General features: G+C 47.9%; 1 protein-coding gene across 1 annotated transcript; it reads left to right on the top strand.

Annotated features, from left to right (window-relative positions):
• Positions 1 to 7,268: 7,268 nt before the first annotated feature.
• Positions 7,269 to 37,830, top strand: RPH3AL (rabphilin 3A-like (without C2 domains)). The gene is made up of 8 exons (XM_010013341.1): positions 7,269 to 7,345; positions 8,694 to 8,837; positions 10,743 to 10,872; positions 14,705 to 14,791; positions 23,720 to 23,894; positions 30,111 to 30,218; positions 30,677 to 30,859; positions 37,796 to 37,830. Exons 1-8 carry the CDS (start codon positions 7,269 to 7,271, stop codon positions 37,828 to 37,830), a joined length of 939 nt encoding a protein of 312 aa, XP_010011643.1.
• Positions 37,831 to 54,853: the final 17,023 nt, after the last annotated feature.

Below are 54,853 nucleotides of genomic sequence, written 5' to 3'. Positions count from 1 at the left end.
GAGGCTTGTCCAAAACGCTGCTGAAAGCAGCCCAGAAATACAGCAAGGTGAACCGCACAGGCTGAGTCGAGATGGAATTCAGCGTCCTGAAGTAATTGAATGTAAGTGACCGAGGTGTGGGGGGAAACAGACCAGAAATGGGAGGGTGAAAGCAACGTGCTCCATGGAAAATATTACCAAACCAGCCTGGGTTTGAGTGCTGCTGAGCTTGTCGTTTCTGTGTGGTGGGAGCAAGCACGTGCACCTGGCAGAGGATGGATTGTCCCTGTTCCTTTTGGCACTCTGACACCGGGAGATGGGTGCTGTTGTATGTGTAAAATAATGACATGTTGTGCTCACCCCCAGGGTTTTTTGTCTCCTGCAGCTTGGGTCAGGTACACTCCAGGGCCTGGTCAAAGTCTATGGCTTGTTTTCTGCTCATACCAACAATGCTCAGGGTGATAAGGGGTCTTAGAGCTGGCTGTGCTTGTGTGTTGTTCAAAGGCTTCCTAGGATGTTTAAACCAAGTACTACATAGCTTAAGGATGCTGATCCTCCAGAGGTGATGGCAGACCCGTGACTCAGAGCCCTGCTGGACAGTGAGATTTTGGCAGGGTTGGGGGTCAGGCTGCTCAGCAGAGTTTCACCGCCGGCTCTGGGCTGTGCTTTTCCTGGTTCAGTTGAGGTTACCCGTGAAATAGGCTGGCATGCGGTTCCCTGCAAGGGATTCCTTGACAAACGCTGGCCAGTGCTTCCCTGCTATGTCCAATTCTTTCTAAGAAACTCGCTGCTCCTCGGGAGGCTGAGAGGTGCGGATTCCACCCAGCCAACCTCCAGCTGCAGAAAGCCTCCTGAGCTTTTTAGCATATCAGAAGAGTGAAATGAGTCTCTCTAATTGGTCATTTAGATGCTAATTTGCTTCTCATAGGCCTCTGCCAGATCAACCTGCCCCAGAATGTGAGTCAGAAAAAGCCTGCTGTCTTCATGAATTATTCACTTTGCACAAAGCACCTGCCTGGCTGGGGATCAGAAGGAAATAGGGCCAAGGTCTCGTAAATAAAGATACACCTTGGCAGGTGGAACAGTGCTGGCTTTCCTCCCCAGCATCGTAGGTTGCTGGGGAGCAGGAAGACTGCTTTGCCTGGGCAAACCCCTGTTCTTTATAGCTAACCATATATCAAGTAGCCATGCTAATAGGTGCCTCTCATTAATACAGGCTTGTTGGTGCCGTATGTTGGTTTTCCTGTAGAGCTGATTTTTATCTTCCCACTCACGGGACTGGCATGGACCTCCAGGGCATTGTATTTTATAAGCTCTTTAACGAGCTCCATCTTAAAAGCAGTTAGGCTTCTTGCCACTGCTGATAGGATTGGGAAGCAGCTCAGGTACATAAGAACCTTCTTGTTTTCCCCCCTAACCTCATCCTCATTTGCTTCCTTTTCCAGTTTGGCCTTACATGATAATGACACCTCTCACTTTCTATGTCCTGCAGTTGGTTTGTGTTTAATTTGGGCTGGGCCAGCCAGATTCCAATACATGGCTCTGAATGAGGTTTTACCCATTTTGCTGGCACTGGTATAGCTTGGATTGAACTTTCATGATGAGGCAAACTGGAGATGGTCTGCATGATTGGGTTCTTAAGTTGTTGTCCCAAAGCTTGCCAAAGCTTTGTGGTGTTTATTTGGACATTGTGTTTTCCTTGTCTCTGTTGGCCCAAGCCGCAGAGCTGCAAGTCAAGTGTGATCGTATTGGATTCCTTGTGTTGCTTGGCTTTCCATCTGCTAAGGGTTTGAGCTCTTGTGGGGATTTGCCACAGTAAGAAGTGGCAAAAGGCCATTTCTCAGCTGTGCCCCTGTGCACTGGCACAGCTCTCTCCCTTCCTGAGAGCAGGGAGCAGGAAGGTGATCAGGATCACTTGGCTCCACTGTGCTTGTGCTTTCTGCCTGCTTCACCCCTATAAAATGTTTGTGCTTATAGCAGGCTCCTTTGCCACTGGAGGGACTGACAAACTGCTACATAGATGTAGGTGTGAAGGGGCAGTTCAAAATGGTTTGTGTGTGAGAAATACTTTAATAAACCCCTGATTCGGGCCAGCACTTGTAGAAGCACAGTTACTCCCCTCCTCTGGCTCTGAGACATGTCTGTATCTTGAAAGTCAAGCGTGTGTCTTCCACCACTGTCCTACAGCCCCAAGGGTGAATCTGTCACTTTGAAACAGTTGTGTGCTTTGAAATACAGCTGTGGCACTAGGATGTTTAAAACATGAGGGGAGGACTTGAGTCTGGACTAAACAGCCTTTCCCTGCCTGTTGTGCTCTGCTCCCTGCTGCGCGACTGTGCCTGTGGGGAAAAGGGACTGGCCGGCGGTGGGTGGGAGGCAGAGGCCAGGCTAACCTTATCTATCTCTGCTACTCATTTATCCTCTGTCATAGCAACAAGAGCAAACACTCACTTAGTTGCTAAGGTTTCCCGGGGATAATGGGGTCTGGAGCAGAGAGTAATTACACTGCCTCTCTGAGGGAGCAGCAGCTAAAAGGAGAAACAGGCCAGCACGGTACCTGGTGCAAGCTGGGAGTCCTGGGGGAGCTGACGCCCTGGAAGCAGGCGAGTTAATTATGCTGTCACAGCTCGGGCTGGGAATTGGGAGCTCGTCTATGGCCAACTGTTTAATTTTTATTTTTTAAATGAAGTATTAAACAAAAAATTGTCTAATTAATTTCCTATAAACCCAAATTAATATAGACATGAGCTGCTTCTCTGAAATAACTGGGCAAATGAATGACTGGAGACCTCCTTATGGGCCTGTGTAGGACATTTTTGTATTTGCAGGGCTCCGAGGAATTAATGCTTCATGAGCACCTGTAATCAGCCCAGCGGCAGGAGGGCTTGTGCAGGCTGTGCTTTCGCTGCTGGGAGGAGGTATTTTCTACTGCAAGGATTGCCTCAATGTCAACAAGACCCTTCAGGTTTAACTTTGATGTAGTCAAGGTAAAGTCAAAATGTGTTTGGGGTGGAGGAGTGGGGTAGTGGTTCGGTGTAGCGAGACCGTGCTAGAAGTGTAAGTGAACTGGTAAAGCAAGTTGAGTTTGGGACAGTAAAATGTTAAGGGTATTAAATACAGAGTTACAGCTTGGCTTAGGGCGTGCATGATCCAGGAATCTCTGGAGGCTGGGAGGGTATTCTGGAAAAGTATTGCTGCATTGTGCTCTGTTCTAATAGTCTTCTTTAAGTATCTGTTCTTGGAGCTGGTCAGATAGCAGGTACCATGCGCACTGGACCTTTGGTGTGACCTGCTATGTCTGTGCTCTTGTTAAAGATGTGTGACGTTCATGTTGCTATTCTGCTGAGAAAACTGGCCTTCTTTCATAGAAGAGCCTGGAGGACCTGCTGCCCCACAGCTGGCTGCAGCCACCTTCATCCTCCAGGCCAAGTGGGGACTGTCCAGTGGGAAAGATCCTGCTCAGTTGGCGATGTTACGGTCATTCTGCAGGGATGTGGGACCAAATCATCAGCGTGACCCTGCAGCTTTTTCCTTCGCTCAAACCCCACTGGAAGACTTAACCCTTGCAGACCAAAGTAATGTACTCAGGTGCCTTGTTCTCTGGCTATGGAGTCTAAGTCTCATCATGGAGGCAGCAGAGGCTGTCATCAGAGCTGCAGGCAGAGATGTGCTCAGGTCTGCATCCTCCAAAATGCTCCTGGCCCTGTGCAAAGGGTTGGTTTGCTGCGAGGTAGCACTCCTTCCTTGCTGCACTCTCCTTAGCATCTGTGCCAAGGGCAGCCAGGTGGACTCAGATTTAATGAGGTTTTGTTTCATGGGGTTTCCTCCATCATAGGAAAGGAACAAACAGGTGGAGTGTTTTTCAAGCGGGTCACAGAGTATTGATAAGAACTCCCCTTTAATTCTTAATTCCAGTAAAAAGTAGAATCTTGGAGTGGGAAGTTTTGGGTTTTTTTTCTGTAACACTAAGTACTTGTGCTGCCCCTTTATTCTGTATGCAGTGTATTTGCAGCTGGGCCAAGAGCTGTGGGTTTCTCTTGTTCTCTCACTGCTAGAGGCTGGCTGCTTCTGCCCTTTGTTAGCTTGTTAAGAGGAGCAGGAGACAGGGATGGCTCGGTGAGGTACATGTTAGCTGGAGTGTTTTTGAGAGAGAATGCAGTAGAGGCTGACTGCAAGAGAGGGGTGTTTCACCACAGCCCATAGAAATTACCCCCCAGGCTGGAGTGGTTCTGCTATCTTGGTGTTTCTGATTAGGCTGATTTCACTGTACTAATTGTCCTGTACACAGATAAAAGGGAGGATGCTTCATGACTTCCAGATACTGGTACCATTTCTCTGGCATCATTCCCATGGCCATGCAAGATACTCCTTTCCCTCCAGTCTTGCTAGTCCTTCTGTTTTACGCCAGCAGACTGTGGCCTGCAGTTCATGTCGTTCTTTCCTTCTCTGACATAGTTGTATCAAACCACACCAGGCTTTCTTCATACAAAGGTGCAAAGCCACCTTCAATGCCAGTTTACCTCAGAGGGAGCAGCAGATATGCAAAGCTGCCAAAAGAAAATGCTCCTGTAAATATTTTAGGGAATAATCAATCTGAAGACTGTTTTGGCATATGATGGGTCTCTAGGCTGCGCTTTGTTTTCCTCCTTTCTTTGCAGATGCTGCTCAGGGAATGGAGAACAGAAAGCTTATGCTGAGTAACAAGAGGCAAAAGAGCATGACATTGCTTGTTTTTGTTCAGTCATGCTGAGAAAAGCGCACTGTGGTATGAGGCTGGAGAATGTGTTTAGGTCTCTCCTGAGAAAAATGCTCAGCTGATGTACTCTATTCTGCCTTGCCTTCAGCTCTGTTAGAGCAGATAAAGCTCTGCTGAGAAAGGGGCAGATGTATTCAGCACAGCTTTCCACCCTGAAAGCACAGCTGCTGGCAAAGCAAACTCCTCTGCCCTAACCATGGTATTGGGCTCATCTCCAGCTCTAGCTTTTATGCTAAACATCCCACAGCTGCCAGTACTGCTCACATCAGTGTGGTTGAGTGCACTTAGCCTTACCAGTGGACACTGAGTACTTCAGGTGTGTGTGAGGGGGGGGAAGGGTACATGGTATATCTGAAGAGCAATTTAATATATGTGTTTGTGAGGCTACATGTGCATGTAATCCTGTAACAATGCATCACAGGCTTGGAAAATCTCTGGAAAATCCCAGGTCTTCCATTCTCTGTGAAACTGTAGCTTCTTTCTGCTTTTAATGCTGGCCTGGGGGTGGGAATGTCCAGATTCTGTTGCTGGTAATGTTTGATTGCTCCCCTGTGTGTGAGCTGCTGTGGGATGTGTATGGGGACTGCTGCATTCTCTCCTTGCTTGAGATTGTGAAGAAGATGCAAAGAGCAGGAGGTGTTCTGGGACAAAATGGGAATGCCACAGCATGTGTGGCATTCGTTGGTAAGCCAAGATGCCAGCGTTCAAGGATTTATTCTAGGGCTGATCCTTTTCAAAAGTGATTACCTTAACTAATGTAGTAAAGGTTTAAAAACTTGTGTGTGACACTTCTGTCTGTCCTTGCTGTCTCAACCATCTTTCTCTGCCAAATCTTCCCTGCAGAAGATTCCCTCTTATCTCCTCCATACCTCACTTTGGTGTGCAGTTGGACTGTGCCTGATGAGCATTATGCTGAATTGTTAAAGCCTTCACCTGTTCTATACATCTGTTCCCTTGCACTGAAAGAAATCTGTGCCTCCTGTGGAATTCTTCCTCTTCTCTCCTGTTTTTTGTAAGCACTGAGTTTTCAGACTCACTCCAAAAATTGGGTGATCTGAGAGGAGGGAACTAGTTCATTGTTTGTGACAGTTTTGGCTCTCAAGGCTGACGTGGGGTTTGGCAGGAGGTAGTTGTCAGTTCTCTTAACATGAGTTAGCGTTCCTGTGCTGGGGAGTGAGTGTAGTGTGTGGCACATGTGAGCTCAGCACAGGGAGGGAGATGAATTTGCACAAGCTGCCTGTGTCAGAGGGCCAAGGCCATGCAGCCTGTGATGCCTACTGTCTGGCACAGAAGCAGAAACTTCTGTGTGTCAGCCGTAGATAGCAAGTATAGGTACAGCACACTGAGCCATGGGCACTGCTGGGGTAAGAGTGCTGTGGTTGAGACTGGAACATGTGTTTTCTTGGGAACTACTGCACAGTTGGCAGGTGATATACCTTGCCTGCTATTGTATCTGATTTGTGTTTGCCAGAGAGCATTAAACATGTTATCTCTGCCCAGCAGGTACGGTTTCAAAGCTGGCAAGTGACTGTTCTAGGGAAGGTAAGTATTAATACCTGGAAATCTTTGCACTAGGTCTCGTGAGACACTTGGTCTGCTGGAGAGCATATCCAGCTGGAGAAAAGCTCTGTACATCAAGACTACTTTTGCCTCCACTGAAATCTTTTGGCTGTGTCTGTCCCTTGGTGCTTTCTGTTCATCTTTGCTGCTGGTAGGACTCAGAATTGCTTAGCTGCAAAGTCTCTTGGGGATGTGTTTTTCCTATGAGTGTGTGGAAATTGGTTTTTGCTGCCTTTACTCATCAGTTCACAGTGATACTGAAATTGAACAAGGACTCACTGGTGTGTTTGTGCCGGTCACAGGAGCCTCAGTAGGAGAATCTGCTGCAAGAGGTGCTGTCTTAAACATCAGAGAATGCAAACAAGCTGCTGGTGTAGACTATAGTTATAAATATCAGGTTATTATGGAAGCAGTTTTAATGAACAAAATGTCTTGCCACTATTCATGCTGATTGTCAAGTGGGTTTTTGTTTGTTATCCTATTAAGAAGTAAACAAAAAAGCAACTTGTAGCTTCTTTGTGTCCTTTAGGGTGGCTTTCACTGTCAGTAGTGCAGCGCTGGGGCGCCAGAGGTGATGGAGCAGAGATTGTTCTTAAAAACAACACTATTCTCTAGTTTGAAATGAAAAATCAGAACTGACAGTCTCTGGCTTTCTGTTTTTCAGAATACTATAAAATATAAACTTCCACCCTTGTCTTCAAGGTATTTGAAGGTATCTATTGGCTTGTATTTTATGAGGATCATAGGATGTTTTTGTTGCTGTCTGTGGGTGAGAGTCTGTCTCCTTCCACTGTTTGTGATGCCAGCAGATCACTTGTGTTTTGCTTGCCAGAAGAGCAGCCCTTTGGGATAGTTAAGGAGGCTGTGCCAAGCACTGCCCTGAGATTTCATGAGGGTGGAGTGGCAGCTGTACTCAGTGCTGGTGTTTTCTTCTTACAGGTGTGATCCCTGCCTCTCCTCCCAGCCTGGTGCCATGGCTGACATGATCTTCGGCAGCGGGACAGGCCAGTGGGTGTGCCCCAACGACCGGCAGCTTGCGCTGCGTGCCAAGTGAGTCTTCACCATCCTCCTTCTCCTCTTGTTCCAGTCTTGACTCTGGCCTGAATGGTTTCCGGGTATCTGTGCGGACCACTGGCCTCATTCCCAGGAGTTTGCTTGTCATGCAAACCCCTCTGTAGCCTAGAAGTATGCTGCTTGGGTGGGAGTCTGCTGAGCTGGGGCTCGGTGCCTGGCTGTTGCTCAGAGCTGCCAGCCTGCAGTGGAGTTTGCAGTTTGGCTGCTGTGTGGTGTGTTCCATCTCACCAGCCCTTCCCTGGGTGAAAGGGAGGGCTTGGAGGCATGCTTATGTCTCTGCAGCACCCTAAAATATAATTGATAGCATCCCCCAGCTGCCAGCACTCTTTTATATTAGGAACTTGTCATTTGATCTCATTTCCCCTGAAGTTAAATTACTGCATAACCTAAAGACAAAAGGGATGGAGATGAATCAAGCACTACAATTGCATTTGTTTCCTGTATGCTTTTCTTCTCTGGCAGCCAGTATCATGCCACTGCCACCTCTGCTGTTGTCTGAACCTCTGGGGTCAGCCTGCTGTAGAGTGTTAGAAGATAGGAGGTCACACTGTGTCTGAGGGGACTGTGAACAGTGCACACCACTGCTGCTTCACCAGCCTTCACCTGAAAGCCTCATTAAGACAGCTGTGTCTGATAGTGCCCTGCATTCTGCAGCAGCTGTGACTTTAGCTAGTGACCTCTAAACCCCTACTGAATGGTAATTAATTTTGCTGTGAAAGCTCCCGCCTGTCCCCAAGTGAGCTGAGGAGCAGTGTTAGCTGCTGTATGTAAGGCATGGAGGGAAGTGGATGCTGAAGTCCTTGTTGGGGGCCTGGGTTAGACAAGGGAGGAAGTTGCCCAATTTATATTTCCATGTGTGGCTGATGATTTGTGTGTTCGAACTGAGGATCTTAGAAACAGGCCATCTGGAGAGAGGTGGGTGCAGGTAATCCCTGTGTTCCAGAGTCTGCCTTTGGGATTTGTAGTGTCTGGCATCAGCACCCATCTTTGGAAGGGTACTCCCAGGATGGCCATCCTTAGGTGCACTAGTTTTTCTTTCTGGGCAGAGCAAAACAGGAGTGAGGACATGGAGTGCTAAAATATGAACTGGAGCAGAGAGGAAAATGAGAGGGCAGGGAGAGACAGCGCAGCACTTTGTTGTGGGAGGAGTGATCTAGTCAGTGAGAAGAGACTCCTGCTTTGGGCATCAGCCAGGGGACAGACTTCTCTGATGGAAGGCTGATGTGGGCTCTGTGTGCCTGGCAGGCTTGGCCCTGTGGGTCATGGCAAGGGTTTTGTGCTTTCCTTCCACAGCTCAATTGTTCACTCTGCTCCCCCCTCCCAGGCTGCAGACAGGCTGGTCAGTGCACACGTTCCAGACTGAGAAGCAGAGGAAGATGCAGGCTCTGAGCCCACAGGAACTTGAGGTCATTTTGGAAGTCATCCGCAAGGCAGAGAAATTGGACATCATCGAGCAGCAGCGCATCGGGTACAGTCACATTCATTTGTCTCCTTCCCTCAGAAGGACAGGTCAGCCCAGGCAGAGGAGTGGCTCTCTGGCTGCCTGAGCTCAGCCTCAATCAGTCAGAGCATCCCTTAGGTCATTTATTTTCTCCTCCTATGCTGCTTGTTTGGAGGTGAACATTGGGAAGGATGTGGTGTTTTCCTTCTGTCTCTGTCTCAAGCCTTTCTTGTGCCTTCTTTGAGCCTTGGGGCTTGCTGTGGTTGCAGCCACTGACCACAGTCCCTGGTATATGCAGCCTGTGCTAAGGCAGCTGCCCCGGTGGCTCTGGGGAAGATGCTGATCTGTGCAGCTGCACTCACTCCTAGTGGACACTATGGCTCAGGAACTGCTCCTGGCAGCACAGTGAGGTTTTTCCTTGTCTGTGGCAGCCCCCTGGAGCAGTGAATGAGTTTGTTCTAGTTGGCTGAGCCCTCTGGAAGGGGTTTGCTAGCTTGAATTAATTTATGGGCATCCTTTTGCTGCTGCAGATTTCTATTTGCTTTCAGTCCTGCTGGAGGTCTTGTTTGTGAGACAGGAAGCTCCCAGCCCACGTCCAGCAGGCTCAGCTCCCTGCCCCTGCACTGTGCTCTGCCCCTGTACAGGGCCTGTTAGTGCTAACGAGACCCTACAGTGATATTTGTGTGATATAACAGAGACCCAGCAGCCCCAGAAGCAGCCAGGAACCCCGAGGGCCTGATCGTTCTGTGTGGTGGGTGGTGTAGTTGCAGAAGGTGATAGTCTTGCTGTGCCCATGCTGAAGCATTCTCTGAAATGCCTTTGATAAGTCCTGAGAATTCTCTTGTGCTGAAGTCAGGAATCATAAATCTTCTAACGATGGCTCAGCCTGCCTTTCCTCTCTGACCTCATCACTATAGGCAGTACCTCTTTCAAATAGACCTTGCCTTCCTCTCAGTACAGGACTTAGTTGACGGGACATTAGTGCTAATGAGAATGAGGTTGCATGGACAGCATGATTGCATTTCCTTCCTGAGCCACATGCATGTGTGTGGCTGTGGCTGGTCACTGCCTCTGATAAATGGCCTGGCTGTTAGTGTCCCCATCTACAAATGGATGCCTGAGAATTGCCAGGCAGTGATCTCATGACAGCAGCCTTGCTCTGCATGCTCTCCGCATCCTGCATCCTAACTGCTTATCCCACCTTCCTTCCCTTTCATAGTCCTGCTGCTATGGACATCGTGCATACATATGTGCTTCCTGCCTTCCAAGCAGGCTGTCGATCACAGCAGGGAGCGGTTTCTGGCATTACTGTACTCCAGCCAGTCTCATTTTGGTCTGATGGCTTCAAGTCTGGCCTTCCTGCTTGTAATGGGATGTGGACAAGTCACATGCCTGCAGTGTGGCTTTCAGGGAATATATGTAAACATGGAGCAGGGCTTAGCAGGTCTAACTCCTCTGCCCTTTCCCTGTGTTGTCTGACTTGCCCTCATCTGAGCACTAAAGGCTTTGCCTGCTCTACAGGCAGGAAATCATTGTGCTGAGACTGTGTGGCTACAGTGACACTGAGCTCCTGAAGGGTGTAGGATCAAGCTGCCCTTCTGAGCTGTCTGCCCTGCACCCACTAGCTGAGTCACACCTCTCAGTAGTACTCAAAGTTTTGGTTATTCTAGGCTTGGTGAGCATCAGTAAGTAGATGGACTTAAGCAGGTTTTTATCCCCTGAGGACCAAGAGCCAGCTGATAGGAAACACTTGAGTGTAGAGGCTGAAGTGAAAGTACATATGGTCCCAGCATGGGACCCAAAACTGCACAGAAGCAGCAAAGGTAGGCTGAGCATGGAGCACACGTCTGCAGGTTTTCGGCATGGCTCAATACCATGTGCTTCCACTTCCAAGGTGAGCGCTGTGACCTCTGCTCTGCCTCCTCCCCACAGGCGCCTGGTGGAGCGGCTGGAGAACATGAGGAAGAACGCGATGGGGAATGGCCTCTCACAGTGTCTGCTTTGCGGTGAACTGCTCGGGCTGCTGGGTAGCACATCAGTCTTTTGTCAGGATTGCAAAAAGGTGGGTTTGGTCACACAGGTTCCTGCCTGTTCCTGGTAGCAGACCCGTCTAGAAAGTCCACCAGGCCACTTGGAAGCAGTCAGAGCATCAGGTTTTCTCTTGCACCCCTTATTCCTTAGGATCCTAAAGTGCCTAAGCTGCACTTAGTGCATCAGCTCCCTCTGCATCTCCCACTCTGGGTTAGCAGAGTGGGAGAAGGGGCAGAAATGTATGACCATCAGAACCAACTAATAAAATAATCTTTGTGCTTTACTGTTACTTTCTGCAAGGTCTGCCCTCAGAATTTCCGGTAATGCCTCTTTCTGGAAGAGTGAAGTCCATCTTCAAGTTCCAAACCAGTGTAAAGTTTCCAACCCTGTGCACTGATGGCTGCCTGTGTTTGAATATGTTGTTCGCAGGGCTGCATGGGTGCCATTTGAAAGGCAGTATTAGTTTTCAGGCAGATTGCTGTTTTGCCAGCACCCTGAGGGATAGCTGTTGCTTGTCTAGACTCTGCAGCCAAGGGGTTAATATGTATTGCTGTGGAGATGATGATCTCCAAGGCAACCACCTTATCCTCCCTCTGCTGGGAGGCTGTTTTTCCTGCACTTGAAGCCCATCTTTCCCTGGGGAGATCACTCTGTAAGTGACTTTGCCTCAGCATGTTGCATGGGGAGAGGTGAGGGTACCTGCTGGGTGCAGGAATGTTTCTGACTTGCTGGTGGTAGAGTGGAAAGGAGCAGCCTGTGCTGACTCTGTCCCTGGTGGGTACCAGAGCCAAGGAGACACTTGCTAGTGTCACCTGCCCTGTCACTGAGGAGGTGTCCTGTGGATCTCACAGGACAACACTGAGTAAAACCTGCTCCTTGCCATGGAATCGTGCATGTTGGCACCTCTGTGGTTAAGCAGCCACTCATGATAGAGAACCTTGTGTGCTGGCACTTATGGCATTTGTGAAATGCAGTTTTCATGCAGAATAGTCTGCCAGACTGGGCCTGCACTGGTCCATGGTTGGCTGCAGCACTGCTGGGCTCAGAGCTCTTGTAAGAGAAGGGAGGTGGGTGCCCCTTGGAGTCAGTACCGAGGCCCCAGCAACCCTCCAATATGTGCTTGCTGGGCAGGGAGCTGCTGTGAGCTGTGCTGCCTTTGCTGTCGAGTGAGTTTCTTCACTGGATCCAGTTTGCAGAAGTAGCTTGGCTGAGGCAGGGGTTATACAGATTTCTTGTAAGGTAGTGATTGGGAAAGTATACACAAATCTTTGAACTTCTGGGTCCTAAGCCAGGGAGAAAGTAGCATTTTAGTAAGTGTTGGGGAAGCAGTAAGGTACTGGGAAGTGAAAGGTCTGGTTTGAATTGAAGCTTCAGGGCAGCTTTCTCAGTGAGGAGCGTGGGGACTGTGGGCTCTATGCATGCATGCTGATGGAAAATAAAGGGCTGGATAGCATACAAGAGACGGCTGGCTGTTTCCTGCGTTTCAACCACATGGAATAACAGGATGTGCCGTATTCTTGCCTTCTTCCCTTGCTGATTCTGCTCTCGCCTTGTCCAAAACCAGATAGGTTACATTGCCACAGTGCTTCCTATGAGCCCTGTACGCTAATGGGGAGGCAAAAACTGATTCAGCCATTTCCCTGCCATGTCCATTTGCAGTCGCAGGTAGGAATCCCCCAGCTAGTGAGGCTGCAGGAGCCCAGCTGTGACCCGAAAAACCCAGAGAAGGGCTGAGGTTTTAGGTTTTATTTTTTATGGTTATTCCCTTTTTGTCTGGAGTCTGTTCAGGAGCATTCATACCCAGGTGGTTTTAAGGTGAGACCCTACTTTTCCAGTGTGCATTTTGCAGCTGCTTTCTGCTTGTTTGTAGTTTCCAGCTGTGTGCAAGCTCAGGGCAATGCTGACTGGGTGCTTTGGCCTTCGCCCCGTACTGCTTTTTAATGCTGAGGAGTGAACTGGGGGAACAGTCAACCCTTCATTAGAGCGCACAGAGTAGACGGTTACTTTAAGCTTGTTCCCTCTCGTCCAGGGATATCCATCACTCGTGCAGTGCTGTATGCAGTAAGAAATTACTTGTCAGGGAATTATGGATTTTTAAAGTTCCTGTTCTTCTTGCTAGCGTTGCTCTGTCACTATCTCATTGCAGCTCACATAATTCAGTAACAGGAATTGTTGTAATGATGCATCTGAAATATAGCAGAGAACTTACCTTTGGTAAGTCCCTTCTGCTGAATAGAGGTTCTTTATTTCTTACAGCCTGATGGATTTTCTAAGTGCCACTTTCTGTTTTACAAAGAATGTATTTAATGTTAGTTTTTACTATCTTAGATATAAATGCATAATGGCAAGACAAAGATGTATGCAAATCCAGATGTGTTAACAATAACAGTAGTTAGGTAAAGCATAATAGGTCATTTGTTGTGCAGAGGGTATCAGTGTCATGTATAAAAGGTGAAGTGCAAGAGAAGAAAGTGCCTTGTATTTAAATAGGAATGAGGCTGCATTTAATGTCCTTGATTTTTATGTCGTCTTCTGAAGGATTGTGAATGATGCTCAATATAAACCCAGTTTGTATCAGAACTTTGAAAATTTATGGCTAGGAATAAAATCGCTTGGAAACTTCCACTAGAGGGAGCGTTTGAATGTGCTATATGTGTGGGAATTGGGATCTTTGAGGGTATTTTAAGACTGGGTTGCTCCCTCAGGTTTTGGTTTGAGGGAGGGAGAATTTGGGGTAGTTAAGGTGGTGTCTGCTAATTGCATCTGCAATCCCCCTTGGTTTGGGTAGCACCATGTTGAGTATTGATGCATCAGACACAATAGGTTGCTCCTTATTTCTTTGCAAAGATGAGCTGGAACAGAGAGATGGAGAAGAGCACCAACCTCTGTGGGGCTGCTAGTGCTGCCTTCCACTTTCTGTGTAGCATGACAGACCTACCTCTGGATTATGCTGACCAAAACAGCTGGGTGCATTTATTCATGCAATGAAGCCATTGCTTCAGGTATCATCATTCCTCCTCTAGGCATGGGCAGTGAGGGCTAAGTAAGCCACTGAGACTTTCATCCTTGAACACAGGCCTCCTGGCTCAGAGGAGGAGCAGCCTGGTGGGGGGAATATGGAAAACCTTAGCTTGGGGAGAGCAAGGTTTTGCTCTCCAGGGCCCTTTTCTGAGTGGCTTTTGCTCTGTGAAGATCATAGAATTCATCCAATTTCTCATTCAAGCTGTAAGCCAACCCTGATACACATCAGCTTCATTATATATTAGGTGATTCAGGTTGTAAATGGCTTGTAATGCCAGCGGAGACATGAAAAGTTCCCTTGTACAGCAGCACAGGCCATGCAGCATTATCAAGCATTCTGCTCAGGCAGTGCTCATGTAGGCATGGCCGTGCCACAAATCAATAGCTGTCAAGTGTGTGCCGAAATGGAGGGGAAGCCATGGGGTTTGAGACTATGTATGTGAGGGAAGGGAGGAGAGGATTTCCAGTCTTGCACAAACTTGGTTTGTACTTGGTTATAGCTGCTTTCCATGGCACAGTGATTGGGGTTTAGGATTAAAAAAACAGCTCTAGAAATACGCCTATTGGTCATGGGCTTTGATTTGCCCTTTCCAGTTCTCTTCTTGCCATGGAGTCAAGGACTGTACTGTAGATTTACCTTTGTCTCATGTCCATATAGACCTGGAGCAGCTTCCTGTGATCAGTGGTTCTACAGGATAAATAAAATTGTGCCATGTTTAGGTTTTAAAGGAAAACAAATCAAAACTGTTAGGAAAGATGCTTCCTGACCTTCTCTCTCACAAGGACTAAATGGCTGTGGGGAGCTGCTAACGCCACCATTTTTTTTTCCTCTGTTGTTTCAGAAAGTTTGCACCAAGTGTGGAATAGAAACCTTTGGAGCCCAGAAACGTCCTCTTTGGTTGTGCAAGATCTGCAGTGAACAAAGAGAGGTAAAACGCAACTGTGGAGAGATGGGGCTCAGCAGCATGCACCTACCTGCCCCAAGTCTATGCTGAGCGTGCTTGGAGTGCCTGGGTGCTTGGAGAGGAGCTTGGGATTGGATTTGGGATGCTCAGTGAACACACACAATGGTGAAAACTTTGGTTTGTCAGGGGGTAGAGGGAAAAAAATCCCACAATATCACTTTCAGACTATAGAGCTTCGTGGAATTTTTCTGGCCATAAAGAGACTGTTACCTTCTGCCCCGCTTTTTCCCTCCTAGCTTTGTGGTAAATAAACTTGGCTAATACTGGTTCTTCAATACAGCTGGAGAGATCTAGAGGATAACTGCAATATTTGTCCCTCTAAAAATAACTAGGATTGCAGTTTATAAGACTGTTTCCTCCCTGCCTGCAAAATCCCGTAACTTGACAGTGTGTGAGACTTCTAATGCAGGTCTCTAAATTTTTATATCCTTCATCCTTGACTTTACACAGGAAAAAGTAATGGCCTGCCTCAATTCTTGTCTGCCAGCCAGCATCCACCAACATTAGGGCTTGCTGCTCTACAGTGAAGTCGGTGAATTTGTTCTGTGATTACAGAAGGATTTTCACTTGTTCCCATCAATTTATTTTGGACTTTTGCTTGTGGTCCTTGAACATCAATCTAGTACAGCTATTTCTGACCACTGCAACCAACTGTGAAACCTGGATACTCTGCTACATCAATTTTTGAAGTGTAGTGAGAGCATTTGTGCAGGTGTTTTGCTGAAATTTTTATACTAGTTGTGGAAACTTAGCCTTGCTTAGGTTTTACCTCAGAGGGGACTGTTTGTGCGGGATCACTTGCAAAGTTCATGTTCAGCTAAGACAAGGGGTACATGGATGCTGCCAGTCCTAAGCTTTTGAGCAGCAGTGTGGGTAGGGCGGGCAGAGAGCATTCCAGCTCCTTGGACATTGCTAATAATTGGATACACTGAATCATCGGGATGTTTTGGATTCCAGATGTAGGTCCCGAAATGGAGAGTGAGGCAAGTCAAGGTATTTTCTGTGTTCTTCGGAGAGACGGGTATGGGACTAAAATTGTCTTTATTTCTTTTATTCTGTTCTTTCTGTATTTTTTTTTCCCCCTCATTTCACACTGTGTAAGTGTTTGGGGTTTTTTCGTGTTTCTTATAAAAATGATGAGGAGCTGTGGCCACTGGACAGAGAATATTAACCTGTCCAGTAAGTGTTAGAGTGGCCAGTGTGTGAGGGTAGGGTAACCTTCAGAGCTCACGCTCTCTCTGAAACCTGAGATACAGCCAAAGTGTTTTCCTAATGAAAATGGATGGAACTTTCCTTCTTAGACTAGCTAAAAAACAGCCTCATCTTACCTCCCAACCCTAAGCTTCATCTTTATCTTTTGATTATATTTAAGGTCAGTTCATGTATGTCTTCTTTCTTGTTTGCAGTGGTGCTGGTGCCCTGACCAGGTGGACATGCAGACAGGCATCAAGTCATATACATCCCTTCTGTCTTCCCATATGCTCTGCTTTTAATTTGGAGGAGGGCAGAGAAGCATTGAGAATTAGAGGAAGCCTTGAGGCATGTCAGCCAGGGCAAGGAAGTTGAGGCAATATCAGAATAAATGCCTGGCAAGTGGCTTGATCAAATCTTCCCTAAGTGTGTGAGGAACAGATGAGGCTGTTAGGCCTCAGATTGATGACGGGTGCAGTCCCTGAAACTGCTTCTGGTGTCATGATATTACAGGGCATGCATTAAATTACCAGGTTTCTTTTAAGGGCTTGTGTTCACAACCAGTTCCTTGTTGCTGTCTGGTTTTGTGATCTGGATCTGTCTCGTATTGCCATCTGCTCTGGACCAACCCCATTTGGCCATGCTCTTTGATGAAGGTTATATTTGCTATCAGTGAGTGCAGATGGTTGTTTGCTTTTTGGGATCACATGCTCTCAATTCTGTCTAACCTTTGAATCCTATGCATGGTGAGTAGGTGTCGGACCTGTTTTATTTCCTGGCATTCAGGCAGGGAGCTTCAGGAACACACTGAAGCACTTTGTGTTGTGTGATGCAGTAACAAGGCAAAATCACCCTTCTTCTCCCCCCTTCTCAATGCACAGCATGACTGAGCAAGGTTGTCCTTTAGCCCATGCCAACAAAATACATGATTAAACTAGGCTTGTCCCACGCCACAGAGCTCTGGCAACACCTCCCAGCTCGTCAGGCCCCTGAACTTGGCCAGCTCAGGTGGGTGAGTGTTTGATGCTGATCTGAAGTGCCTCCACCAGCAGGTGTGATAAGATGTGGTGTTTCCAAGCTAGGTGATTCCACCCACATCAGTGCTTTGATCGCTGTCTAATTTTCTGAACCACTGCTCAAGCTATTTGAGCATGATATTTCTGAAGCTCTTGATTCTGTTAGCAAGAGACTGTCAGGCACTGTAATGAGAAAGAGAGGTCATTTGGAAACCTGGGTGGACTAAATGATGTTGGCTAGAGTTAATAAGTGTCATCTGGCTGGGACAAGAGCCTAGGACTATAATTGTTCTCTTTAGCCTCTGCCATGCACTGAGTGAGCACGTGGGTCTTGCGGCCCACCAGGATCTCAAGCAAGCATGGTGGGGTTGGACATTTACATATGCTAGCTAACAGCTGTGGTGTGTTGCATTGTTCATATTTGCTAAAGCTTTCATCCCTCTATCTTCCTTGTTGTTATTTATCCCTGTAGACTTGATTTAAGCTAGTTTAGTGATACGTGGTAGTCATCTCCCCCTTTTGCTGTATGGGCAGTATCTGCTGGCTTCAGTAATGATTAAATCATCTGTCTGCCTGGGTCAAATTGAAGACCAAAGTAACAAGCTGTTTTTTCAGTTGGAGTTGAATGCTTGGTGCCCATAGATCCCTGTGGGAATCCCAGCCTCAGCCATTCAGAAGTGTTCTTTGCTGCTTTCTGCTTCCTTAAAAACCTCCACTGGGAAGGCTGTGCTGCATATCAATGAGGAGCAAGTTGCTCTGACACTCTTATTTTGGGAGAGTGGAGGCGATTGATGGATTCTGTCTGCTGCTTGTGTCCCAATCATCCAAAAGCAAAACAGTGTGTTGGGCAGCACTTGAGCTGCTGAGTGTGATGTGTATGAGCAGGCTGAGGGGGTCTCCAAGGTGCCAGGGAGGTGTTGGGAGGAAAGCACTGAGCTCTGACATGGCTGGGACCTGAAAGAGCCTGGATATTCCTACTGACAAAGAGAACATCCCCAAAGACCTGCAGACATCCCTGCATCATAAGTGCCTCTCTTCCTGAAATAAGATAGACCTCATCTGCTTTAGGCCAGAACTGGTTTTTTTGGAATATCACTTGTCCCAGCTGTTCGTAGAGGTATCTGTTGAAAAAAACCTTTTTGTTCCTCCAGGATTCTGTGCAATGCCTTCTGAGGGCGGTGGAATTAAAGCAGATGTGGATTGTGTTTTATTGTTCCTGCAAGCAAGGGTAGAAGCAAATTCAATCAAGATCACATTCACTTTCGAGGGCAAGAATCTCCCTTCTTTCTTCCCTCCTCTGTGTGTTGCATTGCCTTTCTTGGCTTTTCATCTTTCATTGACTTCCTGGAGACTGAGTGTGGAGGTCTGATCCTCGCTGGGACAGTCCTGTCTCTGCATGCATATGAAGTGCCATGGCATGATTAGAAAGCCTGTTCCCTGGCTGCAGCAAACACTGGCCACAGGTTTGCAGTGAGCCTATTCACTAACTTGGCTGTGAAGCAGTGATGCACCCATGGAATGAGAGCACAGGGCAGAAAGGGAGCAAGTCCTCCAGCAGAAAAGGCTTATTGCAGCAGCTGTCAGAGGAGCAAACCTTGCCCGGGAGGAGCTGTGGTGGGCATATATACAGCTGGAATGATTCCCTGCTGCCAGCCCTCAGGCAGAGCACGTGAGCTTGGTAACAGCTTGGGCAGCAATGCCCATGTTGAATTAGTTGCGTGTGGCTGAAGTCTGCCTGTCACCTGGCCTGAAGGGGACGTGGGACATGCTGTGTTTTGTCAAATCCCTGCTCAGCTGTTTAACTCTGCACAGCCTTGTTTTGACTGATACCACAGGTTCTGCAAAGCACCTTCCTGAGTTACCACTTTATATATATGTACTATATCCATAATTAGCGATGCTATCATGATAATTAAAATCCTCTTGGAAGCATTTGTGCACATTTACATTTGAATTGACACATCAAAATTGTAGCGATAATGAAAACAGCTTTAGTGGGGTGGGGGGAAATAGCTTTTTTTAAACCCCATCAAATTTGAAAGAGAGTGTCAGTTATCAGGGACCTGTTAAAGTTTTAATTTGTCCCCTCTGCTTCACTCTTCCTTTAATTTCTTCTCTTCCACTAAATGGCATTTTCATGGCTGGCTGCATTTTTTGGTTTATCACAATAAACCATGCAGAAGAAGAAGATTACTGCACTGGAGCAAGGGAGTTGCCTCCTCCCCTCTTGCCCCCAGGGCTTCCCTTTTCACATATGCACTCATACAGTTTTGAACATTACCAACCAGCATAGTCTGGCGTTATTCCAGCCTGGCATGATGATTTCTTGGCAAAATAATGATCCTGATGGAAGGGGAGTGTTTATTTTGGGTGACTCTGGATTGAATTGAAGTGATGTGCACCTGTTTGCAATTCAAAGAACTCATCAATAGCCTGCCATATTATTTTGGGGGTGGTAGAAAGTGGTTAGACTCAAAATAGTGTCCTCTAGAATAGAGCCACAGGAAAAAAAGAGGCCTGATTGAGACGGGAATGATAACTCATGGAAGGCTGGCAGCCATTGCAGCATGAGAAACGTTGGGGTCAGGGGTGTGATAGATTTTGCTATTCCGGAAACAAAGCTCCGAATAGCAATTTCAGTGCCTTTTAATTTTCTTCATCCTCAAGTGCTGAATGTGGGAGTTGACAACAGATTGCTGTAAATAATGTAATTGGAAATCTCTGTGTTATGGAAAAGCAGATGAATGCAAATAACGAAGCTGAAGAGCGTTTGCTCTTTCTCCCTGCCAGTGGTTTGCAACGTGCCAGAGCCATGGTGGAGAGCTGGGACAAAGTGAGTGTGTGGGCATGTTCAGCGTGAGGGCAATGCCAACGAAGTCCTCCCAGGGTGGTTGCATTTGCAGGTGCCGTTCTCTTCATTAAGCATTGTAGCCTACAGGAACCTGCTCCCCCGCTTTTCAGCTGTTGGGGACTGAGCCAATAGTGCTCGTGTCAGCATGGGAAGCTGTAGGTAGCTGTTTTCCCCTCACACAGCCCAGGCTGGGCTGCTGTGAAGGAACGGGGCTGTAGAATGAGAACAGCTACTGCATGGCAAGCAGTAGGTGGTAGAGCAAAATGTGGCTTTGCAGCAAGGATCCTTCCTGAGCATCTCTGTTTAGGGTGCTTGTGGCTTGGTGAAGTGAACTCAGTGGGGCTGAAAGCGTTAGTTATGATTCCTTCAGCTGTGATCCTGTCCCTCCATCAGCAAGTCCTAATGTTTTCTGTTTAGAAGCTTAGTTTAGTGCTGTATGTTCAGAGGAGAAAGAGAAGGGGAAATTTTGAGTAGTAACATGTGTTTCACCAGGGCCCAGTGATTCTGTTACGTCCCATTTACAGGCTGCACTTGGATGTGCTAGATAAAAGTACACATCTGCTTCTCACCGTCTCACACTATAGCTGTAATGACGGCTTGATGCAACTTTTACTAGGAGTGTTATCAGGGCTAAAAAGGCAGTGAGCTCTCTGGACTTGTCATGGCCGTGGCTGTTAAATTGGTTTGAAGTAATAAAAAAAAGGAGTCTGTTGCTAAAGCAGCTCTTCTCCCCCATGTTCTCCCTCACTTTACTCTAGGGTAGCTTAAGTGTCAGAAGGAGGCAGAAGGACAGGAGTGGAGTTTGGTTGTGTTTGGCTGGGCAGTTGGAGCACAGTGGGCTGGGGACAGCCGAGCCAGTGAACCATGGTGGGGCTGCTCTGTCCTGAGCCACACACTGGGCCACCACATCCTGATCTGGGATCATGCAGATACACATCGTTACTCCCCTCCTTCAAGCACTTAGAGCAAGGGATGACCAATGTTACTTAAATTTTGATTGCTGCAAGAGACTGAAAGGGGCTGTTTGTCTCTCTTGCTGATGAAATTCCCACTCTACCCAAACTCAGGCTGCCATGGGGGCTGGATTTCACTTTATGTGCCAACGGGACTGGTGGGAGCAAAACTCTTTCCTCCTTGGAAAGAGCAAACTTCTGCTAATAAACAGGAGTTTTATTCTTGAAGAGCTGTTATGGATTTATTAATTTAAAATCAAGCAAGAACTTTGCTGTCGGGTCACTCTTGCGATCAATGAAACTACCATCAACAGCAGTCAGCAGCATTGATCTGTTTTGATGCATGGATGCTAAAACTAACCTGTGTGCCCATGTGCAGAACAGAACGTGAGCTGCTGTCGTTTTGGATGGGGCATGGTGCTAACCTGAGGAGAGCAGAGGTGCTAAATTAAAACAGGGGAGAGCATCTGGCTGCAGCTATTTTAGAGCTGATCTCAAAACAATTTCACTACTGCTGTAATGAGACCAAACTGTCAGAAGCACCAATTTAAAGTGAGTATGTATTGTAGACTCAATTTTATACTAGTATTACTAATTCAGAGCTGGGTGTATTGTATCATTAACTCCTTCTATAACTGGACTTGCACTGGGGTAGCGAGGAACCTGGGGGTGACCAGCCTTTTCTTACAGCAATCCTTGCTGTGTCTGATTGGATTTATGGTGTGCCTAAATTGTAGCTTGCCTGAAGATAATAGGTCTCTTCAGTGCTTCAAATTAAATTACAGATGTTGCAAGGTCTGTTCAGAGAATGACTGTAAGAAAGGCTTGCTTCCTCCATGGCAGTTTGTGCAGGGAAGGTACGTGTGTTCCAGCTACCCAGTGTGCATCAGGGGACAGACAACATGCCCTTCTCAAGCCATGGCACTCACTGGGGTGCAAACCCTGTGGGTGCAGCTGCTCCCAAGCCCTCTTGCTTCCCTGAGACAAGGAAGACCTGGGCTTGCCCGATCTGCTGCTCCTGTGTATGTTTACCTGAGTGGCAGTGGGCTGAACTCCATGTAGAGATGTCTGTCCCATTTAAAAACCATGTTCCATTTCCCAGTTCTTGGTTTTGTTGGGATAGCAGAACAAGGCTCCTCCAGGGTCTCTGTGCTGCACTGAGTGCTGTTGTACAAGTTGTACCAAATGCTGTGCAGTCCCTGTGTGCTAGCAGAGGGGACAGAAGGAGCTGTGTCAGCTTGTGCCTTGACTAGTTTTGGTCACTGTTTTTGCTGCTTGCCTGTGATGAAGGAGCTGGTAAAGTGTCCTGCTTGCCAAAGCCCCTTCTGTAGAAGAACTTGCAGTCTTCTCTCCTTTGGGGAATTGGCTTCCCAGTTTTTGCTTGGATGGAAGACTCACCACACTTCTGGGCTGTTACCCAGCAGGAAATTGTTGGTGTAGTTGCAGTGTTCTCATCTCCTTCTTTTTACATCCCGCTGTGGTACACATGAGCATGTCTCTTGTACTTACAGTACTGATGTGTGTGCTGGGTCCCAGCGATCCTGTGCTGCTTCTGCTGGGTGCTCTTTTAAAAAGCATACTACGAGGTTTCCCTTCTGAATTCAGATTGCCTTCACTTGGCTTTCAAGACCCCAAACACAGAGATTTTAGCTCTCTGTGGTGATGGCTCTGGACTAGGAACTGGGCAACCTGCTGAGCAATCTCCTCCCATCAGTGAAATGGTGATGGTGGTGTCCTACTTTTTGTGCCTGCATGAGAAGAACTTCTCATGAGTGCCAGGTGTTATCACTGCCCTCTGCTTTGATTAAACCCTAAATGCAAATTGCAAACATATTGCTGTAATTAAGGACATCTGCATTTGCGCCCAGTGCATCATGGTGATACCATATGCAAGATGCTTTGAAAACTTGGGATAGAAACACTGATGATCTCCTTCACACTGAACAGAAGTGCAAGGCTTCTACCCGCCTGCATGAAATGGAAAATTATATTTTTACTATATTAACTTTTGCCCTGGTTGTCTCATTAGCTCATTATTAGACTGCTGGAAGACACAAAAGAATTAGGTTTTAGAGGCCATTTCTCCTTGTCTGAGCTGCCATCCTTTTCCTTTCCTCTGGCTCACAGCAGGCTTTATATTAAATATACTTAATAGAGCTCCTTCATCATAAGCAGCATTAAAACTAAATTGGAGAGTAGAGGGCGTTCTTGCAGGAGATATTACAGTTTAATGCTCTCGGTCCGTTTCCTGCTGCAGGTTCAGATTATTTAGGTGGTGTTTTTCTTGTTCTGGGGTTTTCAAGCCCACTCATTAAGTGATATGGCTTGGCCTGAATTGCTCTGTGAAATGAACACCAAGGTTGTGTCATTTGGTACTGCACAAGGCAGTGTTTCTGCAGTCCCGGCATTGCAGTCTGACGCTCTCGGAAGTAAAGAGGGTCCTGGTCCAAGAGGAGAGACTTGTCAGGACTTGCTGCTCCTCCAGCCAGTGCAGGACTTGTTTTTCCTCTAAGCAGAGCATGTGCTTGGGGCCATTGACACCCATGGCACATGCCTGCTTTCTCCAGGAATCTTTTCTTTTTGTGCATTCCCAATGGGAAAGTAACAGCTGCAGTGTCTGAACTCCCGGGTGCTTAGTGCTGGCCAGGGAACTTCATCCTGATACCCTTGTAGTAAGCATGGGAACATATGTTTGACTCAAGCAGGGCATCAGGGAAACATGTAGTCTTGACCCAGAGAATGTAAGACGCTCCACGGCTTGCATGATCACCTTGAGGTCAAACTAGCTCAGTGGGATTGGCTTGGCTGAACTTGGTGGGAAGGCTGTGCTCTCTTGCTGTAAAAACCCAGGCTTAAGGTGTTGTGTCTCTGTCTCTGGCAGGTTTGGAAGAGGTCTGGTGCATGGTTCTACAAAGGGCTGCCCAAGTACATCACGCCTTTGAAGAGCAGCAGCAAATCCAGCGAGCTGCACTCACAGCCTTGGCAAAATGAGCCAGCCATGCTGGAGGCAGAGAGCATTGGGACCAGCCGATCCTTCACCTGGGCCAGGGGAAAAGGTTGGTTGTCTGCTTCATGCCCAGGAAGCAGGTAGGGAGAAAGACCTGGCTTCTCCTGTGGCTAGCAGGATTCAGCTAGTAGGGAAGGCTATGTTGGAGGTAAGGGATAGCCCACGAGACATGGTGTGTTTCCTATGTGAGTGGTGGTGGGGGTTTTATGCTGTGGTGTATTTTTCAGGTTTCACTGTTTTTTAAGTGCATATTGGTGGCCCAGACTAGCCCCAGTCCTCCTGGACTCTCTGTCCTTCAGTCCACCCTTGCATTCCTCTGTTACTTGCAGCCTCCACTGTTTTGCTGGGACTGCCAAGGGCTGGATGAGCTGTGAAGCAGGTACCTGTCTGCAGTTGCAGCCCAAAGAGTTGCTCCTGCCAAAATAGATAACATGATGCCACCGATGGACATCGTTGTGCAGCCAAGTCTGACAAAAGGCTGGTCTCATTCCCTCTGTCCTTGGGGCTGCTTGCTCCTTGCTTCTGCTGCTCTATAAGAGCACCACTGGGCAGAAACCTTAGGTCACTTTGAGCTTTGTAATTTAGAAATTACACTGCCGGCATCTCCCTGCCATCTTCGTGAGGCCTGGAGCAAGTGGGCAGCGATACTGTTCCACACTAGTGGGTAGGAGCAAGCTGATGCTGTCTGTATCCTTTCGTGCCTGACCCCCCCTGAGCGAGTGAGACTGGCAAAGGGTGAACCTCCTTCCCTAGGCCTGCTGAGCTATGCAGCACTGGGAGCTCAAGGCTGACTTGTTCTTTAAATGTGTCTCAGAGAAGCTGTTGATTAACTTAGCCCTCCACAGCGCTGGGGCCAGAGCACTGACAAGCCTGAACATTTATTAGCTTCAGCACTTACATCCCTGCTCTTTGAGGTAGACCTTGATTGAAGTAGACTGTAGTGTCACATGTGGCATCTTGGATCGCTGCTGCGTCAGATCCCATTCACGGCACTGCCTCGTAGGGCTCTTTTCCCCCTTTCTTCCACCTGCCCACTCTTATCATTGCTGTATGCCTGCTCCAGTGCCATGCCTAGAGCCAGCTGTGGGGAACAGCAGCTTGACATTGAAGAGCTGAGCACTCAGGGTCAGTAGCACAACAGTGACAGATACTGCAGAATTAAAGGTGCTGCCAGTCTGCTTTGATTTCTCTTCATTTCTTTTTGGTGTGGATTAGCACAATTGTCTGGCTTCTCTTTCCTTCTGTCTTTTGCTATTAGATCCCCTCAACTGGAGAACACCTCTTCAGCGTACCAGCAGCATACATTCTTCTACATCAACATTACCAGTAGTGCAGGGAGAAAATAACCTGTTAATAAAGAAGACTCATGAGACTCAGGTTTACAAACCTTCTCTTTAGGCCCCAGCAAGGAAAGCACTCCCAGCCTCACTGTAACTTCTCTAATTAAAGACAAATTAGATTGGCAATAGATGGTTGTGCTTCCCTTCAGGAGACGTTTGGAAAAAAAGAGTTGTCTTAGCAGATGAGCTGATTAATGAGGTGTTTTCTGTTCACATGATACACAAAACACTACGAGTCTAAGATGTTGAGCCCATACCTGGCCTGCTTTTTAGTTCAGCTTTTTAGCTGAGCTTTGTTTTGGGAGAAGGCCTCCCACTGAATACTGGCAGGAGCAGAAAAGTGGGTGGAGGACAGCAAAGTGGCCTTTGGTAAGCTTGGATGTGAGTGGTGAGCTGCCTTTCTCCCTGTGCTCTGATACTTGGCTGGTAGCTGGTTTATGGGTTGGATAATACTAATTTATTATTTTATTTTCTGATGCTTTCTTTCCTTATTGCCCTTCTCTGTTAGGCTACCTGTCCTCTGGACAGCTTTCAGTGGGCACTGCAGGCTGTAATCCATCTCTGAAGCTGGGAGATTGTACAGCTTACCCCTCCATTTAAGTGTCTTTCACCTGCCAGTGCTGGGACTTTTGGTTTTTGTCACCCAAAACCTCTGCAAATGTGCAGAGTATCTGCCTTCCCCTGTGGAGATGATAAACCTGTGATTTTGTCAGCATGAATCTGTGACTGGGCCTGGGCTGAGCTTTATGAGGCCGTGGCTAACAAGACAGCCTGCCTTACCTCTCCCTGGCTGATAGCATCTGTCTGCTCACACCTCGTACACCCTCATCTGAACACGTCTTTTCAGCACTGAGTGAAGCCCTGTTGCTTGTTTGCCAGGATGTTCTCAGGAATGAGCTCTGGCATTTCACATGCCTGCCTCTGACAGGCTGCTCTCGGTGGGGTTTCCGTTATCTTGGACAGCCGTGTCTAACTTCACTGCTTACCTCCTGAGGTGCTGAAGGAGCCATCTCTCAGTTCTGAAGGGATTCAAGTCAGGTGGGACCAGCACAGGCACAGTTATGCCCCTGCACAGCCTCTCGAATGCCTGGGAGAGAAGGGTGTCCTTTTGGCATCCTCCGTGCCAGGAGGGATGGGACAAACCTCAAGTATCCCTTTTTTCCCCTCAAAAGGGAGGGATCAGTGCCAGGCTCTGGGTACCAGCTGCTCCTGCCGCAGGAGGGTGGGAAGGCAGCGGGACTGAGGGACTGCAGGAACGTGCCTCTTGGAAGAAAAGGCAAACCCACCAGGAAGAAGTTTTATTTTTACACACCCATTATTCCTCTGGCGCTCGCTGATACTGGGATTTGCCATTGCCTTTAGTTTTTCAGTAATAAACAAGCAGTTGCCATGGGAACCCTGCTATTAGTTAAGGCACAAATGTATTGTCATGGGGAGAATAGCAGTAATATTTCTTGTGCTGGGGAACAGCTCTGCTCCATGTGGTGGAATGTGGGTGGGTTTCTGCACTGGGTCAGGCAGGATGCAGCCGTCAGGGGGTGGGGAGCAATAAGCAGCAGGGCTTTCCTTCTTCTGAACTCCGAGTTCTGCAGAAAAAATGTAAAGCATCTGGGCGGAAAAAAAGAGAAGTGTGATCCCTGAGCTCTTGCTCTGTTTGGCATGAGGGCTGCCTGCTGCTCTGCTCGGTCTCTGGTGGTTTCTCCTGTTGCAATGTGCTCTAGTCCTGTTGCCAAGCAATGGGATGTGCTGGGCTCAGTGCTGTCACTATCAGAGGAAGAGGAGCAGCAGTTGGGCAGGGGGATGTAGTGGGTTCATTTGGCTTCTGTGTGCTGGAAGCTAAATCCTGAGTGATGGAGCAGAGGAGCGTGCTGGGCTACATCAAGTGCTTTGCAGGCCATCGAGGGGATCATCCAACTTCTCTACAAGTGTGATGCTTCTAAAAGGGAGAGCAGTTGAGTCCAGTCCCCTCTTCCTGCTTGGAGATGTCCTTGTAACTGTGGCCCATGCTGGTCATGATCTAGTATAGGAGCTGCACTCAGTGAGACACTTTGTTTGTAACTCTTCATCTCCCAACCATCTGGCTGCTGCCAGAGGGATTCAGGCTCCTGATGAGTGACCCATTCCCTGTGTGAATATTGCTTTTCTTGCAAGTTTTATCTCTGCATATTTTTTTTATGAGCTTTTTTTCAGTCAGCTGGATATTGAGGGATAAATCTGTTATGTTCTCTCAAAGTACAGTGGTCCAACGACTCTTATTGATATATCAGCAACTGCTGGAACGCCAGATTTATGACTTCTGGGCTCTGGAAAGTGCCAGCAGAAGGTCTGGGAGCTTTGAGAGAAAAATTACCTTAAAGGGAATTATTGGTACAGTGGGTAAAATACACTCTTATTGGCAGTAGAGGAAATGAGAACAGACAGGGCTGCTCCTGTGGTACAAGTGCCTTTGTGTCATTAATATTTTCTTCCTCTTCTGCTGGTCCTCTCTGACCTGCTGAATGGCAGAAAAGAAGGCAGCTAAAGTCACCTCCACTGATTCACTGGGGCCTTCTCCAAATAAATCCTGATCTACAGAATTTTTAAAAGATTCATGGCGGAAGAAGCTGTTCTAAAGGGATGGATTTTACAAATCCAGGAGGCCAGAAAAGGATCATGACCAAGCATGACAGGAGTGCATTTTCTGAGGGAATTGGGCAGTGCAACGGTCAGAGTGATTCTCACACCTGAGATTTGGATTTTATAGCAAAAAATATACATACTGGTATGTCTGGTTTGTATTATCTATACTTTTTATATATAGTATTTATATATAATTCCCCACCTCTCCCGGGGAGCTTTGGGGAAGTGGTGAACCTGTCTTTAAGATGGCAAAACCCAAAGCCAGACCTTAGCAAGAAGTGAAGCCTTGCTGCTTGTACCAGGACTTTGCTCTGTGCCTGGCTCAGCTCCATAGCCCCTTTCCCTGCACGTAAGAGGTCGATTCCTGATGGTGCCAGGAGGGGAAGGCTGCAGGTGCAGGAGGAGCTGATTCCCTTGGAAGGCTGTGCAGGCAGCAAAGCAGCTTCCCAGCAGCATGGTGTGCGTGGGGAGCTGCCCGCCACAGCAACCTCAATAATGCTTTGCAATAACTCTGTCAGCCAGCTTTAATATCCTCAGAGATGTTAACTCCAGCAAAGTGCTATTTTAGGTATTAATTTATTATTTTTTTTTGTAAAATATTTTGTGTAGTACAGATCGCTGCCTGAATACAGGCGCATCTGCAGAGGTTCTTGCCAGCAATGTTTGACAGCTTGTGTTTGCCTGTGTGAGGGGAGGGATACCCATCCTCCTGCCCTGGGCAGAGTTAAAGCGCTTGTAGCTCTGTGAGCTGCATGTAGTGAATTTTAGGGCTGGTACAGAGACGAACTGACAGCTCTCTGCTACCCCGTGCTTGTCACCCTGTACCACTGCAGCACTCACGTCCCTCCTGCACCTGGCAGCGCTGTCAGGTTGGTTACGTGGTGTGGGGCAAAGTGGTTTGCTCAGTACCAAAGCAGGGAACTCACTTATGTGAATGTGAGCATGCATGTATATAGTGATGAATATGAAGAAATAGTTGGGGCTTCCTTTTTCTACAGTAGAGGCTGTAGGTTGCAGTGTTGCCTACTCTGTATCCCACATGAGCCAATATTGTACTTTCTGTTATGAATTGTGGCCCATTGTTTGAAATGGCTTCTGAGCTGCCAGGAGAGCTGGTATCTGCCTTGGTCAGAGAAATGCTGTAGGTGCAATCCCTCAAAGAACAGTTGTTTTCTCATTACCTTCCTTCTCAGCCCCATTATTTCTGTTCTGAGATCAGGCCATTATAAAAACCCAGGATCTGGAAAAACACCTTTCTCAACCCAGAGCAGCTGGCAGTTGAGTTATCTGTTACACAGATATATGCTGGAGAGGTACTTGCATAGTTGCATGGAAAAGTGGAAACAACTTGCCAGTCTGGGAAGTTTTGTCTGGCAAAATGAGGCTCTTTCAGCTCTTGTGGAAACTATGGAGTGTGGAAAGCAGCAGGCTTATGGCCAGGAGAAATAAAAAATATCGTCTTGAAATGGGGGAACAATCTCCTTGAGGAAGAGGAGGGCCCCTTGCCTTTCAAGCCTTGAGAGTACAGGAGTAATACAGTTCTGGGGAGTGTGCTGACAGGGATGAGTGCTGAATGGACAATGAGCTAGTAACACTGGTTCATCATGTAATTGCTGCAGGATTTTTTATTTGATGTGCTCAGTTTTATCTGGTGTTTTCCTCATACATCCTGGAGCATCCACAAAGGCCCTGCAGCACTTGAAATGCACCTCGGAGGAAGCCAGCCCCCCTCTCCCTACATTACTCAGTCGTAGATGCTCTTACAGTGCAGCCAGGACCCTCCACCTGCAGCTGAGCAGGACCCAGCCTTATAGCCAGCCCTTCGCATGTTGTAGCAGATGGCAAACATCAGGAGAAGGAGTGCTTGCTGGCATGCCGGCATGGGGATCAGTGGGAACAGAGCCCAGCTCCCAGGCCAGCCATGCTGCAGGGCATTTGGCTTTGCAGCAGGGAGCTTTGGGCAGCAAAGCACAGCACAGAAGCAGTGTGATCCCCGTGGCCCCAGTCAGGTTTAGCAGAGCAGCACTGGTAGTGTGTGCATCTTCTTCAGGTGCCGGCACTACTGGAGTGTGTGCAGTGAAGTTATAAATCAGCTGTAAAAAGTAAAAGCACATCGTGTTTGAGAGGAAGAGTGAACAGCTGTGGGGGAACTGCAGGTAGGGCTGCTTTTGGAGAGGGAGAACGTGATCAGCACGTCAGCATTTGTTCATGTTTTATTTGGATCCTTCTGGCACCCTCTTTGCTATGTGTTATGAACATTGTGAATAACTGTCTCTCTCCTCTCCTCCCCCTGATCTTCTCTGCAGTGGTTTCTAGTGACAGTGACTCAGAGTTCGGTTCCTCCAGCCTGGATGATGAGCCCTCACCTGCAGGGTCAAAAGGCTCACGAGGCAGAAAGCACCAAGCAGGACTAGGTGAGGAGTTGCTCTTCCTTATGGCTATAGGGTGGGAAGTGTAAAGTGCTTGAATATTTGGCTCTTAGCACCATGGATTTTGACTCAGCCATTTGCCTGCCCTACACTGGTGCAGCCCACTGGCTGTAGCTGTGCCAGGTGATGATCTGATCCTTTCTCCCTGGAATAACATCAATAAGTCAAACAGCTAGTGGGTTGCTCCACTGCCTGCAGCCTTCCAGGAACTGCCCTTGCAGCTGGGAGCTGCTCCGGATCACCTAGCAGCACATCTCCAGCCAGCTCCTCACTTGTGACTCTATAGTGTGTGACTCTATAGATCACTACTGCTGGTTTAGAAGTAGAGCACAAAAACTGGGTATTGATCCTGTTCCTGAGGGTGTCTGGCTGGCAGTGGGGAGGCTTTTAGGAGCATCCACTTCTCCATCCCCCAGCAGCATCTCTCTGTTGTGTCCCTGCAGCACCCATCAGGGAGCCCAGTCAGGCCAGGGGCAAGGTGCTGGGGAGCACCCACTCCCCAAGCCTCTCGGCAAGCCGCAGCAGCCTGGGCAGCGAGCAAGGGGCTGACCCCAGTGCCACGGAGAGCTGCCACAGCGACCAGCCGGCCGACGGGCGTGATAGCGATGCCAGCAGCAGAGTCCCTGGTAAGCTGAACCTGTTCTCTGGGCAGATCCATGCTTTGGGAGCTGACTTGTTTCAAAGCACAGCTTTCTCAGCTGCACACCTGGCAAAGCTGCAGCCCGGGATCACCTTTCCCTGCTGTTTTTCTCATGGCAGATGCTGTCAAAACATTACAGCTCACTCCTTCCCTCTCCCCTGAGTGCAGAATTATTCTGCAACATGAGTAATCGTCTGAGGTGGGAGCTGCCTACACCCACCTCCAAGAGCAGTGGTAGACTGAGTCTTTGTCCCAGCCAAGGCCCCGAGCTTCTGTCTGCCCTGCAGAGGCAGCAGAACTGATTGAGCATTTACCGAAGCAAAGCAGAAGTCCAACAGCTTTATGAGACTGGATAAAAATTTTCCTAATGTTAGATGGCTCTTAAAGCCAAGAATTGCTCTTCCCAGAACTCTGCAGTGCAAGAAAAAACACACTTTTTTCCCCCCTCAACAACCTTGGAACAATTAAGTGACTGTGAGAGCAGAGGCTGCTATCACATCTGATCTGGAGCAGCTGAAAGAGATGCAAATGTGTTCTCTCTGCAGCTCCCACTAATCTAGTCAATAACCCCTTAAGTTATCGTTTAGTGCTGCTCTCTCCAGAGTGTTCCTGCTGCCCTGTAAGCTGCCACTCCTTTTGTTCCCGAGCCTGTTTTGTGCTCTGCATGTTGAGGCGTAAATTGGATTAGAGAGAGCAGGTTTATCCTCTAGTGCAACATGGAGTCATTGTCCCCCCTCCCCACGCTTCCTGCTAGAAATAGCCAGCATAAAATTGTTTCTCTGCTCTTCCCTCCCTCCCTCCCTCTCCAAAGTTTCAGGCATTTGCAGTTTTCTTTAATTCTTGGTTTTGCAAAGCAAATCAGATGAGTGATACTTCTGCTCTGTCTGTCATCTCACTGGATTATAGTGCTGTCCTGGATGGGGTGGTTTATTTTAAGTCCCTGTTGGCTGTGGCATTAGAGACATCTGATTGCTGTTGTGTGTTGGCTCTGGTGGCTGTGGAGCAGAGCCGCAAGTTGTCCTGCAGGATCGAAGTGAGTGGTGGTGGATAGCAGGTGTGACCAGAGAAGCTGTGGCTGCCCCATCCTTGGCAGTGTTCAAGGCCAGGCTGGACAGAGCTTGGAGCAACCTGCTCTAGTGGAAGGTGTCCCTGCCTGTGGCAGGGGGTTGGAGCTGGATGAACTTTAAGGTCCCTTCCAACCCAAACTATTCTAGGATTCTATGACCCCTTGGGTGATTTTTGTGCTGGTGCTTCATGGTCATGCCGAAGTCTGGATGGATGCACACCTCTGAACCATGTGTGCATACAGCACTTAGCACTTTGGAGCTTTCCTGACAGCTGTTGGAACTAACTGCTGCCTGGTCATGACAGTGCAAATAATATCTGTAGAGGCAAAAAAAAATGCCTTTTTGCTGCTAAAAACCTCGTATGCAAAGTTTGGCAGAACGGGTCAGTGCTTTCCAGTGGGATCTCTCCTTGCTAGGCAAGGGAGAGCTAAAAATGACAGGCAGCATGGACATAGATTTAAAAAATGAAAACTATAGCAATCTCATGAGCCTAGTTATAATAGTCCCTGAGATGTAGGAGAGGATCTTGCTAAGGAAAAAGTTAAACGAGGTTGGCTGACTAAAGAGTATCTGTAAAGGTCTTCATTATGTCTGCAGTCATTTATTTCCCAGCCTTCCTGCAGAAGGGGCTGCTTTCTTCAGAGGTGGTGCTTACAGCAGGGAGTGCCTTGGTAGGAGGGTTCCATGGCCCCAGGGCCAGGGGAAGGAGGCAGCGAGACTGTAGCGAGTAATTCTGCTGGCATGTGCTGGGGAGGGAATGGAGCTGGTGGTCGTTGCAGCCGGCAGGCACAGGCTTGGGAGCTGATGTTAGGGTGGCAATGGGCAGGGTTCTCTATGTTGTGTCGCATCAGGAACCAGCCACCAGCCAAGCATCCTTCTGGGCCTTGCAGGAAGTTAGGTGGCACTACGACTGTGGCTCTGTGACCACAGGAAGTGGGCTACAGAGTGGTCTGTCTTTGAGCATGTCCTGTGTACAGCAATGTGGGTACTGGTGAGGGCAGCTGTAGAGACTCCACCAAAGGTCTTTGCAAGGAGGTGAAGCAGGAACCTGTGCCTGTGTTATGTTTGCCATGGCTGCATGCTCTGTCCCACAGTGTGGGTCGTCTTCAGCACTTCAATGTGGGACAGAGAGAGGGAAAGTGAGTTTGTTTTCCCTCTGATTGTTTGGGATGTGGCCTTGGCTCTGTGCAGTGAGTGAGCAGCAGGGGCAAGCATGGTCAGCGTTCGTTTGCTCTGAGAGCACTTGATGTGCCCAGCTGGAGAGGCACTGCCACAGTGTGATCTATGCAGCAAACTATTGCCAATCATGATCCATTACATATTGAATCCAATAATGAGCAGTATGCAGTGACATAAGCTGTGTGGAATTCTAGCAGGTGGTTTGAGCATATCAAGCATCCAGGAGGCTGCAGTACTGAATGCCCCCATGCTTTGCGAGAGGCCTGGCAAGAGCAGAAAATAAAGAGAAGAGCAAAACCAGTGCTGTAGTGCCCTAGGAAGCGTCCTGCTCTGCAGTGGGGTTGATGTACTCTGGAGTGCTGGAGGTCTGTTGTGTGCAAATGCTGAGAGCCTTGGAGCTGTTGGCAGTGCCTCTCCCCATCTTTAGATTAGAGCTTTGTCTGTCTGTGAGGGGCTTTTCATGATGGGTCCCTCTGGATGCCACTGGTTGCCAAAAAGCAGAGGCTCCTGCTGTTCATCTTTAAAGAGCTGTGGAGGTGATGTGTGCTGTATGTCAGGACTGGCATCTTCACTGCACATCTCCCTGCCTGTCGGACATCTCCCTGCCTGTGCTCCGCTCTGACCCAAAAGCAGAGCAAGTGGCAAAGATGCTTTCTTACTTAAAGTGCTGATGCACACCTGCAGAATGGGGATGTTAAAAGGAGGGGGTTTTTACAACTTTTCTGAAAGGCTCTGTAACTTTATAACACTGTGTTGGGAGCAAATTTTGCTTCATATTAGCACCTCTGGTGGTATACTACCGGTGACTTTCTTTTCACTTCTTATTCTCACCTATGCTCTAATTCTGCTCTCAAGTGTGACTTTGCAAAACACTTTAGCATTCTTAAATCCCAGCCCACAGCCAGAACAGGGAATTAGAGAGTGGTACTGCAAATGCAGCTGCTGTCATAGTCCTTAGCTCTTTAAGCCTGAAGGCCAAGGCGACAGCATGGTAGTGCGGCCAAGGGGAAACAAGGAGCTATTAAGAAGAGTTTGTAGGTTTCCAGTGTGTTGCTCTGGCTGGGGTTTGGTGAGGCAGATAATGAGGCCTGGGGTTTGTCATAAAATGACTCATGGTCAGAGCTGCATTGGGATTTAGGCAACCTCAGTCCATGAGCCAAAGTTTCAGAAGAGAGTGGTGAATTGAGAGGCTGCCAATTGTTTTTCTTTTTCCTACTGTCTGCCTTCAAAGCCCTTCAAAAGCATTGTTTTCTGAAGTTTCAGTTCTTGGAGGTGTCCGTTCTGACACGGTAGTTGTTAAGAGGAAGATCACGTGCTGGTTTTCCTGCAGAATGTTTTATTGTAAAGAGAATGAAATTTGCACACAGGGAAGAAGCACAATCTTCCTTTTTCTCCTTACCCCCAGCTAGGGAGGTGACTCACCTTGTTCTGGCTGTACAGCTGATGTGTAAAGAGATGCCTCAGCTAAAAAAAGAGCAAAATCCTCATTATTGCTAATTATGATATTTTTAATAAAGAAAGGGAATATTAAACAATTAAAGAACTCGTCAATATCTTACAGTGGTTTTCATTTGCTCATGGAGAGCTTTCACTGGTAATAACATCTTTGAGCTTAGGCCTGGCTGCTGCAGGGCATAAACAGAGAGAAAAAGGCACCTCTCCTCAGATCAGTAGCAAGTTCTACTTCAGTGGGTCTAGTTAATAGGGTCCTCAGTGTCTTCTCTTGTCTCGGGAGCAGGTCAGTCCTATCCTGTTTGGTATTCTGTGGGTCACCTGAACAGCTTGCTGGTAGGGAACTGTGAATGAGCTTGGCAGGGGCTATGGGCTGGAGAAGGCTCTGATTTGTGCTTCAAAGAGGAGGTCTGAGAACAGCCACAAGATAAGCTAATTAATGAGAAGCATACTGTAAGCACACATCACAGTCTCTCCATCTCTGCTTGTTTGCCAGTGTGTTGTCTAAATCATTAATACTTAAAGAGTGGTACAGCAGCTGGCAGTTAAGCAGAGCCATGTTAAACAGTGGTGGTGTTGGGCCTGGGAGCTGAGAGGGTGATGGCAGTGCCTGGTGGGTTATAAGAAACATCATGGCTTGCAATCACAGCATGAGACCAGCTGGAAGGACCTCCAGAAGTGGTCAGCAGGTCCAGCCTGGCCTCTTCTCCCAGGGTGCTAAAGCTGCAGCTTCTGGATGCCTCCCTTGGGCTGCAGCTGGGAGAGGCTGAGCAGAGATGAGAAAAGCACCTGAAGCTGAGAGAGATGGGCAGGAAATGCTGCTTCTGTCTCTCTTAATTTGGGGACATTTATGCCCCTTCTTTCACAAATTGACTGGATTTAGACATGAGGTGGTGTCACTATCTCTGTGGCTCAGCGCCTACCCGGCTGGGGTATGCATCGACTTTTGCTCATAAATATGCAAGCTGTTAATACATGACAGGCAGAGCCATTCTGCATTATTTTTGTGGCAGGATATTCTCAGGGCATCTTTGAAGTTAAAGCATGGACTTCTTTTTTTCCTTCCATTCTGTTTCTCAAATGTCTGTTTGCTCACTCAGGAATGATGATGCTTCAGTGGGTCTAACTACTCCATTGCATGTAGGAAAAAAAATTGTCCTAACAGTAATTAGGCTCCAAATGGGATAGTAATTTCTTTAATGACTTTCTTCAAGGCAGTCTTTGGGGAGTTGACTTTTGTTTTCCTGCACTTGGTGAGAAAGTTGCTTAAATGTTTTCAGACTGCTTGCTCCCTCTTCCATGTTGAACTACAGCCAAACAGCATAGGGCTGGCTTTGCACCAGGGTGGAATAGGTGGGTAACCACGCAAGGGAGCTGTGCTTACAACTCCTGCTCTTCCTCTGTCTGCCTTCAGCCTCTGCCTGCACTGAGGGCACAGGTTAGGAAGGAAGGGTGGGTCAGATGTGGAGGAGACTCACCCACAGCCACCCTCTCGCTCCAAGCCTCTGCACTGGCTGCCTCATCAATGTTGGTGCACTGCTGTTTGCCCCCCTCCCTTTGCTCAAAGCTTGTTGCCACAGCATTGAGTTTTCCTGCTGCCAAGGAGGATGAGTTGTCCCTCTTCCACAAAGTTAAAAAATTGAATTGTGCCTTCATGGCTCAGAAGCATTGAGCTGTCTCTGTCTCCTCGTATTGGTACTGCAGAGCACTGAATGGTCCTGCTGTATTTATAAATAAAACATGATTTCGGGTAGTGACAGCATTAGGAAGTGATTTAAGGTTTGCATTCTAGACACAATGCATTTGTAAATATGAACCTCAAAAGAAGCATATGCCCCTTCCATGTTTTAAGGAATTAAAATATTTTCGTCCTCAAAAAGTGGAAGAACCAAAACATTTTCAGCTCTTTTAATTCAGCCTTGAATTGAAGTGAATAAAGGCTCGAGTACCTAAAAATAAATTACTTTCACTATTTCTGTAATTCTTTATGGAGTTTTAAATTGAAGACTTTTCCCTTGAAAATAGAGGAATGACAAAGACTCATTCTCCTGCCACTTTCACTCAATATATCTGGAAACAAGTCTGCTGCTGAAGATGAAAATCCTATTTTTGTGCCTTCTTTCACATTGCAGAGGTCTGTGCTTTGGTCTTTGATCAACCAGCCTGTCTGGCCTCCTGCCCCCATGTCCTTAGACTTATTCTCTGCCCTTTGCAACACATTTACTACTCATGCTTTCCAGCTTTCTATTCAGTATTTTGCACAAAGCTCTGAGGGCAATAGTTGATATCATCTGTCAAAACAAAGCATAAAGGAAAGAGCATGGGAAGTCAGTATTACAGAATCATGTGGAAGTTAAAAGTCTGAATTTTGGATTCTTCGTAAACACTTTGAGAGATTTTATGGCTCAGGAGGTTATCTTTCAACTGGGACATCAGCCAGTAGCCAGTGGGAGGAATTTGCAGGACTCCCTGTGCCTTAAACATTTCAAATGAACACAGTGACTGGAAAAATCCCCTGTCTGTTTCCTTGGAGTGAACATAATTTATGTCCCCTTCAGTTCAGAGAAGGTGGAGAGAAGTTAGTACTGACCCATTGCTGTCTTAGACCACTCCACATTGCCAGCCCCACATTTCACCCCATGCACTGGAAGCAGCATGTCCCAGCAGAACCTGAGTTTCACCAGCGACTGCTGAAGTGATTAGCTCAGGTTCATTTAGTTGACATGAGCCAGAGTACCTTCTGCAGCAGAGCATTGCTATCCTGCACCCATCCCCAGCCATGGCAGGGACTACATTCTGCCATGGCTCCTATCCATGGCCAGGCACATGGAGGGCAGCAGGATCATGCGGAGGACCTGCTCTGTGGGATATAGATGTTGTCACCTGGTTTGGAAACGTCTGAGAGCTGAGGCTTTGCTTTCTGTCTGATTTGGCCTTTTGAGGGAAGCATACACTAGAGGACCAGTTCTAACAATACAATTCCTTCTTTCTCCTCCTTTCCCCATTTCTTTCCCCTGTCTTTTCTTTCTTTAATAAAGTTTAATGGGCCCTGACTGCTGACAGAGTGTGGAGTAATGATGTATAGACGTTCTCTTCATTATTATTTTTAGGAAGCTCTTAAGATGGCACTGAGCATGTAAAAGCAACGTAAAATAATAACTTTGTCAAGCCCTCTCCCCTTCACTGCTTTCCAAACAAAACTTCTGTCTTTGTGTATTTTGAAGGCAAACGGCGCATCCACACCAGAACACGACACTGATGGAGGTGAAGATGGAGCTGCTTTGCCTGGATCCAATGCTTGCCCCTTGCCCACTCCTGTAGACCTCACTCCAGACAACAACTGCTGCCAGTGGTGACCTCATGATGCTCTTTCACAGGCATTAGCAACACTATGGCACCTGAGGAAGCACCTGCCTGTCCTCCCTGCCTCACTAACCTGGTTTATGGTTTGGTCTGGTTTCCCCTTCTGCTGACTGACTTGCACTTTGGGGTGCTGCTTGGAAAAGGGTGCTGTGCTGTGCAGTGCTGCCGTGGGGCCCAGACCCGTGTTTGTTGGAAAGGATGCACAAAGTGCTCACGGGAGCTGAAGAAACATATGCTGCCTCTGCTGTTCCTAGTTTGTAAAGCCCAGCCCTGGGTTCAGCTCCTAGCCTTGCAGTCTGGCTTTGCAATCTTCAGAAGAAAGGGAAATTCACCCCTCTATCACTGAAATGAGAAGCGAGGAGACTGCAGCCCTTCTACTGCTTCTCAGCCCAGGGGTGAATTTCTCTCTGTGAGCCCCAAGGGAGAGACCAGGGTTTTGAATTGCACTTGACTCCTTGGGACCAGGGTGTTACCCTTTGTGTTTCTTGTCATTGTTGTTTTGGTCTGGTATGAGTTTGGTGGGGGCATCCTGAATCAGCTGGTGAAGTTGTGCTCCTGTTCACTTCCATTGAGGTCTCTGTGATAGGGCTGTCTGCTCAGGGAGACACTTCGGGTAGTAAAGAAACACTCGAAGTTTGCTGTGAATTTTTTGGTTCTCCTGGCTGTGCACTGGCTTGTGTGTCCTGTGGTGGTGTTTTGGCAGTGGGATCATGGGCATTGCATGTGTGCTGCATCTCCTGGTGTGAGAATGCCCATCACCCCATGGCCCACTGGCTGCCTTTGTGTGTCCAAATAGGATAAAAGCTTTCATATTACTTTATCTTGTTAAGCTCTGCAGATTCTCCTTCCATATGCACACCTTGTCATCTCTTGCATTAGCAGGGGCCTTTGTTTTACCTTTTTACTGCAAGTCTTGAGCATCTGGTTGACTGTGATGGTGTCACCATGAGTCAGGCTGTAGAAAGCTGTGTGCCCTGGTCCTGCTTATTCTTCAGGATGGACAATATCCCTCTAAGGCCTGACAAATGAGAAAAATCAAATTACCTGATGTCTCTTGAGCAATTAGATCTTTGAAGTCCTGAACAAAACCCACATTAAGCAAGTAGGAGTCTGTGGATTTTATTAAATGCTTTCAATCTGACCTGTCTTTAGCAGAAGAAACAAAGGATTCCAAAAAGTTCCTTCTGAAATCATGGATTTAAAGCCAATTTGTGCCTGTTAATGTTAGCCTTTTCCCTTGGTTATTACTCTTTTTTGTTTTGTTCTCCTTTGCTGTTGAGTGCTTTGTGGTATATGCTCTTACAAATGGCTGCAGTATGAAGATAAATGAGACTGGGTGTTGGAACACTCTAACAGGAGATCAGAAATCAGTCCTTGACTTTCCTTCTAAATGACCATGGTCCAATAGAGGAGCATTCCCTTACTGCTTTTCCAGTTACCACGCTATGGCAGGTTGCTGGGAAATTCCTTCCAGCTCTTCCTCTGTGATCTATTTCTGCCCTTTGAAAAATGAAAACTTTGGATGATGTGGGCTCTTTGAGATGGCATAAAGAGAAACCACATAATGTGGGCTTCACAACATTGGTGTTGAAGGAGCAAGGGATGAGGTTGTACTCCACTAAGGGATGCTTTATGCTGTGGTCTGTGTTGTTTAAACCTGGCCATTGAGACTCAACCAGCAGCATCTCTGAAAGGGGTAATGCCAAAATTACTATTTCTGAAAAAGTAAATCCAAAAGTCAGCTTTTGCTGCAATGCTGGTATTATTTCAGAGCGGAAGTTATACTGTTTCTTCTGTGAGCTGTAGGGTCTTCAATTTCAGAAGTGTTTTGCCACCAAAGTAAGTCCTGTTTTGCGTTGGAGCTTTTGACAGTCCTACTGAGGCTGTCTTGCTTACACTGTCATTACTGCAGTGTCTCAGACAGTCTGGCCTGACAGCCTAAGTTAATTCTATGGAAGAAGAAGGAAAAAGACACTTAAAAATTGACTCAATTTTCTTTAAACCTGTTACTTTCTCATAAAAAACTACACTGAGCTGGAAAGAGTTTTTAAACCAGAGCATGTCATTTCTAACTCTTCTTGTGCTTCATTCCTGGGCAGTACAGGCAGGTCTGCTGTGTTTTCACTCCCACTCTCACTTCCCACAGCGTTTACCACACTGTGGGTTGCCAGCTCTGCACAGGAACCTGGTAATCCTTGCTGGCTTACTGTGCTGCTTTGAGGCATGGGTTTGAGTTTTAACTGAGACTAGGTTTTATATAAACAGTGTCAGAGATAAATCTGGGACTGCTCTTGTACCAGTGAGACTGGAAACTTCTTACCTCTATATCTTACCTCCATGAAGTAGTCCCACTTGAGTTCAAACCACAAGTGTTCAGTCATCTATGGAAAAGCTTCTTATGGATTGAGGGAAGGATATAGCCCAGGAGAATGTGATCTAGCCACATATGAATGTGATGGAGGAACAGGCATAGCTCATATTTTCTGTTAAAGACCGCTTTCCCCTTCGTTGTGTCTTTCTTGGTTGTGTTTTGTAGCTTTCATTGGAATATTATCCTAAACCCATACCATTTCTCAGCCTTTTGAATTGGCTCAAGGTGGACAAGAAGGCCTCAGTGGATACTGCTTAGTCTGCTCTTGTCATTTGTGTTTCTTTTATTACTTTCTTGTTCTTGTCTCCATCCCTTACAACTTTTATGTAGTGTATTAGTACTGGAAACAATAAAGCTTTGGCTCAGTAACAACTGCTTGCCATTCTTGAAACAGTGAAAAGATTTTTTTCCGTTCCCAGGTTGCACATACTCTCCAAATCCTTGGGCTGGCTCCAGCAAGGAAAGAAAATGATCCAGCCAGTGGAATGGTGATTCATGTGGATGGCTGGAGCATAATTGAATTCTGCACTTGAAAGTCATCTTTTGTCTTGCCTCTCTTTGGTACTTTGTGGTGGCGATGTCAGGGGAGCACGGCAGTGCTCCTCAGCCCCTCTGTGGAAGGTTTTCCATGTTGTAACCACTCAGGGTAAAGCAGCACCGATTGCCACTCTGTCAAGTGCTGTCCCCACAGCCTTGCTCAGGTTTGACAGTTGGGGTCCATTTAGCTTTGTGTACAGTGAAGCGTCTCGGCATTGTTCACCGAGTGTGCGCAGCCCTGGCTGCTCAGCGTTCTCTTCCACTTGGCATTCAGCTTCAAGGTTTCAAATGGCTTTTTAATCTGTTTTTGCTTTTCCCATTTTAAAGAGCCTTGATAATTGCTGTTGGGATTGTTTTGCTGGGGAGCTGCCATTAGTCCAAGGATGGAGTGTGTCAAGGACTAACCATCTCTTATGTTGTTCCTTCCCGCCTCCGCTTGCCATGACAACAGCCAGTATATGAGAAAGTCAACTGTGGGATCTCTCTGAGTCAAAAACCACTGGCCATGAATTGCCAAGTTGCCATGTTTGCTTTTTACAGCCATAGTCTGAGGGGAAAGGGGATGCTTTCTCTGCGGGAGCTGTGCATAGTAGTTCAACATAGCTGAAGCAAATGGGCTACCAGCTGGCGTTTAGACAATGTGTTTCTGGCCATTACTGAGTCGGACAGCAGAGGCCCTGGACTATCAGCCAGAGTGCTTGGACAGTGACACAAAATGGCAGATAACCTCTGCAGATGTCTGAAGTTCACGTGTGAAATCAAACTTAGCAGTAGTTGCTCTTCTCTCCTCCCTAACCCTCCCAGAAGACATTTCCTTCCAGGGGAGAGGGCTGGCAGCAGCGATGTCTCACCAGCCCACCTCTCCCATTTCTTCCTGCCACCACTCCCATCGCTTTGTTTCTCTCCATGTTGGAGACTGCTCTTCCAATCATAACACCTTGTTTCCACAGGTAGGTGTGGTTGACAGAGAGTTCAGGGAAGTGTTCTGCAAGGGCTGATGTTGCAATCAAATAATGAGACTTTCAGCAGGCGCACGATGGCAGGTGACAGGTAAGCAACTTGGAAAAATTTTATCTTGAGCTGCTCATTCAGATTTCCTCCTGACTGTTGCCTCTTATTAGCAGTGTATTCAGGTAGTGCTAGAAATGCCTGCGATGCTTGAGAGGCACGAGGTGAGTATTTTTCTGTCTAGCTCCATAGCAGTGCAGACAGGAACACTATGTGTGCTGCCTGCCATCCTTACACACCCCTGCCCTCCACCTTTCTACATGCACAAATATTTCCTCTCATTCCCTCTCGTCCTCTTCATAGCAAAACATGAAAGGAGCCAGCCCAGCCCCATGGCTGGTGTAATGCTCTGCTGTAGCCTGTGTCTTGCAGTCCCTAAGATGTCCATGAGCACCCAAAGGGGCTGCTCTGGTCAGTGCCTGGGAGCTGCACCTTTGAGGGATGAATTTAGATCCCCCCAAGGAGGATAAGTGCTGTACACACCTCCATGCTTCACAGGGGTTCTGTGGGTTTGTTTGAAGGCATCCGTTGTGTTTCTTTTTCTTTCCACTGGTTTCTGTCTAGCACTGCAAGCTGTTTGTAAAATCTTGGAGGGATTATTGCTCTTGTTTTTCCTCTCTGGAATGAGTAGCTCTACATGATGTATGTGTATTTTGCTAGGAAGGAAGGATGGATTGTGGTTTTAAAGTATTTTTGTTGTGGACTGCATCAGTTTTACAGCAACTGTTATGCTCTGAGCCCTCTCTTGGCCCCCAGCTATAAGCTGTTTACTCCTAGATGCTCCACAGTTACTCTGTAGTTGACCAAATGTAGCAAACAGGTGTCACCACCTCCCTTTTCTCATCACTGTAAGCAGTTGTTATCTGGGGCTAGAGACTTGCTGCTAATCAGGGCCTTATCAGAGCCATCTGGGCAAGGGGCATTGGCAGAGACACCTTCCACCTCCTGAGTGTGAATGACTTCTGCTTTCAGACTAATTATCACAGTGGTGTGGCCACTTTTAATTATTTACAATTACACACCTCCCCTCCAGCTGCTCTGCCCCATCCCATTGGAGCAACCACTTCTGCAGGAGCTGCCCCTGAACAGCCACATTCTGGGCTTTGTTTCTGGGGCTGGATTTGGGAGCTGGGTGGAGAGATCACATCTCTGAGGCTGGCCCTTGCAGCTCTGCTTTGTATAACAGCCCTGCACTGTGTCCCCCAGCTTAGCTTCTGGTGCTGGCTCTGTGCTGGGTATTTCTGAGGTTCATTCACCCCAAAAAGAGTCCCCAGACTGATACATACCCAGGCCCTGGACAAGGACAGCAGCTGGGTTAGTGAGAGTGGCTGTGCCCAGCATTATTTATTTGTCTACTAGTGAAGCCAAGCTCAAGAGACCAAGAAAATCTCAGAGAACAGCTGAGCCCTGCTGCGGGAGAGCAGAGGGCAAGATCTGGACCCGGGGTGAGCAGTCGTCAAGCCACTGATGGGGCAGACCTTCATCTTCAAATGACACTCATGCAAAATTAAACTTCTCCAAGCAATCACACCGTGACCATTAAAATGGTGCCTTGGAGGACAGAAAGATAAACCGGGAAATGCAAATTAGGGATGTAAATCTTTCTGGCTATGTCTGGGAGGTACCTGTTTAATTAGCATCATTGAACAGCCTTGATGTAGTAAGTGCTAAGTAGGAAACTTGCCAGTTTTTCCCTGTTTTGATAGCAGGTGACTCGTGTTCTGTTTGAATTTCCACCTTGTGATTGTTTTTCTGTACTTGCTGGAGTCGCTGTGTTGTGTGTAGCATGAGGAATTAGCTGTTGTCACCTAGCCTGATCAGATGCCACTGTACAAGAGAGGAGCTGCCCACACCGTCCTGCCTGAGCCCTTGGGAGTCGTGGACATCTTTGCATCAAAGGGCTAAGGGATTGCAAAGCTATTGTGTGGTGGAGTTAATGTGTTTAATCGTGATTTTTGGTTCCTGTCCTCTTGGAGCACAGAGGTCACTTGCCATGTGTAAATTTTAAAAGAAGGGCTTTTCTCCCTGCTGTGTTGGAGGAAGGCTGGGCAGGGAGGACAAGTTCTATTCCCTGCAGAGGACTCAGCCATGTGGCTGGGATACAAATCCAGTCCTACTCCAAGGGTTGGATGTGAAGGGTGGCCCGTGAAGGGTGGCCCATGTAGGGTTGCAGTGAGCTGCTTGTGCTTCTCTGAACTGCTTCTAGTGCTGCCCAGTGAGCCAGGACCCCAGTGCAAGGTGCTGAGCCTGCACACAGCCACACATGTTGGCACTATGTAAAAGATGATTATCAGGGCATGGAGGAGCCTTCTGCTCTGCATGCACCCTCTTGCACAGCTCTGCTGTGGGCTTTGGGGATTTGTGTGATGAATATCTGCAAGGATTTGGGTTAGGGAGTTACTGAGACTTTGTTTCTCTATCACCCCAGTGTATTCCAGCACTCTGATGCTAGTTGGTACTACTGTAACATGAATCCTTTTAACACCGATACGATAATATTTGTGAGTTACTGGATGCTTGGCCTGGACCTGCCCTGGGAATTGCAGGCGAGGCATCCAGAGGTGCTTCCATTTCCCAGGCATTGCCTCGCCAGGTTTGCATCCTGCCTGTATTCATTCTGGGAGCCTCAGTACCATGCTATTTAGGAGATCACCATTACTGACCTGTCACTGTGGGAGACAGTGGGATTAGGATGATGGAGTGGTTGGAGGGGATAAACAATAATGAAGCTACATCGGCACAGCCCAAACAATGTCTTTCTCTTTCATGTTTTCTTTTTCTGTCAGTTTGCTATTCAAGTGTAATAAGATCAGTGCAGATAATTTGTGTATTCATACAAAACATAATTTTCCCTCCTGTGCTTTACCAGCTGCGCTGCAGTTGGAAAAGCAAATATGCACTTTCTTTTGCGTGGCTATGAATGGGTGCATCTGTTCCTCAAAGATAGGGAAAGGAAGGTGAAAGGACTGGAAAAGAAGAGAAGAAAGCAGATGCAGCCCATTTCATTGCCTCTGTGGAGAGGGGAGTGTACAGGAATCACATTTTTGCAGCATGGGCTCAGTCCCACAGATGTATTTAAGAGGTGGGCAAAACACCAGCATGTGGGAAAGGCAGAGAAAAGGGTTTTGTTCAATGGGGAAGCAGCTCATGGAAGCACAGACACCCTGCAGTGGGGCAGGGATGCCTGTGGGAGCTCAGCCCCACTTTGGTCAAGGTCTGCAAAACATGATGCAAAGACAGTCAGAGCTGTGCATGGGGCTGGTCCTGCTCCTCCGGGCTGCAGCCAGGAGAGCACAGCTCTCTGCTGTAGGCACTGGCTCTGCTCTCGCGGTTCTACCGTGCATCATCTCTGCCTGGGGCTTGTTTGGGAATATCAGGACAAAGGATGGAGCTGAGCTGGGCTGTGCTTGCTCCTCCCTAGCTGGAAATCACTGCTGCCTTGCTCCATGGGCTCTTTCCCTTGCTATGCCAGGGGCTGCATCCCTGAACTTTCATCTCCACATCCTCCAGGCCCAGCCTGACAGTCCTTGCTGGAGGTCCAACATCTCCACTGAAGGTGCAGGGCTAGAGGTTGTATAGCAGTGGACCTATTTTATTGGTCTTTTTTTTTTTTCCTCCCTCCTTTCTGAGACAGACCAGGATTGGGAGGAAAAGGGGTTTAATTTTCTCCTGTTATCTGGTGTCTCCAGCTGTGAGCCATGCTGACAGCCTTGGGCTGATCAAACACTCGAGCAGCCACCATTCAGGGGCCCATCTACATGGTCATAAATAATGTAAGTGCTCTGCCCCTGCCTGAGCCCATATACTGGCAGCAATGCACCACCACATTCCCTCCTCGTGTTGCCATTGTGTTGGGCACCCACCTTCATTGCTTGTGACATGGAGTCATTAAGCATTAGCAGTTGGCATTGGCACCCAATGGCACCATCGTGCAAATGTTTCCTTCCAAGCAGGATTTTGTTAGCGAGGGATTCTGGTGTTACCCGTCCCATTGAGATGGAGTCCCTCTGCCAGGTTGGGTTCTATTTCTCATGTGCTTTTTGAGTCCAAAAGATTCCAGATACGACCACTGCTTTTGGGTGAAAGACAATGCACTCTATTTAAAGTAAAGGGTGAGAGTTTGTCAAAGCCATTGGAACTTCTCAGCTGCCTTCCAACCAAGGGTCTTGGCATGGTTTTTATAAGTTAAAATGTCCCCATTTAATAACTCTAGTCATTAAAGCAGAGAAATGCTAAATGCCAGGCTTTGAAGCTGTTTGAGGTCAGTGGTAGAGGTGGCCTCGCATGGACACGCCACTTTCCTTCTGCTTTGCTGCAGTGACAGGACTGGTCCTGGGAGATGCTGTGCAGCCCTGTGAGCACACGGCAAGGCTCAGCTGGGCATGGCCAGGCTGAGAGCAGGGTCCCTGGTTCCCCCAGGTGAGCAGCTACTTAATGCTGCTTCTTTTCTTTCCAGTTTCTTCAGCTGCAGGAAGTGGCATGAAACCAAGAGGATATGGGCTGGTTTGAGTGAACAGACCCCGAAAATACCAGATGGTTTTGTCTGAGCAGTGCTTTTATTTACATGGCACCAGGTAAGAGGAAAGAGGGCTGCTTCAGCTCACATCCCAGCAAACTTCCCACCAAGCTCCCTGCAGGACTTGCTGCTCTCATTGCTGTTGATTAGTTCAGGCATGTTTAATCCCAAGGGCACTTCAGGATTTAGCTCTTTGCATCATGCAGGCCAGTGCTTGGAGATAAGTCACTGTAATTCGCAAAGCTTTCGGTGGTGGTGAGGCTTGTGGTTACTCTGAGTCTTGATAAGAAATGGTTTGGACACTGCTGGGCTGGTCTGTTCTCATGTCAGTGTTTGGAAAGAGCACAGCAGCAATTTCTGGGGCTGGAGATGCCCAGGGAGTGAGCATGCACCTTCTGATCCATCCCAGCTCATAATTACCGGATCTGAGAAGGGACTGGGTAATTCCTCATGCAGTTCTACATTAGAAAAGCATTTAGGGGCATACAGTCAGTCAGCTGCTCCACTGCATGCCTTCTGCCCTATAATTTTGTGGGTGGGCTGCAGGACACTCTGCTCAGATATTACTGCACTACTTTAATGCTGGAGCAGGTTCTGCTGAGGAGGCCAGGAGGGGAAACTGCTTATTTCTTACAGCCATATACATCAAATGATGCCTCCAAATTGTTGCAATGCGGCTTTGAAGGGATTTTAGTCTTTCTGTGGTCCATGGTTGCAGAGTCCATATTTCTGTGTTAAGAAATCAGGAATCAAGTAATTGAATCTGTCTCCCCTTTCCTGTAAAATCAAGTTATTGAATTGGAGATCACACGATTTAAAAAAAAAAAAAATAGAGAAGAAGGGTTCATTTTGTGTTTCCTTTATTGGCCTCTTAAATCCTGAGCTTTGCAGCCTGCTGGGAGTGTTTTATTGAGCTCTTTTCACAGCTGTGAGTAGGATGGATTTAACTGCCCATTACCCTGGGACCCAGGAGCTGGGCTCTCGAGAGCCAACAAGAGTATGTGGGGACTAGGAAGAGGACAGTTTTAGCCTGGGTGACCCCATTGCTGAGGCTGGGAGTGCCTTACCCCTGCAAGGGGCATGCCTATCCCAGCTGAGGTATAACCAGTGTAAGACCCTGAGAAGGAAAAATTGCTGGGGTTTTGGCATCTGAGTGGCCTGGTAGTGTGCCTGACAGCAGGAGGTGGTTCCTGGGGTTCAGCTGCCAATGGCCGTGACTGGTCACCTAGAAAGCTGCTGAGGATGCAGTTGGACAAGCTTCATTGGGATGCAAATGGATGTAAATTCATGTAAACATATGTCTTGATACAGGTAGCAGCTCGTGCCCAATTTATGCAAATGTCCTAATCCAATAATGCTAATGTCATGATTATCCAGCAACACGATGCTCATTAATATGGTTCCCTGACTCTTACACCCATCACTGTCAATACAATTATGCTGAGGCACAGACTTGCAGTGTCCCTGGCAAGTGGAGCGGGTCTTAGGGAGGGAAGGGGACACCCAGGTCAGGGTGGAAGCAGGAAGGACCATTCATCTCCCTGGTGAGGCCCAGAGGTGCCACGTGTCCTGGAGTGTTCCCTCCACATGCCTGGCCAAGGTACCACCCAGCTGCCGTGCTCTCCTTGGGAAGCCCTTCCTCCCAGAAGCAGACAGAGAGCAGATTTCACAGTCCACAAAAGCCTGCAAAGTAGCTAAACTAGCATTTCTTAATATCCATTGCTGTGATCAGATGAACAGGACTAGCAGGGCCATCTAGTGACTCCTCTGGCTGCTTAATGACCTAGAAGGTGCCCCCCCTTAGATGGGTGTAATTTTGATGTTTGTATGTTGAACCATGCTCCTGTACCTGCCCACCTCTCCCTCCATCTCCTTCTTTTTTTGCCTGGTGGCTATCCCTTGTTCTGCAGCACTGTTTTCCCTGGTTCACTACAGAGCTGGAAAATGCTCAGGCTTCCGCACAGTGGAATGGAAATTTGTCCTGCGTCGCCTTGGGTCGGGTGACATAAGGTCAGACAGCTAAATAGCCCGTCCATGTGAGGGGAGAGAGATCCTGCGGGTTGGCTTGCCTTCCTCAGCGCTGCTGGGAAAGCTGCTCTCTGGGCAGGAGTCTGCTTGTCTCGACTGTGGCCTCGATTTCTTTGCTGCTAACCCGCAGGTGCCGGTGTAGCCGCTTGCCGGGGCACTGCGGGGCTTCCTCGTCACCAGCTGCTCCTGCAGCTTCGTGCCGGCTGGCAGACATGGTTGCGCCTAGCTGCCTGCCCCAGGGAAGGGCTCAGCACATCCCCCCACCGCCTCCCCAGCCGACAGGATTGCTCCCTCAGGTACATCCATGGGGCTTTTTGCAGTCCCCAAAAGAGCAGGTTTGTAGTGCAAAATTGAACAGCCCTGCCCAGTTCAGGGAAGCTGGGGCAGGCTGTTTGGCCTCTCCAGAAGCCTGACCCCATAGTAGATACGGATTTGTCCTTCTCCTTTGCATGACTTCAGGGCCTCTCATTTTGCTCTTTCATTTGTCATGCTTTTTGCAATGTTAGCATGATATTGGGATTTGTGGATGAGGCCAGGAAAATGCCCTGGCAGCTGATTCCCTTGCAGCTCACTGGGGCTGGTTGACCCTTACGGTCCAAGGATGGACAGGGCAACTCCCAGCATCTTGGAGGAGCAGCAGTCAGGACAGAGCTCCACCAGCCATTGCAGGGCTGTGACAGGTACATTTACTGCACTAAGTATCAGCACTGAACGGGGGCTTTGGTTAGATTGCTTTTGACAGGATGTCGTTAGCCTGATGCGTATGTGGGAGAGGAACAGCTATAATGCTCTCTTAATGCAGCCAAATTGCTCTTTAATTCTGCAAAACCAAGATGCTATTTCATGAATCCCTAGAGCTCGCTGTGCAACGTCTTGATGCTGCTGGTTACCGGTGGCCTTATGCGTCTGCTTGCAACCAGCTCCAAGTTCTTGGAGCATAGGGTGAGAGCAGTCCTCCCCTTGCCTCCATGAAGCTTGGCTACTTCCTGCCCTCGCTTGGCTTCATGTGTTAACTCTGGAAGCTAGTGGTGATTCCCAAAATGCATCTTTCTATCAAAATGTGAGCAGAAAGTCTAGCAATTTCCATAGCAACAGGGCTGGGTCCTAAATGCTGATGTTAACTCTGTTTCTGGACATCAGTCTGAAGAGCTGGGTGTGCGGGAGGCAGCAGTGCCCAGCTCGTGTGCAGCTCCCCAAGCCAACACTTGCTGCTTGTCCCAGCCACTGTAGCATAAGATACTACTGCAGAATAAACATCAGGCTTTGTCCCAGCTGCCTGGGAAGTCTTGAGAAGTGATGCTGTCATCCTCTCACAGCTGGGAGACAGTCGGGAAGGAAAGAGGTAAAAGCACAGTAAAACTACTAAGACACGTCAGCTGGGTAATCTCAGAGGACATCGACTCCAGCTCAGAAAGGCACTGAGAGCAGATAAAATTAGCCTAATAAGAGTTGATGCTACACAGAAGAGTTGATGCTACACAGAACTCTCCCCTCCCTTGAATTTACGTTTATCTTACAGGCACATAACAAAAAGAGCCAACACGATGCAAAAAGGTGGCTTTGCCTGGCCTTGTGATGGCAAACCCCTGCTAATGCTCTGTAGTTAGAGGGAACCCGAGGACTATGAGGGAAATAAGAACAAAAAGTCAAAAAAGGCTCATTCCTTATATTTACAGCAGCTGATTATTTACTGTGGTTGATTTGCAGGTGGATAGTGTGTTGGAAATGATACATCAGGGTACAGATGCGCAACACTTTTCCTCCCTGAAGATATTTCACAGGACTCCAAAAACCAGTGCATTAAAATTACAAAACAAAACACCAACTATTTTGGGATTGACATCGAAATGGCAACATATGCTACACATTAAACATCAGCCCCTTCTGAAAGTTTAGCTATTCTGGGCCCATCCTGAATGGCACTGAAGATGCACAGAGAGCAGGTGCCTCCCTACCTCCTCCTATCCTCTTGGAAGCTCCCTTGCAGGTCCATTTGTGGGTAGCAAAGTGCTGGTGAGGAAGACACCATCCAGCCTTGCTGCTGGTTGAGTATTTCATAAGGTCTTTGGGAACCTTCAGCAGTATTTTGAGGAGAGAGGGCTCGCTCTTCTTGGCATTTGCCCTTTGCCTGGCTTTCTGATAGGGTTTGTTTGTGTCTGCTTTGTAATAGAGCGTGGGCTGTATTTTACCACAGTGATTTTGTTCGCAGCTAGTAATTGCTGGTTAAATCTGGTTGAATGATGGTTGTTAGCAAGGCCTGTTTTGTAGCACAGATAACCTCAGATATTATTCATGCAGAGGAGCAGTGGGGACCAGGGTGCACTGGGACATGGGCACTGCTGGGGAGCCTTAATCGGCACAGCCTGGAGTAAGCTTCTTAGGATTATTTAGCCAAGTTTCCTAGTTATCATTATTATTATTGCTTTATTTAGCAAATGAAAAGGGTGTTTAACCAGGTAGGGTTCACAATACACTTGGTGGGCTCAGCTAAGCCTCCCCAGCAATTGAGGACAGAGATCTTACAGAGGAAGCAGCCTCATTGCCAGTAGCTGTGCATCAGCCAGAAGGCAGTGCATTCAGTGAGCCAAGGAGCAAAGCACATGTTGCTTTCCAATTAACCCCCTTCCCGTGCACACAGCCACACTGGAGCTAAGCTCAGTGGAAGAAGAAATAAGTATGTTTCATACAACAAGCAGGGAGGACTGAATACAGTGGAGTTCCTGAGTCACCCCAAAGGGAAGGAGGGGTCTCTTCCAGCAGCATTGGCAGAGCTGGGCTGCGGTGCTGATATCCCCTGTTCCTGCCCCTGTGGCCAGATTGAGCTGGTGCTATCTGCTGGCACCCTCTCATGCCTGAGGCTGTGGTTACTTGTGGCTTAATGCAGACTAAAAAATGGTTGGGAAAAAGCAAGCTAGGGCTGTGCAGGCTTGTGTGTGCTTTGTGTCACCTCCCTCAGTGACTGTCAAGCCTTCGCTGCTCCCAACCTGTGGTGTGAGTCCCCCCGAGCTCGTAACAAGGCTTTAATTTGGCATAGTCTCTGCACTCTTCAGGCTCATGTCTTTCCCAGCAGCAGAGCAGAGGGTTTCTGTGATATTGTTTGGGTTTGAGCTGACAAAGTTTAAATAAAGAAGCAGTAGGTCAGTCATTGACTCTCTGGGAAGCGATGGGATGTGCAGTCCTGCTGCTGTGCTTTTCATTTGGAAAGGAATTGATTAAACCAGAATCAGACCCTGGTTTTGTTGATTTAAACCTGGAGTAACCCACAGCAAAATTTGATGCTTAGTGTTTGAAACAAATGTGGTTGAAGTGTGTCCTGAGGACAGCCTGTATTTTTGGATGCATGTTTAATCTATGTGCTACTGTTTTGTTTGCTGTAGGAATCCTCCTTCTGTTTGCCCGTCTGCGTCGCGCCAGCAGGACGGCTTCTTGGTCACAGAAGGAAGCTGGGCTGCTGCATGGCTCTGCCCTGGGCACAGGGTGAGTGAGTGGCACAGGGTTTGCTTGGGTTTGCTTGTGGCCTGGTTCAGAACAACATGGAAATTAAAGTCTAAGCTGTCCCACGTCAGGATGCTTTTCTGGGCCTGGGCTGGAGTTGGAGCGATGGTTCCTGCATTCCATGTTCCAGCTCTCTTTATGGGATGCTTTTGGCACACCAGCCCATGCCCTCATCTGATGTGGGCAGCCAAACCTTTCTGTTGCACCTCAGAACAAGCCACTGAAGTGCAGTGTCATGGGTGCTGAGCTCAGGATCTTGTTGCAGCTTGCACGCACCACTGGGAGGAAACATGGCTGTTGACAGGGGCAATGTGGTTTTCTCTATCATCCCCTTCCTGCTTTGATGTTGACCCTGTGATGGCCACTATTGCCTTCTCTAAAGGATGTCCTCCCTTCATAAAGGGATGGGGTATCCCTCTGCAGAGAGGCTCAGCTCCCTGCCAGCCAGAGCTGTCACTTCCACTACTGGAATCAGCAGTGTAATATATAAACTATCTTCCCCTGCTTTTGTGGGGCTGCAAGGATGCCAGCGTTTCCCCCTTTTGGGAAAATGAAGGTCATGTGTGTAGGCACAACAGTAGCTCTAAACCACCCCAGCAGAGCGAGGGATCAAATCAAGTCACATTCCAGGGCATTAGACAGACGGTGGGAATTAAAAGCTTTACCTGGAAACTGGCTTTGTATCTCCAAGCCCTACTTTTGTCTCCCAGCCCAGCTCTCTATTTTTCTCCCTTTTACCTTCCATGTTGTCATGTGTCATGCCAGACCTAGGTGCCTGGGTGTGCCATGTTTGCGGAGCCCTCAAGTAAATTATTAGGCTTTGCAGCCTAGGAGGAAACATTCAGGCAGTATGAGAAGGTAGAAAAAATTTATCAAAAAGCAAGCTGCTTTGGGACTCATTAAAAGCTAAGAGAGAGCTCCAGTTGCTTTCAGTAGGCTTGTGATCAGTCAGAGACTAGAAAGTCCCATCTGGACTATTAGCAGCAAGTCTTGGTTTTGTTTCTTTCAGTCTATAACGTCTGGGGACAGGGTCTTCTTTGGGGGCCAGTCCTGCCCTGGCAGCAGGGAGGTTTGCCTGCTTCAGCTCTGTCTATGCTTTTCCCTTAATCTGGTCATGTGCACCTTGCCCCGTGTGTCTTTGGTTGTTCTCTGCATCCCTGGGTGAGGTGAACATCTCCCATCATTGCTTCTGGGCCTTGGCTGTGGACTGTGAGCACTGCAAGGCAGCTTTTGGGGTGCTGCATGACACAGGAGGAGGCAGAGCTCAGGGGGCTTACCTTAACCCCCAGAGCCTTGACTTTCTGACCTGCATAACAATCCTTGTCTATTTGGGTCTCATGTTCTTTGTGGAAACATTTAAAATAATGATGCTTTTGTAATGATGATAATGATATTAGGCTGTCATATATAACTTAATTTTATTTATTTATTTATTTGCCCTTTCTTAGAGGGAATTGCTGCTATTTTCTGGGCATCGGGCCCAATTTTTGTTCGTTCTGTCTGAGTCCACAGTGCATCCTGGATGCTGCACCCAAAGATGGAGCCTGTGTGGATGAGCACAGTCAGGCTGCTCCAAACCTGGAGGCAGCATTTTGTGCCTCCCATGTTGTTCCCACCCATCGTCTTGCCACCCGCAGGATTTTCAGCCTCGGCCACGTGAATGCGAAGCAGGTGGCATTTCCATCTGAATTAATATACTCAGAGTCCTTGGATGTGGGAAGGGGGTTAAACTGTCTCAGGCACGATCTGGTGTTGGACCTTGCTGCAGGAGAGCAGTTTGTCTCCTGGCAGGGCAGCACACATCACCTCTGCACAAAAGGTGTGAGCTGCTTGGAGGTGAATTTATGGCAGAGAGAGGAAGGAACAGCTGAGAGGTCACCAGTTCTCCCAGGTCATTAGAGCATCTGTGTGCATCATGTCTAGGTACAGGGCTATGACAAGTTTGGATGCTTCAGGAGAGAGATGTTTGCTTCCTGGCGAGAAGTAAATTAGGGTAGTTTGCCTAGCGTCAGTGTCTTATGAGTCAGGGATGTTCATTAACATTTACCAAAATCTGAGTGAAAACTGAATTCTTCATTTGACAAAAAGGTTGGGTGTGATTTTGCTGTGTTTTGGGGAAAATTCTCCAAAGAATGGAGCTTTGTTTTTACTAGACATCTGCATGCCTGCCTGCAGGAGACTGCAGTTCTGTGTGCACTGATATATGGGATCTGTTGTGTTGTCAGGTTACCTGGTGGGTACCGGCTGTCATCAGCGTGACATGGTGGTGGGTGTCCCAGCAGTGTGTCCCAGCTTGCCAGACCCACCACACCTGAGTCAGCAGAAAGTCTGCACTGGGGGAGTTGTCTCTACGAAACACTTCAGACACGTTTGCCTGGGCAGGGTGAGTTTCTATGCAGCATTTGCACCGTGTTCTCGCAGCATTTCTCTTCTGGCACTCCTTGTTTAAAAGTCCACCTCCAGTAGCTTGTGGAAACAGAGATTTATTGATGTGCACCCAAGAGGAGATGAGGTAAAACAACAGTTTGTGAACAACTCCCTGAGCAAACCACAGCTCAGCATTTTCCCAGGAGCCTGTGGCAGGCTGCAGGGAGCCTGTCCCCTTCCTGGCTGATGGTGGGGCCCTGTGCCTGCCCAGAAAGATTGCCAGAGAGGTGCTGAGCGTGGCCACACTGGCTGTGAGCCCTGGCCCAGCCCATCGCTTGTTCCTCTGCGATGATCTACCTGCTGCATTGCTCTATGCCGGCAGCCACAAGCTGGCTGGGAGAAGCTGTGCCGGCTGGGCTGTGAGCAAGTGCCATGTGTTGCTTCAGTCTCTGGTGCTGGTGTTCCTAGCCCCAGAGGCTGTGGGTGGCTCACCCCGCCTGCCCAGCACTGGAGGGGGCACTGCTGTGGGCTGGAGCCTGCTACAGCAACAGAGCGCCAAATCAGGGCTACTCTTTTGAGCAGCGGTGTGGCTGGAGC

This window comes from Nestor notabilis, unplaced genomic scaffold, assembly GCF_000696875.1.
Source record: "Nestor notabilis isolate BGI_N333 unplaced genomic scaffold, ASM69687v1 scaffold10244, whole genome shotgun sequence".
Lineage (NCBI taxonomy): Eukaryota > Metazoa > Chordata > Aves > Psittaciformes > Psittacidae > Nestor > Nestor notabilis.
The sequence above is the reverse complement of the archived record's forward strand: the minus strand, read 5'-3'. Positions and strand labels throughout refer to the sequence as shown.

What these genes read in the sequence shown, in the direction of transcription:
- RPH3AL (XM_010013341.1), top strand. Translation starts at nt 7,269, where the DNA reads ATGGCTGACATGATCTTCGGCAGCGGGACAGGCCAGTGGGTGTGCCCC. An exon ending in CAGCTTGCGCTGCGTGCCAA is followed by an intron (nt 7,346 to 8,693) that starts GTGAGTCTTCAC and finishes CCCCCCTCCCAG; the next exon opens with GCTGCAGACAGGCTGGTCAG. An exon ending in ATCGAGCAGCAGCGCATCGG is followed by an intron (nt 8,838 to 10,742) that starts GTACAGTCACAT and finishes TCCTCCCCACAG; the next exon opens with GCGCCTGGTGGAGCGGCTGG.